Source organism: Gastrolobium bilobum, unplaced genomic scaffold (assembly GCF_033153095.1).
Source record: "Gastrolobium bilobum isolate Gb01-03AN ecotype WA unplaced genomic scaffold, APGP_CSIRO_Gbil_v1 utg1929, whole genome shotgun sequence".
NCBI lineage: Eukaryota > Viridiplantae > Streptophyta > Magnoliopsida > Fabales > Fabaceae > Gastrolobium > Gastrolobium bilobum.
Window position 1 is genome coordinate 181,658 of NW_026898961.1, and position 72,089 is coordinate 253,746.

Below are 72,089 nucleotides of genomic sequence, written 5' to 3' on the forward strand. Positions count from 1 at the left end.
ATTAAAATCAAGGGTCAACTGAAGTAAATCCAATCAAATTCACTTGGCCAAACAAAAACCTGAAAATGAATAAGAGAAAATAACTGAGAACATAGTAGAGATAGGGATTTGGTAATTTAAGGTTATTGTTAATAAATTTTGAAACAAGACAAGATTTTGATATGGGACACAAGAAAATATACCAAGTTCTTCACTTTGTATCTTTTAATATAAAAAAAAGTGTGAAGAAAGAAAGACAACCCTTTGAATGAGAGAATAAGAATGAAACCGGCACCTGCTTGGAGAAATTGGCTTAGCTGTTTCTTAGATATAATCGGGTATGTTTGATGGTTAGGATTATATAGAAAAATAAATTTTGTTTATGATGATATATTGAATATTGCAATAATTGTTCATGTTAATGTTAACATTTAATACCAAATCCAAATAAATTTAAAATCAAATAAACGAAAAAGAAATAATCAATTAGAAAAAATTTAGATATATACAAAGAAAATAAATAAATAAAATTAAAAAAACTGAGTAACAAATTATTTTTTTAAATTCTTATTCAAATACAAAACCTCTTATTCTATAAAACAAAACCCCCTGTGATAATGGAATAATATTTTATTCAAAAAATGAAACCTCCTCGTCACAAAAAACGAAACCCCCGCAGTCACTTTGTTAAAACTAGAAGTGAAATCCCCCCCCCCCCCAACAAACTTGTGTCTACACTTGCAGACAGTTGTACAAACGTGGGTTCGCCAATGATGCTAACAATAGTAAATGTTAGCCTTGGTGCACCATAACTTATTTATGGGCAGGGAGCTTATTATTAATTTAATGCAAGTGTGGTATTGTTGTGATTATATTTTCAGGCGGGGAGTCTAGTGGGGAGCCTGATCGAGAGGGTGGCCCAAAATTGATATTTTGCAATTATATCTGAGTATATTATATGAGTTTCTAGATTTTAAGAATTGATAATTTATTTTTCAACCTTGTTGTTAGATTTCATTAGTATATTATTTTGGTACAATATTAATTTATGCTACACATAATTTGATTTAGGATTTACGGATTACTTATATTTATTATTTAGAACTAAAATATTAATTTTATATGTTGCCAAGTCATGCTTGTTATAGATACTATAGTTTACTCATTGAGTTACATTGCAACTCACCCTAATCTTATTTATATTTTTAGCAGGTAAAGGTACAAAGTTTGCTTCCGATTTCACTTATCTGGTTTGATCGCGAGAGTTTATTTGATTTTTGGTGGTGAGCCCGACATATCATTATGTGTGGACAAGGTTTACACTTTCTAGAAGACTTGTTGATGGGCCTCAAAAATTGAGGTCCATTGATAGGTTAATTACTCTTCAAATCCAAATTTTCATTGTAAAATAGCTGCTCTAACTCAGTTTTTACTCCTAAATACAAATTATTGATAAACAAGGCTAGAGCAATTCGTAATTCTAGAAAACAAGTAGCATCTGAGTGTGAAATGGTTTATTTTTATTATTTTTGGGCTTAAGAAATTATTTCTCATTTTTAGGAGGCCCAATAACCATTTAAAATAGGCCTAATTTAGAAAGGAAGCAAACTTGGAGAGAAAAAAAGGAGAAAAAGACAAAGGGAGACAAAAAAGGACACAAATCAGAAGGAGCAAAAAAAGCACTGTACAACGTCCTTTTTTGCAGAAAAAGCAACCAATTGGATGCGGACACATCAGTAGAGTATAGATGAGGGAACAACATAACCAATGATGAAAAAACCGGACCGAACCGGCCGGGTCGACCCGAAACCCGGTAAACCGATCACCTGACCGGTCCGATTAGCTCTTTGGATCGGGAATGTAACAGACCCAGAGTAAACCGGTACGACTAGGCCGGGTTTTGAGAGAACCGGTGACCCGACCGGTTTTTAGTTGAACCGGCTGGGTCATGTATATTTTTTTAAAAAAAACAAAAACGACGTCGTTGGGTCAAATGAGAAGTGACTCAGAACTGGTGTTGTCCATCACAAACCACAAAGGCACAAACAAAGCACCCAGGCCAAAAAAAAAAACAGAGAACGACTGAGACTGTGAGAGAGTGGAAGCAAATCTACTCCACCCGAAGAAGAAAAAGAGAACCATAAACAGATCTGATTATTCCATAGTTGCGAAGATGATACCTTGAGAATCGATTGAAGGAATGTTTAAGTTGAAGCTTGAAGCCAAGCTTAAGGGAGGGATTTTTTGTTATTTTTGAAGCGTGAAGCCAAGCGTGAACAGGTAACCTTCAAGAATCAAGACTCAAGTTGTTGATTATTGTTAATTTTTTATTAATTATTATTTACATTGTTTATTTTTTGTTTGTTAGATTATTTTCCATCCAAAGAAAGTGGATGTACCGAATAAAGAATATTGTTCTTTACTTCTTTTTGTTTTTTACTGCCATCCAAGATGTATCTATGTACAAAAAGCAATAATTACTTTCTATTGAATTGCATTCCAACAATGATAGATTACACCATATGTACATACTGCATGTGAGTGAAATAAGGAAACTAAATCAATTCTAATTAAGAGGAAAAAGAAACTATCCTAATCAATTCTAAGAAATATGACACTTTTTTTGTTAAATTACTGCCTTTAGAAACCTTGGACCTTTCTAACATAGGTTTATTAGTTATATTAGTTCTTGAAATATTTGGTTGTGTGCTGTTACATGGGCAGAGAATGTTAAACTTGATATTTATGCTACTGCCTTTTAGTTTTTTTGGTGGTTAAGAGACCAACTTTATTTTGCACGAGCAATGAGCAATGGCAAATTCTCTCCCTCTATCTCCCAATGAATGGGTAGTGGTGCAGTTCTATTACAATATTCAACATCAGGACTACTTTATTTATAACTTACAATAATGTTGTCTGATATTTATATGGATTTTTTTTTTGCTTCACTTGAGATTGAATTGAATGGTTGGCCTTTGAAAAGTAGGCCTATGCTTTATTTTACTAAACTTACTAGGTCAAGCTAGGCCGTAGGCATTTGGTAGTCCACTTGGTATATTTACATCCCTACCTTTTCCATTGGAGACAAAATCATCTGCCATCTATGTCTCCTGGAGGGAAAGTTACCCTATTACCTTCCCCATCATGTAAAGTTCTGATTCTGAATGGGTTTTGGAATATCTTTTTCCACAAAAAGAATACAAATTTTATTAGGGAGTAGTAGAGGAGTACAGAAGGGGACGAGAAGACTTAATTTTTTTTTAAAGGAAGGTAAATAAGTAAGACAATGGAAAACCTAACTAGAATATTTATATTACATATTGCTCCTCACATCCTCTGGGTATCTTTTAGGAGGATTACCAATGTATCCTAAAAGTCTATGTGGAAATTTACTAATTACATCCCTGAATTCACTTAAACTTGTGAGAAACTATGCATTTACCTAACCCAAAGCTGGGGTTCATATCTGTTTCATAAGCCTGGTCCCCAACTTTTGAAATAAATGCAAGAATTCAATTCATTAAATGGTATAGCCATAACATCATTACTGGATGTTAGTTATAACAGACTTGACTTCTCATTGTAAATGGTATTATTTTATTAAATTCAATTCAATTCATACATGCATTTTTCTCTAATCAGCATATTTGAATTTACCAATATCAAATAACTTGTAATTATTGCAGGAATTTTTTATTTTATTAAAGCTAGAGATGTCTTCTACTCAAATTGAAGCACCAATCTCACAAGAAATTTCATCTCAACATTCATCTCAAAGAAATCAACACAGGGAAAAACTGGTCCAAGTTGGGCACACTGTAAACAACTTGTTGAAGAGAATGGAAAAGTTGTTCTAGTGTGTCTTTATTGTGATAAGATAATTAGGGGAGGTGGCATCAATTGGCTTAAAACCCACTTGGCCGGAGAAAAAGGGCAAGTTGAACAATGCAAGAAGGTTTCGGTAGATATTCGTTTTCAAATGAAGCAAAATATTGATGAATGCAGGAACAAAAAAAGAAAAGTTCAAGAGGAATATCAAGACAGTAATCCATCTGATGAACATCAAGTGCTAACAGTTGATGAAGTACTAGAAAATCCATCAAGAAAAGCTCCTTCTACATCTCAAAAGGGGAAGAATATTAATCCTCTAGAACAACTCCTGGAGCTTAACCTGGCATTAAAAGTGTGTTGCAGAGTAAAGAAGTAATGGAGAAGTGTGACATCGCAATTCCAAATGGATGATTGATGCTGGTGTGCCATTTAATGCTGTTAATTCATCATATTACCAGCCAATGATTGATGTTATTTGTAGCATGGGTCCAAGGTATAAAGGTCCAAACTTTTACAGAGTTCGTGGTCATTTGTTGAATAAGTGGGTTGGCGAAGTCAAGAAACTTGTTAAGAGTTATCGCACTGTTTGGAAGCAAACAGGATGTACTATTATGGCAGATGGGTGGACTGATCGTTGTAGGAGAACTCTTATCCATTTTCTAGTTTATTGCCCAAAAGGAACTATTTTTCTGAAGTCGGTTGATGCTTCTAATGCTTCAAAAATTGCAGATTTATTGTATAAGCTTTTTAGAGATGTGGTGTTAGATGTTGGCCCTGAAAATGTTGTTCAGATTGTGACTGATAATGCTGCAAATTATGTTGCTACTGGGAGGTTATTGGAGGCTGAGTTTCCTACTATATTTTGGTCTCCTTGTGCTGCTCATTGTATAAATTTGATGTTACATGACTTTGGAAAGTTAGAGGAAGTAAGTGTTGTTGTGTCTCATGCTGCCAAAATTACCAAATACATCTATAATCATTGTCATCCATTGCATTTGATGAGAAAATATACAGGTGGAAGGGAAATACTTCGTCCAGCTCCGACTCGCTTTGCCACTAATTTTATTGCCTTACATAGCATATTGGCTCAAAAGGATGCATTAAGGGCTACGGTAACTTCTAGAGATTGGACAAGCTCAGCTTATTCTAAACAGGCCAAGGCAAAAAAATTTGTGGAACAAGTTTTAGATTCTAATTTTTGGAAACAATGTGCTGATATTGTGAAGCTGATATTGTGAAGCTTACTGTGCCACTTATTCGTGTGTTGCGTATTGTTGATAGTGAAGACAAACCCGCCATGGGTTTTCTTTATCAAGCTATATTTAAAGCTAAAGAGGCGATGATTAGGAGATTTCAAAGAAATAAGAAGAAGGTGGAGCCTTGCTTGACCAACTTAGATAGTCGTTGGAATTCACAGCTTCGCAAAAATCTTCATGCCGCTGGTTATTGGTTGAATCCAGGTTGTCGTTTCAATAATGAAGAATTTGAAAAACATAAATTCACAACATCAGGCCTTTTGGATGTCATTGAGAGATATGCTTATGGGAATCCTGATTTAAATTCTAAGTTGACAAGTGAGATGAGAATATTCAAAAATGTTGAGTTAGATTTTGGAAGGCCATCTGCTAAACGTGAACGGAATATCGTGATGCCAGGTAAAATTTATGGTTTATATCTTTATTTATTGATGAGCATTAATTGTTATTATTGTTGAATAATATTAATACTAATTTATCACATGCAATATTCTAGATCAATGGTGGGAATCTTATGGATGTGGTGCACCAAATTTGCAAAAATTGGCTATTCGTGTTTTAAGTCAAACTTGTAGTGCTTCGGGTTGTGAACGCAATTGGAGCACATTTGAACACATTCATTCGAATAAGAGAAATAGATTAGAGCATCAAAAGCTTAATGATCTTGTCTATGTTCGTTATAACTTGAGGCTAGCACAAAGGTATTATTGAGTATTTTTTTATATAATTATTTCTCCAAGTATTTTCTAATTTTGAAAATTGGGAAATTTAATAAACGTAGGAGTCGATTGAAGCATCAAAATTATGATCCAATAAATTTTGAAACATTTGAGGACCACTCTAATTGGGTACTGGAGGAATCACCACTATACTTAACAGTTGAAGAAATGGAAGCTTTACGGACGGAGCTTGCACATATGTCCATTCAACCAACTCTAGATGACACAGGTGTGTTTATTTATTGTTTTATGATTATTTGATTGTTTGACTACTTCATGTTAATAACTAACATACATGAAAAATTGGCATTTGTTTTAGATCAACTAAATTTGGATGATGATGATGAAGATAAGGCACAAGACAACACCATGGAAAATGCAAATCAAACTGAAGGCAATGAAGAAGGAGAGCATGAATTAATTGACACAACTTTGCCTCCTTGGGAATGATTATATGTTCTTGTGCTAGCAATTTGATCTGTTTGTTTTCTCTTGATAGTGAAAAAACTATTGTTGTAGACTTGTGATGGATATTAAATGTTTAAGGACAGGACAAATATTATATGTTTGTTTGATCTTTTGTTGAAAAATGTTGTGTGATTTATTGCTTTTCAAATTATAATATTTGGAATTGATATCATTTTTTACAGGTATTTGAGTGTGTTAATAGTTTTTTTTTAATAAAAATTACAAATTTATTTACAAAAAAAAAAATTACAAATTTGTATATACTTACCGAGTCATGCGGTTGAACCAGTGACTCGGTACCTCGACCGGGTCGATGACCGGGTCGAGTTTAATAACATTAGGCATAACAGCTTGCAACATCACATCACCAAATTTCAGAATAAGAAGAAGGTTTTAGGGCTGATCTGTCAGGAGTGACGTCACTAATTGTTGGGAGCACTGATGAAATATGCAGCATTGATTAAATTAATGACCAAGACAACACCTTTAAGGAACCTTTCACGTATAAATACTGAAGAATTCACAACTTTCGGAAGCTTTTGGCACTCTTGGAGAGGACTCAACGTCCTCCTTAGGAAATTCTTCTCTTCTTCCTCTTTTTATTTATTTTCTTTTTGTATTTAAGATTTCATTATGTTCCTTAGTATGAGTCAGTTATTTTTAGTAGGCAAGGGTGAAGTAGAAGTACCCCTCTTTGTCTTAGGCTGAACTTGAAATGAAAATCTGTTTTCTTTAATGAAATATGTATTGTTTCTTGGTTTAATGTTCTAATATTGTGATGCCCCTTGGTTTGCCATGTCATCCTGGGACCACTCGGTCGATGAGACCCTCACAAGGTAGTGTGGAGCAAGATTAGAAATCTTAAGATATTTTGCTCTGAATCAAGGGAATATCCAGAAGAAGGAGCACTCTTGTGTGTACATCACTTTTGTTAGTTATCCCTTCAGCTATGCTCTTCTGAGAAGGCAAACATGATCTCCCTTGAGTTTTAACTAATAGGACTCTTAAAGTAGTTTGGTGTAAAAGGCCTTTGCTCCAAACTACTTGGGTGTTAAAACTTGGTGACAGAGCAATCTGTCTCTGAAACCTTAAAGGTTGATAGGAGCATATTTTGTTTCTGAAAACTTATGACATTGTAGGAACGACCAAGAGGGCAAAAATACAAACCTAAGCCAACGATTTTTTTGAATCTTGATTCTATATTATTTTATTTATCTTTTGTTACTTATTTAAAATCCCAAAAGAATTAATGTTTTGCTCTCTGTTTCTGTCACTGTCGCTCCTAATCTCTTTATTTTCTGTTCATTGCTCTTAATTCCCACGTTTTCCAATTTCCTTTAAGGCAAAGTTCAATAAAACTTAAGGGGAAAACCCAGCTCTTAGTCACTCAAATTATTTGATTCTGTTCAACCAGCTAGTGACAAGTGCTTGTTGGCTAACCTTGGTTTGGGAACAAATCTGCTCCTTGAAGTGAATTGCTCCTTACCTATTGTTTGCTCTCAATTTTTTATTTCTTATTTACACTTCTTTTAAATGTCACTTTTACAATTGTTCCTTAAAGACGATAATCTGGGGTTCACATTAAACCCTATATTGGTTGACGCGTGCGCTTGTGCATCTTGGGTAGAGTTGCTCCTCATTTGATTGATTACTCCTCGTAGTAATTTTTTTCCCTACACGTTTTTGCTCTTATATTATCTCAGAGCATCTCTCGGCCCAACAAATACTTATATGTTTATATTCTAAAGTTGCTCCATTATTTTTATAAATAGGTATTTTCGCTAAAATTAGGCTTGTTTAAGACTAATCAATAGTGAGATTAAATGGCCTGTGCACCGGTTTTGGACTCTGAATTAAGTTGTGATATCTTCCTTCGTCAACCACACAGTGATTATATAAAAGGGAAAACATTTTCTCATTTGTATGAGAATTCAATTCTCATGTTGCATGAGAATTCAATTCTCATGTTGTGACCCTTCGATTTGCGTGCAAAACTTTTCTTTTTTTAATAAATGTGAGGCCCACCAATAGTTGAGTCATAACATGAGAATTGAATTCTCATGCAATATGAGAAAATCAAATCCCTATATAAAATCGAGTAAATACACAATAATCACTCTCTCTTTTCTTTTCCATTTTTTCTATCTTTTTTATTTTTGAATTTATTTTTTACAATTCGTACAAATGCTCTTCTATTGTCTCGAGACATTTGACATTAGTCTCCTAGCAAGAAGTTTTGATCCACGCTTAAGAATAAAGGTTAATAACCCTTTAGGCGGGTGTTTGATAAGAGGTAAAAAAAATTTTCTAAAAAAATTGGATAGGGAAAATTATTTACCTATGTTTAGTAGGAGGTGAAATAAAAGTATGGCTGAAATTTTTTTTTCCCATCATTTGCTTTTTCATATAAAATGGTTATGGAAGATTACTATTAATGTGATGAAATTGTTTTTCCTCATGTGATGGAAAAATCAACACACAACATTCATAAAATTAATCCAATATTTTCGAAAAAAATTTGACCTACCAAATACCTTTTAGTAACTTAACATAGAAAAAAAAAATTCATTATATTTTCAAAAATTAATTTTTCTCGGTAAAAAAAAAAATTCTCTTCAAAAAAAAATTTCCCCTAACTAACATGTGGCTAATAAAATATCAAAAGCAGCATCTATTCCACGATAGATTATACCTTTAGCATCCCAACCTTATTGCTTAAACGACTGGAATTCGATTATTTATTAAACCTGACATAATTCTTTTGTCGAGTTAGCTTCTTTATGTAAGCTTTTCGTTCTTACCATTTTAGTAGAAACATATATATTTTTTACTATAGTCAATCTGTAATTTTGGTTCTCTTAATAATTTTTTTACAGTAATCAAATTTTCAATTTTCTTATTAAAAAAGTTAGATCCCTTTATCGATTTGTTGTTTAGTTACTATCACTATCAGCACTCAGAAGTCAATGATGTGATTACCATATGTGATATAATTAACACTTTATGAGTTGGTATCTCAATTGATCCAAAAGTATTTTTAAATTATTTAAATATTTTAGTATAAATAAACTAATCATAAAATGATGTATTTAAACAAAATAAAAAATTACCAGATGACTAAAATTATATAATGACCATAATTTAGTACTAAAAGTACAATTAAGTCAAATTAAAATATATTGTGAGAAAAAATAAATAATTTCAATTTTTATCATAATATCATTTTCCCTTATTTTAATATTCCGGCTTCAAGTGTCATTTTGTTTTTATCTATATTTATATTATGAGTTTTATTAATCTCATGTTAAAGGAGATAAGTTATCTCATATCATAGAGATAAACTTGTGGCTCCACCATCTGAAAAAAAAAAAAAAAAGATGGCACAGTTATCGAAGGGTGTGTAGGAGAGAAATTTATCACATGTAACGTAAGAGTAATTTTTCTCTTATATTATACCAAAGAGAATTTCAAACTATGGTATATAATTTTTATTCTTATAATATTTTCTTTATTAATAACTCATTCGATAATTTTGAAAAATATATAAAAAGTTCAAATGATCATTGAATTTTATTAATTATTTACATATTTAAAATAAAAACAAAAAATATTAAATTTTAAAATAAAATATTTTCTCGATTATAATTGTATTTAAATAATTTCAACCTAATTATAATTTCCTTTAAACACTATCTTTTTTTGACAAAAAAAATAAATACTATGAGTTGACAACCTCTATTATTAGGAATTTTCTACTTGAGTATTTAATTTTTACTTTCTTAAAAAATTATTATTAATAATTATTCATTTAATAATGTAAAGAATAATATAAAAATTAAGAGAAAGGACTAAAATTAGAACCTTAAAATGATCATTTATTAAGATGGCCTCTTAATAAATAGGGACAGTCCCAAACTGGCACGCGGCATAATTCGCTACACAGTGTAGCGAATTATGCATGCAAGTAATTCGCTACACAGTGTAGCGAAATATGCCACGTCAGAACCAAAAAGTGCCATGTGTCAAAATTGTTGAAATTCGCTACATACATGGCACTTTTTGGTTCTGACGTGACATATTTCGTTACACTGTGTAGCGAATTACTTGCATGCATAATTCAACTACACTATGTAGCGAATTATGCCGCGTGACAATTTGACAAAATTTACTGTTGGCGTGGCAGTCTGGTAATTTTTTTATCCAAACATGACAAAATGGTCACTGTTCCTAATAAATAGCCCACAGGCCACATCGACCTTATTGTTAAATTAATTGTTGTTAAAATCTCGATTTATTACTACGATTTTACGTTTTTACAATTTTTTTCATGAAAACGATTTTACTAATATTTCAAACGCTTTTACGTTTTTATGATTTTTTTACATTACGATTTTACGTTTTACGATTTTTTAATCTCTTTTTAATTTTAGTTAAGATCTCGATTCTAACAACATTGGTTAAATTAGTCTCATATTCACAAGCATGAACATAGTCTTATTTTCAACCACATACATTTTGAAGCCAAAGCATGTGCCCAAAGGTTGGAGAACTTTACTTCTGCGTTTATTGTGCTTTTATGCATTCTGCCCTCGATACCTATTAATAAATGAGAAAATTGTTTGTCATTTTAAATGACATAAAGTTATATCATTTTAAAAGAGAGATAAACACAAAATAAATTTTTTATTTAAATTTTAAATTAAAAAACACTCACTTTCTCTCTTCCATGATTTTCATTTTCTGTGTCTACCTCTCTCCTAAAATGACATAACTTATGTCATTTAAAATGATAAACACCAAACCCTTAATAAGAAGGGGGAATATTTTTGCAGTAATTATGACAGAAATCATTTCCTCTGTCACTGATAAAAAAACAAAAGAGAAAAGAGAAAATAAGAGAAAGAGAAAAATGAGAAAGAGAAAAGAAATGATGAATGAGTCAGTGGCAATCTGGCATAAAGAATTTTTACTTTTGAAGGAGAAATGATTTTCCCTAATAAAAAATAAAAAAAGTGTAAAGATACATAAATCTTTTTATAAATACTCCTTATTAATTATTTAAAAATTTAAAGATAAATAAAAAATTAAATACTCTTCACTATTATTTATTTTTTATCTTAAAATATACAAATTAACAGCTACTTTAATGCCGTTCAATACAATGTTCTCACCTTAAAAAATCAGTGTGCTACAAAATCAGTGTATTAATATATGTTAGGGAGGATTTATTGACTTCGATCTAAACCATCCATTTTCGTCCATTTAATAATTGTAACTTATTAAATTATATCTATTAATTAATTATTGTAATTAATGTTTATTTAAAAAAAAAAGGGAGCACCTATTCAGAAATCCTCCCACTGCTATTGTAGTGGCTTAACCTTAGAGCCTGTTTGGATCTTTTATTTTTAAGTTAAAAGCTACTTATAAGTTAAAACTAAAAAAAAGAGCTGAAAAAAATAAGCTAAAAATTGTTTGGAAATTACATAAAAATTTTAGCTTAAAAATTACTTAAAAACACATATTTCAAGAAAATTATCTCTCTACCTTTATCACTCTTCATTTAAAAAAAAAGCACACAATTCAAGAAAAACATATAAGAGCTTAAAAAAAAGCTCCTCCTAGAGCTTTTAGTTTTCAACTTTTTTTTTCATTATAAAAAAAAAAACTTTTTCATTATAAGAGCTTTTTTCAAAACCTAACTTATGCTTATAAGTAGCTTCTAGCTTAAAAAAAAAGGATCCAAACAAGCACTTATTCAATGACAGAAGCGTTTAGGCTTGGAGGCCCTCGCCCCCTTTAGTCGGTCTCGTACCCAAGTTTACATTATTTGCGTAACACTGAACTTCTGTTGCACGAGAGTGGTGCCTCTATACGGCAACATACCAAAATGGACTCTGGTTCTGAATTAATGGTAGTTAACATTTTGATTTATCATTATGATTTTATATTTTTATGATTTTTTTCATCAAAATAATTTTATTAATATTTCAAATACTTTTATGTTTTTATATTTTTTTACGTTATGATTTTACGTTTTACGATTTTTTATTTTTCCTCTGATTTTATGTAAGATCTCGATTTCAACTACTTTGCTTTGAACTATCACTTATTGCTTGTTCAGTTCCTAAATTAAGTTTCCCATTTGATTCTTCTACACACACATATAGGGGTGTTTGGTAGTTGAATTCTTTAGGGGGCATTTGGTTAAGGAGAAATTTTATGAATAATAGAAAAATGTCATGCATAGGCAAATGGTTGGAGGATTATGTTTGGTAAGAAAATGTAAAAAAAGTTGTTTGGTTGGAAAAAAATTTAGATGGAAAAATTAGGTAACTTTCATAAAGTCTATGTTTGGGAGTAGATAAAATATAGATGGGAAAAAAAGTAACAATTACGAAAATAACCCTATTTCGTACAATTCTTCCTGCGACAGATACATGATCATTCTCACTACTTCTTTCCTCGCCATTTCCTAAATTTCTATATATATCTTGCAGCTGATTAGCACTGTGAGTTTTGTCCCAACCATAAGCATATGGATCTAGCCCCTTGCTTCTCAACTCTTCAACCTGCAAAACAACCACTAAAAATGGTAGTAAAAAAAATTGAGTTTTTCTTCAAATGAGAAGACAATCTCAAACTAAAGTCCATTAGTTTATTAACCCTCTGACGAGTTGCGACTGGTTGATGCGGCGGAGGTGGTGGTTGAAGAAGAGCAGGAACGGAGAACAAGCCTTCTAGATGTTTGACGAAATGCGTCAGAGGAGTGAAACAAGTGCTTGAACTAAAGTCCATTCTCTCTCTCTTGCTTCCACACCAACTCTGCAAACAGCGTAAGGTACGACATTCAGGGGTATGCTCGTCATATGGTGATTACAAGTGAATCCCATTTAGATATAGACAATACCATGTGTGAAGTGAGAACAAGATTGCCGGCTATTTCCTCCCAATAGACATGAAAACACAAATTGCTGGCAATCAGCTTTGTGTAGGCAAATTGAGAAACCTCCTAAACGAAACATGATGATTTTAGAAACTCACTTTTCATTTGTCTATCAAATTCATCAAAATCTCTAAACCAAACACCCCTTTAGGATTGTTGGGTAAGTGAGGATGGGTATTGAATTATACCATATTTGGTATAAATTTTAAATAAATAATATCAATCAAATGATTTCCCCATGAATTGTGAAATGTATGTAAATTGAGTTAAAAATTACTGTTTGGAAATACCACCTCCGAGGTGATATTTTTAGATGACCAGCAAAGTGAAATATTTGGCGCGATTAGTGAGACGAAAATGCCCCTCATATTGGTGTAATCTAAGACGAAAACCCAATAATAATTCTTTCTCCAACAGTTTCAAATCCACCTGTTTGAAACCAAGCTCCCTGTGGCAGACCCAAAAATTGTGGAGTATGGATGGTTGCAGTTCTTACAGAAAAATCCAAAATAACATTGGACACTTCACTTCTCCTTGATAGAAATTAGAATCTCTGCCTTCAAGATTAATTGATTTCAAAAATCAAGAATATGTTACCCACTCTGTAATAATACACATTCTATAAAATGCAGCCAAAAAACCTTCAAAACAAAGATAATGAAAAAAAGAAAGAAGAAGGACGAGGTACCTTTGTTTGTGAAGTGTAGTTCTTCACGAAGAATCATGTCTGAAGTTATTACCCACTCTCTTCAACTAATCATGATAGTGAGAAAAAGAAAAGGAAGAACCATGTATGAAGTTATTACCCATGTATGTAGTTGCCAACTTTCCATCAATTTACATGCAAGAAAAAGAAACCCATGAAAAATTAAATCAACATGAAGGGATTATTTATGCAATTAGATTAGGCATCAAATTGAAAGAAAACCCATAATTGAATTTCAAAGAAAAATAAAAATCGATCTTTGAAATGGCTAGGAAAAGCTAATTTGCAGATTTGGGCGTGAATTGGGAAACTAAGGTACATATAGGGTTATTTTCGTATATTCAATCTATTTTTTCGTCAATATTTTACTTCCAATCAAATATAGACTCAGGAAATTTAACTTAATTATTTTGGTAATATTTTGACTTACTAAATAACTTTTTTTTAACTTTATTATCAAATTCATTTTCTCATCATATTCCTCGTAATTATTCTTTTTAGTAAAAAAAATTTTCTACTCTACCAAACTCCACCTAAAAGTATGTAAAGTCTATGGGAAGTCATATAAAGAAAAGAAAAAGTAAAAAAAATATTAATCTAAGAGATAAAATTATCTTCAATAATTTAAAAAACGTTAATATTTAATTATTAATTTTAAATAAATTATAATTATCAAATGAACTAAAATCAATAATAGATATAAAAAATTAAAACTACATATATTATATTTACGTGTACACAATTTCTCCTTTTGCGGGAGATGATTTTTTTGATGCTGCAGTCACATTTCACAAGCATCGAAATGTGTAATTTACTTGTTGTTTTGTGTTTTTTTTAACAACTAATGGATCTTATCGAAAACTCCATCTGCCGAAGAAAAAAACTTGTTTATCTTATATTTATGAAGAGAGTGTGTATCATTTCAAAGGATATAATAATATTATATTATTTTAAGTAAGAAAAAAAAAATCATGAAAAAAAGAGTCAGAAAAAAAAAGTTTTAAAGATGCGAATCTCACATCTTTATGGAAACAAAAAAATATAAAGTGTGTGATATATCATTTAAAATAGCACATTTTTTTTCTATATTTATATTAAAAAATATAACTGTTATGTCTGCTGTTGATCCATTGAAATTCGTGCACTTTTTTTTTATAATAAAATAGTTGATTGTGCGATTACAAAAAAAAAAAAAAATAGTTGATTGTGCCATTTATCTTAAAAAAAAAAACAGTTGGGTACAATAATAAAATCAAATGTGTATATCGTGCCGTAAGCGCCTTCTCCGAACAAGTTGCGTCGTGTCTTGCTGTCACTTTCCCATTAAACAAAAACAAAGACACATACATTTGCAATTTTTTTAAGGCCATAATCACAAACCAACCCTTCAACGCTTCTATTTAACTTTCTACATCAGAGATTCAAAATCAATGCTTGTGTTGTGACCATTATTATCCCAGATCTTATTCCATTCACATAACATCTCGCATATGACACAAATCCATAACCTGTTGTTGTTATTCTGATTCACCCCACAAACAGAAAAAAGCAAAAACAGAATAAAAATCAAATCTTTCTTTCATTTTATCCTCTCTTTTTTTGCATCATGGGTACTGAGACCTCATCCGTGGATATTTCAGAACCTTTGCTTGTGGAGGATCCTCACAACAACAAGAGGGAATATTTGAGTGAGGAGGTTCCTGAATGGAAGGATCAAATCACAATCAGAGGGTTGGTGGTGAGTGCTGTGTTGGGGTGCTTATTCTGCATCATCACACACAAGCTCAACCTCACTGTTGGGATCATCCCTTCCCTCAACGTTGCTGCTGGTTTGCTTGGATTCTTCTTTGTTAAGACTTGGACTGGTTTCTTGTCCAAGATGGGACTTTTCACAAAGCCCTTCACAAGGCAAGAGAACACTGTTATTCAGACTTGTGTTGTTGCTTGCTATGGCCTTGCCTTTAGTGGTAACGCTCTTATCTCTCTTACCCCCATTTCCTTGTCATTTTTGTTTTAGAGGGTTAGCTTAGCTTGGTTTGAATTTTCTTTTATTCTTGTGGATGTGACTGTTATTGTTGAATTGACTTTAGATCTTCTCATACACTATTGCCTCTCTCACCGGTCAATGTACCTTTATACTCCACAAATCATATAAAAAGTTAGTTTTTTTTTTTTTTCCATTTCAGGATAAGCTTCTGTTTTCTTCACTTTTGTGTTTTAAATTCAACCATGAATTATGAGTAATTGAGTACCATGTAAGTAAAAGGATTCATAAACTCAATGCCTTCCCTGTTTGGGCTCTCCCTTATGATATAAAACTTTGTTACATGCTGCATGAGATAGGTGTTTTCTTGAAAGTGATGTCTCAGCTTGCACTTAGTTTTGTGAAGGTGTGATGTGAAATAGCTAAGGTAAATTGACAATGGAGCAGAAAATGAACATAACATCCTTCTATTCTCCCTCTTCTCCACTCCTTAACTTTATCACTCTTGATCTTTAATCTTTTGTTACCTTTACAGCTTCACTGTTTTCTTCGTAATTCCAGCTCCAACTGATGTGCTTGGATTCCTATAAATGAATCAAATCAATTGAGAGAGCTAGAAGGGTGCAAGTAAAACAAAAATCCTTTAGAAGCTTGAAAATGAATAAGTAGGTTCAATGAGAAGATCAATTTTCTGGTTAGACGTGTTTTTAGGTTCTTGCTCATTCTCATTACTTCTGGTTGTCCTCCATCAGAACCTTTTCAATGTAGGACTTGGGTGTCTTGTCTTTACCAAAAAAAAAGGACTAAAAGCTGCACTCTACACTGTTGGAGACAAGTCCTTGGGGGAAGGGTTTTTTGTTTTAAAGTTCTGTTTTGCAACCTATCTACAAACTAGTACACCTAATGGCTCAATTTATTTCACACAAAAATCAATTCAGGTGGAGATGCTAATAATGAAGGCAGAGTCCCTCAAAATAAACATTGAAAAGCCATCTATTTGTCACCTAGCAATGAATGCAAGTCATCTCACATTCTTTATATTATAATCTTAACTATGTTTGATGATAGAGAAGTTTAAGTATTGTTTTCCTTGTATTTTACTTGAAATTTATCTAGAATCACAAATTTTCCTTGAACTTGTTTCTCACTCATAAAAATAAACAAACAAAGCTGACACCGCTGCACTTGAAAATTAGTAAATAAAGTGAAAAGTTAAAAGAGGAAAAAGATATTATGATCATAAGAAGAATAATATCATTCCTACCAGAAATACAAATTTCCTGAGGGGTTGTAGGCAGTTAGCTGATGTGGTAATTTTTTCTTTGTCGACATCCTCTAATGGGACTTTATACAGCCAATCTCAGGAAGAACATCAGAGGATCTTTGATCTAGCATGGTCTAGGATTTTCAGTTTCCTGTGGCTCTTCATTCCTTTGTTACTGCTGGTTTATTAAACCATATCTTTTGCCCAAACAAAGACAGTGTATTTCTTGGAAGAGAAGAGATCACCACTTCCGATTCTTAAGAACAGTAGATATTATTTTGAAACTTGAAATTTTAATACTTTTGTTTTTAATTTTTCATTTTTTTCATGGAATAATAATTTATTAGAAAGATTCCATTTTTTTTTATTGCCTTAGGAAAACATCTGTTGAAAAGCTTTAAACCACTGATGAAGTCTTTCTCTGTAAAAGTGAAAATAAAATAGTGGATGTTAAAATGCGGTTATTTACTTGATTTTTTCCTTTTTTTTTTGTAGATGGTTATTTACTTAATTGTACAAGGTAAAAATGTTGTGTTACGAATGATGTTCTATTCTATTTCTGTTCCAACTCTAGTCAAACAATCTTTCAAACCTCTTTGTCATAAGAGTTGCCTCTGATAGTGGTGAAATTTTTTTATTTTATTTTTACATAAATTTCTCTGCTAAATGTGACATTGTTGACAGGGGGATTCGGTTCATCCTTAATTGCAATGGATGAGAGAACGTATGAACTCATCGGCCCTGATTACCCTGGTAATAGAGCTGAAGATGTTAAAAACCCAGGCTTGGGTTGGATGATAGGTTTCATGTTTGTTGTCGGTTTCCTTGGACTTTTTAGTCTTGTGCCACTTCGGAAGGTGATCTATGTGGTTCATTGTTATTAAGTTGGATTTGTTAGAATTCTGTTTATTTCTTTGCTCTTTTTCTTTTTTATCAAAAGGTAATTATATTTAAAGAGGAGAGAACAGATAACATAAGCAGGACAATTAAGATACCCCACCTTGGCTAGTCGGGGTTTAGCGGGGAGTGTTTTTTTATTCAAGAATTTTCCCCCTTTTGATCTGGAAGATGGATTGATACATGGTCAAACTTAGAGCTTTTAATCATTATAACTATTGTTCTTTAGGATTTTGGAGTATTTTTTGAACTATTAGTATGATGACTGTACTTTTCTTCATTAACTTTCATGTTTGTGGTTATATTGCTGAATATTTGACATTCTATGGGAAATCTTTTTATTCATTTATTTTGTGAAAACTATACAAAAGGTTCTTAGAGGATGTTTGATTGTCTTGTGCCATAAATAATGCTCCCTTCATCCTGTTCATTTTGTTGCTTTGGCTGAAAACACAAACTTTAAGGAGTTGTCTATGCGGTCCAGGTGATATGAATTTCTTTTTTTGGGTACCGATATGAATATCTAATCTGTTGAGAGGGATAAGTGTTTGTTTAACTGTCGATGTTAAAAGCTAAATGGAAAAGTTCATTTAGAAGGAATTGTGTAATTAAATGCTTTTAACTTTTCAAATTTTTTGGATTCACCATTTCTCCATCAACTCCAAAACTACATCGTTTTGGTGATCGGAGGAATTAATAAATGGTGTTTTGGTAAAATTAATATAACAAGAAACAGATTTTCCCCCCTAAAATACCCTTTATTAATTCCCCCAATTACCAAAATGATGTAGTTTTGAGGTTGATGGAGATAACTTTATCTCAAGTTAGTGGAGAAACGATAAACCCATGTATTTTACCCAACAAAAATCAAATGGTCTATAATGAGAAAAATGAATAATAGAGTGGAACTGGAGGGAGTGCAAATTCTGGTTATGGCTGTTTTCTCTATATATAAATGTAACTTCTGTTTGCTTCAATCTATTGCAAATATGATATATCATTTCCTTTGCCAATGTATCTTGATTTCAGGTAATGGTCTTGGATTATAAGCTTACATATCCCAGTGGGACAGCCACAGCAATGTTAATTAACAGCTTCCACACTAAGACTGGAGCAGAACTTGCAGGGTATACATTACAGATTGTGTTAATTTGACTACTCAGAAGCTTTTTATATCTTAACACACTGTCATAGGTCACGCTCTTTATCGCTGAACCTTTCTGTTTATTAATGAGAGCATCGTGAAAACACCTTAAAATTTTTTGACCCCTCTTAGTGAGTATGCAAAGATTTTATTTTTGTTACTATTTTCTTTCCTTTTTATATTTATTAATTATTTTCTTTGAGAATCTTACAGGAACCAAGTTTCGCAGCTGGGAAAGTATCTAAGCATAAGTTTCTTGTGGAGCTGCTTTAAGTGGTTCTTCAGTGGTATTGGGGATTCATGTGGATTTGACAACTTTCCTAGCTTTGGTTTGACACTATTTAAGAACACGTAAGTCACTTGTAATTTTGGCTTTCTTTTCACTTTATTTTCCCACTCACATTAAATTATGCTGTGGCTGTTCTTGGGTATCACATATGATATAAATGTTCAATGAGATCTAATGACTGTCGTAGTAGTCTGAGAGTTTCTTTGTGTTAGAATAGTATGTTAAAGTAGTAATGGCTGTTCTTGGGTATCACATATGATATACATGTTCAATGAGATCTAATGACTGTCGTAGTAGTCTGAGAGTTTCTTTGTGTTAGAATAGTATGTTAAAGTAGTACAATGTATATAATAGAATAGTCCCACATCTTGTATATGATAGATTAGTTTCTGTACTTGTTAATATAAATATATTACCTAAGTGCTCATATTAGACACACAATTGTCTAATCTCGAGTATCTCAAGTTGGTACCAGAGCTCTTTATTCTGGGAACTTTTGCTTCCGCTAAAACCCTAAGCCCACTACTTAGGTGTGACAAAACTCTAAGCCCATTGCTTAGGTGTTCTCTCCTTCCTTGCCGTGCATCCTTCCGGCAAACCCTCATCTGTCATGTGTCCCTTTGGCAGGTCTTCTACGTCGTGTGTTCCTTTGGCTTGTTTCTGCAACTGTCAAAACCTCCGCCTGCCGCCAGAACCACCGCCGCAATCACTGTTCATCACCGGAAACACTGTTTCGGCGTCCTTTTTGGGTCGTTCCAGGACAGAACTGCTCGATTTTGTCCCTGCTTTCTAGATCTGCTCTTGGTTCTTCGTAGGTCTCTTGTTTGGCGCGTGTTTCTTCTTGTTTGGCTATTGGTTTGCTTCTATTTACTTGGTTTTGCAAGTTATTTTTACATTCATAATTTAATTTAATGGCAGCATCATCTCCTGTTCACTCGAAGATTACTTCTTCTCCTCCTCCTGCCAAAAATTTCTCGGGTATCATCTCCATTAATGTTGGGTCCATTACCTCCTCCAGACTGAAGGGTTTTGTTAACTATAAGAATTGGGCCACCTCTATTCGTGTCTGGTTCTTTGGACAGGGGCATGGGCGACATCTCTCTGTTCAACTCATTGTTGTTCGTCACTGGCTACTCCTTCAACTGGACATTCAAAATGTTTTTCTTCATGGTGATTTACAAGAGGTTTACATGGAGCAACGACTTGGGTTTGTTGCTCATGGGGAGTCTGAGATGGTGTGTAGACATCGTAAGTCCTTATATGGCCTCAAGCAATCTCCTTGGGCATGGTTCAGTCATTTCAGTTTTGCCGTTCAGGCTTTTGGCTTAATCCATAGTGAGGTTGATCATTATGTGGTTTATAGGTGCACATCTCCTGATAAGTGCATCTATACGTTAGTCTATGTCGATGACATCATTCTCACTTTTCAAGCTGGGATTGACCAATTAAAACAATATTTGTTCAGTCAATTTCAGACAAAGGATCTGGTGAGCTTCGTTACTTCTTAAGGATTGAAGTGGCACAGTCTAGACAGGGCATTTCCATCAGTCAAAGGAAATATGCCTTCGATATCTTAGAGGAGACTGGTATGTTGGGGTGTAAACCAGTTGATACACCCCTGGATCCTAATATCAAATTATTGTCCGGACAAGGGGAGCCATTATCTGATCCTGGACGTTATCGGAGGTTGATTGGGAAGCTCAGTTATCTCACTGTGATTAGGCCGGACATCTCTTTTGTTGTTAGTGTGGCTAGTCAGTTCCTTGACTCCCCTTGTGATTCTCATTGGGATGCTGCTATAAGGATCATTCGGTACATCAAAAGAGCACCAGGGAATGACTTATTATATTCAGATCAGGGACATACATAAATTTGTGGTTATTTAAATGCCGATTGGGCAGGATCATCCTTGGATAGACGCTTTACTTCAGGTTATTGTATTGTCTTTGGAGGAAACCTAATTTCTTGGAATAGTAAGAAACAAATTGTTGTTGCCCGATCCAGTGCAGATGCCGAGTATCATGCAATGGGAGTTGCCACCTACGAACTAATCTGGTTAAAGCAGTTTATTTGAGAGCTCCATCTTTGTGAAACAGAAGCAGCCCATGACACTCATTTGTGACAATCAAGTTGCGCTACTTATATCATCTAATCCTGTATTCCATGAGAGAACCAAGCACATAGAGATTGATTGTCACTTCATTCTAGAAAAGATTCAGTCAGGAGAAATCAAAACGACATTTGTCAACTCCAAGGATCAACTTGCAGGTGTCTTCACTAAAGCTCTTAGAGGTCCTCGGGTTGGATACATTTGTAACAAGTTGGGTGTTCGCAATATATAAGCACCAGCTTGAGGGAGAGTGTTAGAATAGTATGTTAAAGTAGTACAGTGTGTATAATAGAATAGTCCCGCATCTTGTATATGATAGTTAGTTTTTGTACTTGTTAATATAAATATATTCCCTATGTGCTCATATTAGACACACAATTGTCCAATCTCAAGTATCTCAAGTCTTTGTATGTGGGCTTAAGGCAGTATGTTGCTGTTAAGAAAAGAGAGTGAATGGCCAGTGATAAATATTGACTGAAAGGCTTATATAAATCTACATTTGTATTTATATTCATATTGTGTTGATATCAATATGAATATATTTCACTTGTATGCTTTTACTTAAGGTGCACTGCAAGCAACTACTTTTTGAATTCCATAACAACCCATGAGCTAGTGCTAGGCTTTCATCTAGTTATAAATTGACAGAACCTAGCGAACTGGCAAACTGTAACTTGTAACTCAATGAACTCAATAAATAAATTTACAAATATTACTTTTCCTCTTGGTGAATATCTCCCTCTTCCTGTACTTGGAATATACTGAAACAACCCAATTATGATCATGAATACCTATACCTCGTTAAGAAATTAATGGGCAGAGTCACAAACTTGTTATTTCTGATAGAACTCAACCCTTCACCACCACACTACAAGCACAGGGGTTGAATGTCTGGAATCACATGAATGCCTGAGAATAATTGCAAGTTCTAGTGACAGACTAAGTCCGAGTGGCAGACCCATATTTGACATCATATCTTGAGGAATAATATATATATATATATATATATATATATATATATATATATATATATGGGTTTATCTTTTCTCAAGTCACTTGAGATAACCTTATCTACGACCACCCCAAAACTATGTCGTTTTGGGTGTTAGGAGAATTAATGAGGGGTGTTTTGGTAAAATTCATATAATAAATAAACAAACAAAAATACCAAAACACTCTTCATTAGTTCTCCTAACACCCGAAAACACCCTTCATTAATTCTTCTAACACCCAGTGGCCGGAAATAAGGTTATCTCAAGTGACTTGAGAAATATTTCTCTCTCCCTCTCTCTCTCTCTCTCTCTCTCTCTCTATATATATATATATATATATATATATATATATATATAAGGTTTCGGCTTGTCTCAAACTGGTTAGTTCCCCTGGTTTGTACATGAACCCATTAGGTAGATAGGATTTGGAGAAAAGAGCAGAAAGTGGCCACAAGTTATATGAAATTGCAATCTAGGGTTGCAGTTTTTCCTTTAGGACAATTCAAACACCTTTGTAGAGTTCTAAGGTTATGGTCTTGCTGCTATTGGTTGGCTGTGGCCTGCCTGATCAGTTGTAGAATTTGTTTCTTTTTTGAAACTGGTAGAGGTTTATTAATCGGCCTCTGATACAATCATAGAAGGTAACAGAGAACTCAAATATTGAATGATTTAATGCTTGCACATCTATTGTCTATTTACAATGATACTACAATTATATGGTGACACTTGCACCTTTACCGATGGTGTAGTACAAGAGGCTACAACTTCTCCTAACAAACTAGTTGTTTTTCTTAATTCTGCAACAGTTTCTTTAGGTTTTACTTTGTGGTCGTTTGTATTTAACTGCCCTTCCTGATGATGCTTAAAATGAATATTTCTTCATTAATATCATGTCAAAATTTTGTGGTAGTGTATTCAATTTGTGATCAAATATTTATTTTTTAAATAGTAAGTGTTGTGTCTTCTGTGGAATGAATATGGAGGGTTCCGAGGATACAAGTAATTTTCCAGATACTAACATGGCATCCTTTTCGTGCAGATTCTACTTTGACTTCAGTCCAACCTATGTTGGATGTGGTCTTATCTGCCCTCACATAGTCAATTGTTCAGTTTTTCTTGGAGCTATTATATCATGGGGTTTTCTGTGGCCTTTCGTCTCCAAGCATGCTGGGGACTGGTATCCAGCTAACCTTGGTAGCAGTGATTTTAAAGGTCTTTATGGATACAAGGTATGGCAAAGCAAATATACTTGCAGGACATCACTTACGTATCTTTATGCAAGCAGTACTTGTAATCTATACCTTGAGGTTTTGTCTGAAGTCCCAGTGTAAATTTGGAACTGACATTGGAAAGTCTTGATTACTTGTAACTAGAGAACCAAGCTTGAGCAACCTACTATTTGTTAGTTTGAATTATCAAATTTAATACATGATATTTATCTTCTTCTATGTGTCTTAAACTTTCTAGTCCAAATGAAAATAGTGAATAACATATAATAAGGAATATTAGATTTAGATCATTATCAACATTGAAAATTTAAAATTTTACTTGCTATAGCCGAGCACAGAAGAGTATATGTTTTTTGTTTTCTACGTAGAGGTCATTGTTTTGAGTTAATACTGAAATAATTTTGCCTTATTTGCTCTTAAACAAGCTGAGCCAGTGTCTTAAAAAGGTTTGCTTGTCTGTATCAGCTCGGCTTCTTTACATCGTTATCCATAGGCATTTTTCTTGTGAATTACTTTTTAGTCTCACCAATAATTTCACGACTTGCTCCATTGGTTAGTTACTATATTCTGATATGATTCTGTAGTAAAGCTGTTTTCTTCCTTGTCATGTTTTGTGCAGGTGTTCATATCTATTGCCATTATTTTAGGGGATGGTATTTACAATCTGATAAAGATTATACTGATAACTGCTAGGGAGATGTGGAGGACAAGCTTCAAACAGAACAGCCTTCCTGTTGTGACAGAGGTTCATGGTGAGTACAATAAAATACTTTCTAAATATTTCTTTCAGCAAGTGTGGTCTCGTTTTCTTTTTTATTGTAATCAAATTATGTTCAGTACCTGCCTTGTCATTTCCCATGCTGGACATATATGAATGTTGTCAACTTGTCATACATGCATATTGTTTATTTTCAATAAAATACTCTATCCTAGTGACCTTGAGTCTTGATCTGCATAGCAGCTTGGCTCTCCATAAGAAAAAAATTGGGCTGCATTGTGGAAAATAACAACTGAATGGAATTAATTAACTTCAACCGAAAAGTATGTCTGATTATCTACTCCAAAGTTGTCATTTTAAACTAGTGGTATCAGGGGGTGTATATTGTTGTTAGCGTATAGTACTATTAATTTCTTTGACTTCATAGATGAAGAATTAGCCATCAAATGATCTGTGTTATTATTTGAAAACGAAGCCATGTCATATAGATTGATCGGTCTCTGATTACTAGTATAGAACCATTGATGAACATGACTTCGGATCATCATGTCTTGCTTGACATGGTAATGGTCAAGATTTGAGTGCAAGTGTATAATCTTCAAAAGTTAATGTTCATATGCATGTTCTCAGATGGGGAGAGTTCTGAACTGCAATTAGAACAAAAGCGGAGAGATGAAATATTTTTGAAGGACAGAATACCCACATGGTTTGCAGTCTCTGGATATGTGGGTTTGGCTGCGATATCCATAGCAACAATACCAACTATCTTCCCTCCTCTCAAATGGTACTTGGTTCTGTGCACTTATATCCTTGCTCCTGCCCTTGCCTTTTGCAACTCTTACGGCTGCGGGCTCACGGACTGGAGTTTGGCATCCACTTATGGGAAGATTGGTCTTTTCATCATTGCGGCCGCAGTTGGCCAAAACGGTGGAGTAATAGCAGGAGTAGCATCTTCTGCTGTGATGATGTCCATTGTTGCAACTGCTGCTGATCTCATGCAAGATTTCAAGACAGGTTACCTCACCTTCTCATCAGCGAAGTCTATGTTTGTGAGCCAATTGATAGGAACTGCCATGGGTTGTATAATTGCTCCCCTCACATTTTGGATGTTCTGGACTGCCTTTGATATAGGGTCCCCTGATGGCCCTTACAAAGCACCATATGCTGTTATATTCAGGGAAATGGCCATACTTGGTGTTGAAGGATTCTCAGAGCTTCCAAAGCATTGCTTGGCTATGTGTGCTGGTTTCTTTGTGGCAGCCCTTGTCATCAATCTTCTAAGGGATGTGATTCCCAAGAAGTTCTCACAGTATATACCTATTCCAATGGCAATGGCAGTTCCTTTTTACATTGGTGCTTATTTTGCAGTTGATATGTTTATTGGAACTGTGATATTATTTGTATGGGAAAGGTTGAATAGAAAGGATGCTGAGGATTATTCTGGAGCAGTTGCTTCTGGTTTGATATGTGGTGATGGGATATGGACAATTCCTTCTGCAGTGCTCTCTATTTTGAGGATCAATCCTCCTATCTGCATGTACTTTGGGCCTTCTGTAAGCAGCTGAATTAAGCAACTTTAGGCTCTATTTGAAACTCTAATGTTTATTGGCCTTGTGTCTGTAAATATCTGGATGTAACATCACAGGGAATATCTATATTTCGCTTCCTTTATTTATCTAGGTAAATATTTAGGGAAGTTATTCTGTCCCTTAACTGTCTTGGGTTAAAAAGGCACAAAGAGGTGAGGGGTGCCTTGACCCTAATTTCCTTTTTGTGCATTCATGTATTGCACATTCTTTTCCTTCCAAGTTACCTCAGTTCAGAGCTGTGGTACTTTGGATAGTCTTATATTACATTCAGATATGTTAAAACATAAAACCACTTTGATTATTGAAATGATGGCCCATATATATATATATATAGATATAGATGTGTGTGTTATAAAATGGAATTAATCTGTACAAGCTGCTTATGCTTCCTTCTATAATTTCGTGGCATGTTGATTAATTAATGATATTTATAGATACTTATAAACGTTTCACATTGTATTTTATGGGCCATTAAATAATGAGTTTAATTTTAATCCATTTTGTCGTTTGTAAAAGAATTTTTGGGTAATGCTATGGAAGCTTGGACAGCCCTCTTGTGGGTCAATCATAAGCTCCTCTCTTTATTTTGAGGATCAATTTTGGGCCTTCAACAAGTAACTGAAATCTCTAACGTAACATTGTTTTTGATCATTGTCTAATTCATAGGCACTGTGTAAACATCTCTATCAATGGAGAATACCTATATCCATTTTTTGCATATGTTTTGACTGAGCTGAACTCTCTTTTCATAGAGAAATTGTTTTAATTCTAGTTTTATGACAATAAAATATGTTAAACACTGATTAATATGTAAAAATGACAAAGACATGAATGTGACTCATTCCATTCAAGATGAAACATGCTAGCCTTCGTTAAAGCAACAGAAACACTATATTAAGAGGGGCATGAACTAGCGTGTGTAATTTAGTTGGCAACATAGGTTGATTAGTTGTGGAGAAAATATGGGTTCGATTTTCATTAAATATATATTTGAGAAAGGGTGAATAGGTTAAAAGTCGGCTCAAAGAGTTGAAGTTTATGAGGATACCCGAAAGTCGACTCACCTTAGAAAAGTAGTTAGGGTTGATATAACAAAGGAAAAAAAAAAAGGCTAAGCATGTGATGATTTTATTGTGTATTGGTATGAGTAGAAGGGATTCTTTAAGCAATTGATTTTGAGTTCAATCATGAACTTTATGTGTATTCTATAAAAATTAGTCCCTTACATATTGGGTAAAAATATTTTGAAAAATATAAATAAAAAAGAAAAAAAGCAAAAGAAAAAACAAAAATAGTTGCTTCAAAGAGCTCTTGTCACTATCACCATAACAAAATAAGGTTATGTAGAAAATGACCAAACTACCATTTTACTTCTTTAAATATTTGTGTCGATAAATTAATTTTTTAAATATTTAAATGACATTAAAATAATTTAAATTAAGGTCACATAAAATTTGAAAAAAAAAAATATGGGGCATGATATACTTATCACCAAAAAAATGTACAACCTTTACAACTAACCTGATCACCATTGATTTCCGTCAACCTAATGATTATAACTTATTGGAAATTTATAATTAATTAATAAATGTGACCCAATAATTTTCAATAAATTATAACCGTTATATTGACGAAAATCAATGGTGATTAGGTTAGTTATAAAGGTTGTAAACTTTTTTTGGTGGTAAGTATATCCTTCCCAAAAACTATTTACTATTACTTTAAATCTTTAGAATTCTAATTTGATCTCATAAATCTTTAAATAACAAAAATATTAGTTTAGTCTATGAGTTATCTACCCAAATGCTCGTCATTCAACATCATAAAGGGCAAATTGTGCGTCGTAACAAGTAACTACTATCCGTTATCCATTAATAACATTAATTAATGAATTATTTATTATGTTGTTCCTCAACTGAATTTGATAGAAGCTTTGAAACTTCCCTTTGTTTTTTAGATTTGTCCTATATAATATGGAAGGTCGAATGTTTTGTGCTCTGTTATTTTTTTTTATTTTTTTTTGGGTAATCTCTTTGTGCTCTGTTATTAATCATTAACTAAGTTAAAAGAATAAAATCAAATTTGAAGATAAAATAAGAGAGTTGAAATTTGATGTACAACCGGTGAAACAAAAAGTATTGATAATCTTTTCGGTATATGATGTATCATTCAAATTTACATACTTTTCGAATCTTATAATCAAATATTGGATAGGATATTAAACTTCATAAATTGAAGGTTCCATATTGATTATAATTTTAATCTGTGAAAAAAAATTGATTAAATAAAATTGTGAAACTAAAAGCACGAATGCATCTATCGTATTCACATTACGTTTTACAAGTCATTTTCAAATCAGTTTTGAAATATCAAGGTAAACAGACAAAGGTGTGTGAATCTATAATTTTGAAATGACCTTTGAACTTGTACCAAAAACAAATATATTTCTCCCATGCTAAAAATATTGTAACAATATTGCATATTTTTTTTAGATTTCTCGGTGGACTTAATCCTATTCAAATCGGGAACATTCACATCATGATGTGACTAATTCTCTTAAAGAAATTTTTTTTACATTCACAAGAACTTGAGTTTAAGTTTTGACTACCCATTTGTGTTCAAATAATCAATAAGTTACAGATTTATTAATTATTTAAACACAACTGGATAATTAAGACTCAAACTCAAAATCAATAATTTTTTATTTTTTTTTGGTATAATCTGAAGATATTCTTGTTCAACCTCTCCTGCTTGAGGCAGGTTTCAACCCCTGACCTAAGCAAATCATTGGGAGTTCAATTGACAACTGAACTTCTCTCGGGGGTTCAAAATCACTAATTAAACTAAAACAATCATGTACAAATTAAATTTGAACAAATATAATGCAGTTTTTATTTGCTAATTTTTTGCTGTGAGCAGTACTGCTGCTTGTTTCTAGAATCACCTTGAATAAGACCCTCATTATGAATTTATGATGGTCTTTCTTATCCTCCGAGACTCCAATGTCATTTCCTATATAGTTTGTTGGAATTTTCCTTCCAAAAGAAAATTTGCAAGTTTTTTTATGGGATTTAAAGTTTGTTATATTATAGGATATAAAATTATCTTTTATATATATATATATATATATATATATAAATATAAGTGTATAGAGCCTAATTTTTTTTTTCTCTTCTTACATGATCTAATACATTTTTATGTGTATTAGGCAGATAATTTTAAATATTTTGATGTGAGTTGTGAAAGTGGCTTGCAGTTTCTCAAAGGAATGAATAGGAAAAATAAAAATAGAAAGTGGTTAGAGAACTAGCTGGCCATGGCTACCTGTCATTCAACAAAACAATGACATTTTTGTTTTTTAATTTAATTTGAGAATCTAGTTCTTGAGTATTTTCATTGCCATTATAATGTTGGATTCTCTTTGTGAATGGAAAATCCAATACCATCAAGCCAACCAACCCCAATGTCATAATTCACAAAATTTGCCAATCAGTCACGTGGCACAGATTGTGACATCTTCGATAGTAAACCCACTAACCTGCTTAAGAATCTTTTTCAAAACATTTGTGACAGATCGATGAACATACACCATCCATTTTAGTGGTTTATCTCTAACTATGGCCATAAATTTGCTACATGACAGGATGTGTACCTGCTTTTTTATTTTGTAGTTGTTTAGTGTTATTGAATCATTTATACTACGAGTAACCAAAAAAATAATAAAAAAGTATACTATATTATAATTTGTTAGAGAGATATAATGTAAAATAATTAAAGGTCCATTACTTAATAGATTGAATTTTTAGGTAAGATAATTACTTATTATGATATTAAAACCAAAATAACCATCAAGTCACGAGTTCAAGATATGAAAAAATAATAATAAAGTTATACAATATTCATATTTCAAATCAAAAAAATTCTTACATAATATGATATATTAGAAATATATAATATAAAATGAATAAATAGTGATCAGTTATCCCTAAATATGCAACAAAGTTATTTGACAGTCGAAAAATATATAATGGTCCATTTCTCTCTCCTCTGTCTTCCTTTCTCTTTCCTCTCTCCTTTCTTCTCTCTTCTTCCTTCCCTCTCTAACCTGCACATGTGATCCGGATCACAAAAGAAACGCTCCTGACTGTCACGTACAAAGAAAGTGTATGCGCGATAGAGAGAAAATCGCTTGATTGCTAAAATCTATTGAAAACCTTTGTATCCACTACATATAGTATGAAGAAAAAGAATCTCAAAATATGGTGACAAGTGATAATGTTTGGTCCTAGAGAACCATATTGCTATACCGTACGGTATGCGCTCAGAGATACCCTAGAGATAGGTATCCAGATTGGCTTATAACCAATACTCCAATCACAGCGCACAAGCAATAGACTTATAGCCAAGACGTGAGTGTGTGTACAGTGTTGGAACAATAGTAAATAGGTTGAAAAGTGTGTACTTGAGGTCTTTAACCTCTTATTAATAAGGGTTACCTCTTGGGCTTGTGTAAATCTCTCAATTATAGTAGAATTCAACTTCCTTTCTGTTAGGATAGGGACTCTATCCTTAGCAGCCTTACTGTTTTATATTATTAGGATAATTGGGTAATTATACTTTAAGGGATCTTTAGGTTGGTGGTTAGGATATGGAAATATTCCATAACAGTTGCCCCCCAGCCCGACAGTTCGGAAGCTCGGACTGCTGGGATGCCTAAGTCTGATTGATAGGTCGACCCTACCGAGGTGCTATGATCCTGCCTTGGGTCTGGTGCGACTACCTCTTCTTGGTTTAGCTTTTTATATTGGCTTCTTTTCTCTTGAAGTCTCTGAGTGGTGAGACGGTGTTTGCTTTTCTTTTTTTTTACTTTGAGCTCGGCTTCTCTTGCCGAGGCTCTTTAGTTTTGAATAGGCTTATTGTCAATCTTTTATATAGGCATTCAGCTAAGTTTTAGGATGGAATTTCGTACCTCCTTAATAATTAACCTGACTTTGCACTTCCTGGCTTTAAGTGTCCTGGTTTCAGATTTGGCTCGGTTTCGCATACGGAGATCTCTATTAGCATGGATTTGACCTTTTGCAAATGTGTATTGTACTTTAGGGAGCACGGATTTTCATGTTACGACCTCCCCCTTTTGGATTTGACTTGTTGCCTATATCTTAATTTTGGGAAGGTCTTTCGCGCCTTCTTGAACGATTAGTCCGGCTTCGAATACCGTGGCTTTCTACTTTGAACAACACTTCATTAGCGATGGATTTTTAATTTGAGGCTGGCCTGTTGGGCCGCAAATTTTTTCATTTGGCTTTGTTGCTAAAATCTTGAATAGGAGCCCGACATCATATGCCGCCTCGAATTTTCTTTTATCTCAAATTGGGGTGTGATCATTTTCTAGGATCACGATCTCTCCAAATTTGTCTTCTCGGATTGGGGTGTGATCCTTTTTTGCTAGAATCACATCTCTCCAATTTCATCTTCTTCGTTTTTTTTTGGATCAGGGTGTGATCCTTTTACTCGGATCACATCTTTCCAATCCCGTCTTCATTTTTATCGCGTATTGGGGTGTGATCCTTTCGCTATGATCACATCTCTCTAATTTCGTCTTCATTTTTATCTCAGATGAGGGTGTGATACTTTTGTTAGGATGACATCTCTCCTTTTGTCTTCATTTTGATCTTGGAGACTGAAGCTATGGCTAAGGCTGAGTTGAAGCTCAAAGCCGAGGTCAAGCTTTAATCTTGAAGCCTTTGGTTAGGCTGAGTTGGAGCTCAAGGCCGAACCTGAGCTTTAATCTTGAATCCTTTCGTTGGGATGAGCTCAAGGCTGAGGCCGAACTATTAAACTTAAAGCCCTTAGTTGGGCTGAGTTGAAGCTCAAGGCTGATGCCGAGCTTTTAAACGTGAAGCCTTTCGTTGGGCTGAGCTCGGGGCCAAGGCCAAGCTAATAAATTTGAAGCCCTTAACTAGGCTGAGTTGAAGCTCAAGGCTGAGGCCAAGCTTTTAAATTTGAAGCCCTTCGTTGGGCTGAGCTCAAGGTCGAGGCTGAATTAAATAAATTTGAAGCCCTTAACTGGGCTGAGTTGGAGCTCAAGGCCGAGGCCGAGCTTCTAAATTTTAAGCCCTCTTTTGGATTGAAGCTTTTTCCTTATGATTTAATGACCTCCGGGTCTTTACTTTCTCTATCAAGAATTGCGACGACGAGAATCTTCGTCAAATCCTCATCTGCTTGGATCTAGAGCTCCATTTTAGAGTCTCTCGGAGGATCAAAAGCCTTTTTTGCGGTAAGGTTTGTCTCCTCATATATATATATATATGTGTGTGTGTGTGTGTGTGGTTTTAGCAATTTCAGGACCCGCGAGGTAGCTTGCAATCTGTGGCTCCGTGCTATGTCGCGCGTGTTCACCATGGATGGGATTCGAAATTTGCCAATTCCCACAGACGGCGCCAATGTTCGGTCCTAGAGAACCATATTGCTATACCGGATGGTATGCGCTCAGAGCCAATACTCCAATCACTACACACAAGCAATAGGCTTATAGCCAAGACGTGAGTGTGTGCACAGTGTTGGAGCAATAGTAAATAGGTTGAAAAGTGTGTACCTGAGGTCTTTAACCTCTTATTAATAAGGGTTACCTCTTGGGCTTGTGTAAATCTCTCAATTATAGTAGGATTCAACTTCCTTTCTGTTAGGATAGTCAAAGGGTGGGAGTGTCCAAGGCCTTATAAACCCCACATTAGTTATCCATACAACCAATGTGGGACTCCAAATCCCATACTTTGCAAATAGAACTCCAACATTGGGACTCTATCCTTTAAGGGATCTTTGGATAAGTGATTAGGATATGGAAATATTCCATAATATATAACCCTCTTAAGAGAAACTGAATTAAAGATTCTGACTATATTGGAGCTCAGATATAATTTAACAGTATTTAATTTTCAATCCAACAGCATGTATAGCAATGCTTACCACTTCAGTTCTTCTGTTATTTTTTTTGTTGAATGGTGTAGTATTTATATTTTATTTCTCAATCGATCCATCGGTGTGATATTTTATAGAGCACAAAACAATTTCTCTAGCAATTAGCAACTACTTTTCTCCCTTTCTCTATTTTCTTCCTATAATAACAGTAGAGTCCATTATTCAAAATTCAGAACATACCGCAACAAAAACCAATAAATAGAGAAAAGACCATTCACTTGGCACGATTCAAGTAATTAAAACTTAGGTGTGATGTTGAATCATCCCTCAAGTCATATTTCTCCCTTCTCCGATGTAGATGCTGCCACCTCATGTAGCCCAAAGGATCTTAAATATTACATGTATAAATAGAAGTTGATGTTAATTAACTGCTACCTCTACTCGTAAAAAAATAAGATAAATTTTTTTTTTTGCTACTTCCACCCATAAGCCTCCAACCCTCCCCCTACTTAAAAAGAGAGAGAGAAACGCGCATTACATATGAAAACAAAAGCATGTGATCTATATTTTAATGAAAAAAAAAAAAAATCTTCGTAACAAAATATGTGGTAATGGAAAATTTCTTTAGTGCTAAATTTCTTTAGTGTTACAAATTTCTTTGGTGCTATGAATTTTTGATATATCTTTTGCTCATAATATGACGTGTCGTATTTTTTATCAAATTATTCTCTCACAATTTTAAAATAAATTATTTATTAATGATTTGATAAAAGTAAGACACATGTCAGACATTGTGAATGAAAGATGTACTAAAATAGCACTAAAGATATTCTCGTGATATGGTTGCTATATACGAACTCTTTGTGGTTATTTATAGGTAGGCATTGTCCCAGTCCATTCGTTTCTTGAAAATTATGGGATTAATTTTATCATGGCGTCGCAGCTGGGTAGACCTCATTTCTAAAGAGGAAACTTTAATTATATTTTAGTGGAATTTATTGATAGAGAGATTTATAAATAAATATTCCTACCTTTTATAAATGTAGGGCTGGCACTAACAAATACGTGGATGAATTGGTACGAGTTATTCAAACTTAACCAATAATTTCGTTTTCGAAACTGGGTACGGAGGTAACCCTTTCCCCCGTTTTGTTGAAACTTGAAAGATATGTTCCTGAAATTAGATTTTGCTTAAGTTGCTTCTTAGAGTGTGATTTGTGAAGAAGACAAAAGAAAGACTATTTTCCGTTTTGATAAATGTGAAATTATCATTACCACCCTGATAATTATCAAAACCAAACCATTTATATCAGTAGGTTAGGACTAAGAAATTCTTCATCCTCCTTCCTTTTTTGAATAATCCATAGACATTCTCTTTCACGGAAGGACGAGTCTAAAATTAAAATTTTAAACTCTTTCCAAAAATGATACTGTGAAGGATTAAACACATGTTCTAATTCATTCTTCCTTTTTTGGTCCCTTTTTGAAAATTTTCAATTTCATTCAGTAAAGAATGGCAAAGCATTTTCAATGTCTTCACACGTCAATGCTTCTTTTTCCAATTTTGGTAACTGATTATACTCAAGTGTATTAATACAATTTCAATTTTTGGTAGAGAATCTTGGAAATTAAATATAAAAAAAAGTTCTTAAGTGACTCATAAAGACTTTATCAACATCCACCAACACATGGTCATGGATGTAACAAATATTTTACCATCCAATGCTTCATGTCTTGAAACACTTGAACAGAATCACAACTACTAATCCAAGCTTTCATGAATTAGTTATGCCATTTCATACCAAAACAGGATGGTAAGCATGAGTCATGACTAAAGTGATAAAGACAGAATTAGATTTCAAGCTTATCCCATATGGAATTGAGTCTTTAAAAAAAAAAGAAAAAAAAAGGGAAGAGATCAAAGCAAAAGAAAGAAAACCCAATGGAAAAAAGAAGATCTTTTCCCATTCAAGTTTTGAACTCTTGTGATATTGGGTATAAAATTTCAACAGCTAGCTTTCAAGGAGGGGCCTCCCTTGTCTGCATGGTGGGAAGCACATGTGACTCGCAATGCAATCACCAACACACATATAGCCACACCTACCATTATTATCATCACATAAACAGAGGAATTGGTCTTCTCTACATCAAAGCACACAGAGATAAAATTTAAGATAAAGATAATGAGTGTTTTTTATTCTGGCTTTTGAAACACGCTCAAAAAACATAAAAACTTCTTCATTTTTGTATCCATGATTTGTGAAAGTAACACAAAGCTGCTTAGTAATCAAGTTCATAGAATAATAACAATAAAAGAGGTGTAAAAGGAAAGAAAATTTAAATGTATAGGGAACGTTAGCCCCCCACTATGATAAAGCATATAACTAACTGTGTTGGATTTTTCCATCACATTCATTGGCCATTTGAAGAAGGTGAGCCTTAGAATAAGGCTAAGATTATTCCTTGTGATCCAAAGGTCAAGGTTTGAATTTAGTGTTTTTTTGCAAAAATATAAGAGTAATTAATATTATATATAATTAATCTTCATCCCTATCCTTGGAAGTTGTCAGGGAGCTTTATACATCAGGTTTTGCATTAAGGAGGTATTTGGTTGAAGAATAATTTTTTAGTATTTGGATATCACGATTACTGGGAATATAGTTGAAAAAAAAAGGTGACCGAGAATAATACGAAAAAAGTGTTTGGTAGGCCAAAATATTATCAGAAATATTTATTAATTTTACTGCACGGGTGTTTGGTTGATGTTAAAATATTACTGAAAAAATATGTAACTTTTACGAAACTACCCTCCCTGGTAATAGATCTTGTGAAACAAAACAAAACAGAGGCAACAAGGGTATATTTGTCTGCAAAAAAAGTAAATGGATACCCAGTAGTCAGGTATAAAAAATTACCATGTTGAATTAGGTATTTTTTTTGGCCAGTTGGCAATGTTAAATGGATACCTGGTCACAAAATATTCCAAGGCATAATTTATGTTTTCTTTGTACCAAATATAGGTATAAATAATTTTCACTATCAAATTCCTGGATATCCCTTTTATTACCATGTACCAAATAGCCCCTAAATTGATTATTTTCTTCCTTGGGAATCCCATCATTTTGAGAGCTTGGAAATTATTGTTTTCAGTCATGAGGAGTCTTTTTCTTTTATGCAAGAAGTTGCTTAGTTCATTTTCTCCTCCTTTATTAATAGTGAAAAGGGGAAAACAATCATATCAGCGTGTTTTAGCTTTTAAAATTTGGTGATTAAAGCAACTAAGGAACAATTATTGGACTAACCAATTCTTCTGAATAATTTTTTGTATATAAATAAGAAGGGTTTTATAAGAGTTATGTTGTAGGAAAAGTGATTGTGTTATGTTATAGAGATTCGTTTTGCGTGCCGAAGTTTTTTTTTTTTTGCTGCGGGCCCCACAAAATGTTGTGTGTGTAGGAAACTTTTTGTGGTCATGTTAAATAATAGATGATAAACCCAAATAAGAATTATATTGATAGGTCACAAAAACTTGTACGTTAAGATTAGACAAACGTAGTTGTTCACACAAAAAAGGTATATAACAAGTGCAACTATAATTTGTAACGATCATGTTCTATTTTCTCATGTTATTCGAGATAATTACTTCCTACTATAGACACATGATGTGTGATGTGGCCTATCACCCATTAAAAAAAAAGTGGTGGCGCAATTTTTGATGTGAGAAATGCATAAGTAGTTATTTTATGTAAAATGAGAAAATGATTTTCCAAAATATATATATACAAACTGGTTTTACAAGAAAGGAGGAATTGATTACTGCCATGATCACAGTTTGATATGTTAATATGTAATTTCTTCATAAATTCTTATGAACAGTATTATCATTTGAAAAGGAAATAAAATATACCAGATTAAGTGAACATTGTGCTACAACTATACATAGCGAATTTTGTTAAAGTGAAATTGATTAGGTTATTGTCTAGTGAATGATATGATAAGGATGACTAGTTAAAGTTAAGTGCACAACATATTGGATTCAGAGTAAAAGAGGAGAGGAGCATACTCTACTTCGGATGCACTAGTCATCTCTAACTCCTGAAATTTTATACTTTGCAACAACATCATGAATTCTTAACGATTCCATGCATGCATGATTTTTAGCTACTAGAATTTATTTAGTTAGTATCTATATTATGAATTAATACTTATAATACAAATTTATCAAACTGTATAAGTGTGAACCCTAATTTGTCGGGATCACTCAAAAATAATAAATAAATAAAAATTATTTATTTTTAGGTTATTTTACTTGCTATAAAATGAGTTGTCTTCAATTGTTGTCTGAAGGTCACCCCAATCATTGCACCAAATAGGGCAGACTTTAAGACAAGCGGTTCTTAAGAAGTATAGAAGAAGATAGGTTCCCTTACTTTTTCCCAAGATGTATTACGAAAATTTATAAATGGAGATTTGAAAGAAAATATATATTAACATGTTTGGGTCTTCTTCAGGATGTGCATTGGATCATTGAAGCCAAGGCATGTTTAGCATGTGAGTTTTATGATTGATTTGTTAAATACATACTGACATAGGACACAGGATACGACACGATACTCTGATACGTTAATTGTAAAAAATGTTAGATTTTGATACGTTAGGACAAATTTTGATATTAAATCATATTTTTAATTTATGTATTGTATATTATATTTAATATTCAATAATTTAACAAAAAAATGAAACTAAACTTATAATATCCATCAATTTTGCAAAGAAAAATAAGATGTAAATATTTGCTATTATATTTTCAAATTGAAAATCTCTTATATGTTCCAGTGAGATTTATTTGATATCTATTTTAAATTTTTATATATCAGTTTGGTAAAACATCGATCAATTTTTTCATGATATGTAATGAAATTTAAAATATTATAGATGTCAGAGTATCAGGGTGTTGGGGAGTGTCGGACATGACACTTTAGATTCACGAGTTATCTCTACAACAAAGTCTGCAAGTGTATACGATTCAATGTCTTACTAGAGTTCGTATTAGACTCCACACATGGAAAACTAAATTGACTATGTGATCATGTACCCAGCAAGATCTGGTCTGTATAGAACTTGGTGAATGGACTACTCGATCCATACAATAATAGGGAGGAACCAAAAGCATTAATAGAGCCTCTGAGATGAGATAAGATTTAGGAAAACCTTTTTTTATCATCTAGTACTAGAATTTGGGCCCTAGACGACCATGCTAACAAAGTGCATCTCCATTTGTCCATTGGTCTTTTTGAAAAAGGACAAAATTGATGGCTTCATCCCCTACTGGCCAATAGAGGTGTAAGGTCTCTTCGCGGTTCCACTCAACTCAAGATAGGTGGAGAGGTTAGGCAGTCTTTCAGCTCATGGAAGGAAACTTCATATTTAGGTGTTCACTCAAAATTTTTCTCTTCTTGATGAGCTTGTAGAAAGGAAAGGATTTGGGAGTAATTTTGGCCATGTGATGGAGGCTACACGCCCAATCAACTGTTAGACCTCCTAATAATCCTAGGATTTCTCATGTTGAATACCACTCAACACTTGTTTGGGTTGGTTTTGATGTTGTAATGAGTTAGCATGAGCTAAAGAACTTACTGGCCTAGACTCTAAAGGCTAAAAGGGGTTGAGCCTCATTTTATACCTTTGGAGTTGAATAAATACTTCCTTGGGGTCCCATATGTAATCTTTATCCTTAGGGGTCTTGACAATGTAGACCTTTAGTATAATCTGTTAGTAGGTTGCTCTCTAGTAAATCAGTCTATTTTTCAAAATATCGAGATGCAAATCAACATTCATAACTTTGAAGTCTATTATCATAATCCAATTTATGATAATTATCTGATTTATGATTATAATCTAATTTATGACGATTATCCAACGTACGATGACAATTTAGTTTATGATGATTGTCTAATATATGATGATCATTTAGTTTAAGATAAATTTGATGGAGAATCAGGTGATGAAAATCTAATAGAGGAAGAGTTATCATTTCATTTTCTACATAAAGAGATTGATATCAATGAAGATGAAGCAGATTCAGGGCGAATATTTTCCTAGCAAGGGATAATGACACACTTATAATATTCCATTGCACATGACCCAACTATTGAATCAAGAAGTTTGGAGTCAATGAAAATTATGCCCCATTATGTAAGACTCACATGTTCAAAGAAGCAACAATTTGAAATCTAACAGATTACAATCAAATCTAAGTCCTAATGAAGCAACTAATATGATCATGATTTATTTGGCAAAAAAATAAAAGCCACAAATTTGGCATTATTTGAAATTTAAGATTTAAGACTTACTTTGAATAATTTAATCGTAATTATCTATATATTTATTTTTAGAAGATAATTATCATTATATTTATTTTTAGAATTTTGAATTTTGAATTGATTTGTAATTAGTCTATGAAGGATACTTAAGACACTTATTGTTACAGTTGAATATTTTGTTATTTTGATAATAGAATTACAAACTAGAGGGTTTCTCTTTTATCAATCATAAATTTTTGTTTAGCCACTTTTCTATGAGCTTTTGGTGTAACACCATGTTTGCAACCGGTTTGTTATTATTACATATGGCATTAAGCGCAGTTACAATCCCAATAGTTGAATTAAATTATTGATGAATTTTTCTTTTTTGTTTACATTTACTTTTATGTTGAGTATCACTTTCCGTATTCTATTAATTCAAAATGTTAATTGCAACCCATACATAATACGAAAATATCTTACATTGCTTACTAATTAATACCATAAGGTCCCCATAAACCAACATGGCCTAAAAATGATTTTTTTAAAAACCCTAAGACACAACTTTTCCTTTGAATTGCACATTTCAGCGCGCGAACACAGAGCCAAATGGCATATCTAGGCCACTTACGTGCTTTAGTGCGTTCCAGCGCACGTTAGCGCCCACATTAGGTATTTTCTTATTTTAGTGCGCGTTAGCGCTCTGGATGCGTGAACTACATCCTCAATATTTAGTGCGCTTTAGCGCTCTACCTCGCGCTTTAGTACATTCTTAAACCCATTTCCTAGAGCGCGCTCCCTAATACCTAATATAGTTCATTTCGTGTCACAAGCTTTCTGAGGGTAACTTACCCCGCTTTTTGGTACCTAATTGACTAGATTGGCAACCATATGCCCAATAAACATAGGTGCACTTACATCTTCTTGCATTTTTCTTATCTTACATATAACATAAGCTCCAAGCTGTCTAATAATCCATTACTTAAATTGTAAGCTAACTTACTAATATACATCTTCATACTCATGTTAACTAACACATTCTCATTTAATCGTTTAGCAATACAGATGCCTAGGATCTCATTACATTCTTATATCTTATGAGAACATATCAACATACATCCATGTATCTTGTATGTGTTAAACTTGTACAACACTTCAAGTTATAATAGTCTCATCGAAAACATAATTACATCATGGAAGTTTCAAAATACATCAACCATATACATCATTCTACATCAAATGAATGTCAAGGTCTATACAAAATATGTATGAACATTATACAAACTCTTCAAAATACATCTCATCATAAATTATTTGATCACATCTGATTACATATGCATTGCAAAATAGTAATTATAACTAATATGCTATATCGGGCTTCTTACCACATAATGCTCCAACACCATCATTGTTGGTACCTGAAATGATATCACCAACATGATGTGAGATAAAAATCTCAGTAAACTAAGGTCCTTGAAGGATCACTCCACCCTATAGTTCACTTCTTGTGCATCGATAGTAAAACAACATAGCATATAATACATATTCTGTCATATCTATTCTGTTCTGTCAAAACTATTTTATCTATTCTGTTCTAATAATATGGAACTTCCAATAGATTCCATAAGTGTTGTATCTCTTTGATATTTCCTTACAGAGTTTCACTTAAAGTTGTACTCCTAGAAAATACTCCACAAGGAGTCCCTCAAGGGGTCGTGCTACAAGGAAAGTCCTTACATACTATCTATTTCCAAGAGATATTCCTGTTATACCTCTTTGATATCTACCATATAGAGTTTCACTTAAGGTTGTACTCCTAAGTAAATACTCCGCAAGGAGTCCCTCAAGGATTGTGCTCCAAGGGAAATAGATATCTGATACATACATACATTTCTACTAGTTAGAGAATTCTCATAACATACGTTCATATCTGTTATCTGATAATGCATTATACCATGTCTAATTCAATAATGAAAACCATATCATTGAAACCATTACTCCAATGGAGCATAGTGAAACACACAAGGGGATTAACCCCAAGATCAAGAAGTTTAACTGTTGTAGACTTCCGTCAATTGCTCTTTATGTTGTCAGAGTCCAATATCAATCAATTCCACACAAGACAACCTAGTCTAATTATGGAAAACATGACTAATACTAATTCTATCACAAGAACATCAAGTTAAATGGCTAGAAACTTGTCATAACACTAGCTCATGAACTTACCCTCTTTAGCAAATTTCAAGAAACCATGTCTTGATCAATTGTTGGTTCCAACGGTTTTTCTTCAACCAATATATCAATTGGCTCAACACTACACAAGCAATAATAAGACAAGAATCAATTCTACAACACATAACCCATCATCCAAAAGCCATCCAACAACATGATTTTCGAAATACACATGTCTCTGAAATTCAGATTTTCCATATTGAGTTAAACAGTGGTTTCATTGATTTTCCTTCATCAAGAACCACTTTTAAGCACATTTAACAAAGGAAACCATGTCTAAAGCAACCTCTAACCAGCCATACTATAATTTTCGAAATTTACACATGCCAAAACTTAGATTTGTCAAAAATTCATGGAAAAGTAAAAGCAGTAGTGTTTTCTTAGCATAAATCACCTTATAACACTAGGAAAAGCAAACCACAAGCTCCAATGCACTCAAATCCTCTCAAACACCAAGAGATCTGAAAATCACTATAAAACTTTGAGGAGGAGGATTTCTCTATATAGCTTCTCAAGTGAACATGAAGGATAGGTTTTGTTCCTCACAATTCTAAACAACTTTGATGTTTGAACCTGAGTATTTCATTCACAAAATCTCCATCTAGGTTTTGGCAGATTTCTTCAATAGAGGCTCTTGATCATGGTTGTCAAACTCGCACTTAAACTCGTACGAGTTTACGCTTTTGATTCCCCTCAACGTTCCCAATTCACTGTGAACTCATTTTTGGCACTAACACGGTAGAAATGTCGTGTTTTTCGGTAAACTCATAAGCTCGTATGAGTTCAGCGATTCCACCAAAAATAGAGTGACCCGTGCACCCAAAATCCATCATATAAATGGGTTTTTAATACAAAAAACCCTAAATACCTGGTTTCAGCCTCCACCGTTCCTGCTCAGTAAGAGACGATGACTCCTGCTCACCATTGGCGTCTTGGCTGCGCTCCACCATCTTCTCCGACTCCAGTCGTCCCTCCCTGTGTGCGTTGCATGCTTTCTCTATGTGCTCAGTCCACAGCTTCGTCGTCGTGCCTTCGCCATCGACGGTTGGTGTTCTGTCTCAATCTCTTTTACGCTGCATCTGTTTTGTTTCGTTTCTGCCTCTGTTTACCTTTGTTTTACATTTAGTTTTTTCTCATTTTATTTGTTTCATTTTTGCCTCTATTATGTTTTATTTCATAAACCAAATTAGTTTTTTTTCTCGTTTTATTTATTTTTGCCTTTGTTTTATTTACCTTCTCTGTTATGTCTCAAATTAGTTTTATTTGATAAACCAAATTAGTTTTTTTTCTCCCTTTTGCATCTGTTATGTTTCATTTTACATTTACTTGAAAAATCAAATTACTCCAGATTGAAAAATCAAATTAGTCCAAATTAGTTTTACTTGATAAAATCAAATTTTTTCTCGTTTTTGCCTCTATTTCGTTTTACTTGAATATTGGTAAGTTTTTTTTCTCAATATTGCTTGCTGCTTGTTGGTTAATATTTTTTTTTTTTGAATTTGAGTGTTGTATTTTTTTAGAAAATGACTTCAAGTGGTATAATAGTACTACTGCATTGGAAGTGGAGGAGCAACAACAACTTCTAAAAAATTTTATAAGAATTATCTTGGAAGTAAGAATGATGTTGCATGGAGTTATGGATTTGTAGTATATGGAAATGCAAAAAAAAAAAAATTAAATGCAAGTTTTGTAAAAAGGTACTAACTAGAGGAGTTTATAGATTGAAACATCATTTGGCTGGAACTCAAAAAGATGTGATAGCTTTCCCATTTGTTCCTGATGATGTGAAGAAACAAATGTGCGATATTGTATTGTTGTTGCAAAATAAAATATCAAGGAGTCGGACTCAAAATGAACTTGAAATACTTGGAGAAAAAAGAAAAAGGGAAGAAGTTGAAAGCTCTCAATCTCAATCTCAAGTTCCAAATATTTTCAAGAGAAAATGAGTGAGCACTCAAGCCACTATCAATAGTATATTTAAGAAGGATTTGAGAGAGTCAACATGTTTAAAAATCGCTAGATTTTTTTATGCCAATGTTATACCATTCAATATTGTGAAGAGTGATGAATTTCAAGAGATATTTGATGGTTATACGATATGGTCATGGATTAAAACCTCCATCCTACCATGAAATCGAAGAAAAATATTTGAAGTAACATGTGCAGTTGACAATGACTGATATTGAGAAACATAAAGATTTTTGGAAGAAAATAGGTTGCACAATAATGACTGATGGTTGGACTGGTAAAATGAGGAGGACATTAATAAACTGCTTCGTAAACAACCCAAAAAGAATAGTTTTTTTGAAGTCTATTGATGCCTCTCATATATCAAAAACCATTGAAGCTATTGTTACTATGCTTGAAGGCATTATTGATGAGGTAAGAGAAGAAAATGTTGTTCAAATTGTGTATAACAATACTGCCAATTACAGAACTGTTGGAAGGTTGTTGATGGAAAAAAGAAGACATTTGTATTGGACATAGGGGTGTAAATGGGCTAGGCCGGCCTACGGCCTAGCCTATATTAGGTCAGGCTTAGCCTATTATAAATAGTAAAATAGAACAGGCCTAGGCATTTAAGAAAACCTATTTCGAAAACAGGATATAGGCTTTTTTGTACATGTCGGGCCTATAAGCCTACAGGCCGGCCTATATTATATTATTTATTTTGAATAAAATAATTTTGAATAATAAAGTAATATTATTTTAATTGTTGAATGTTTAATAGGCTTAAGCAGGCTAATAGGTCTAGGCCAAGGCTTTTATTTTTTAAGTATAGGTCAGACCAGACTTGTATTTCAGGGCCTAAACAGTCTAACAGGTCAGGTCAGACCCAACGTTTTTTTACACAGGCTTAGCCTATTTAAGCCAAAGCCTAGCCTATTTACACCCCTAATTGGATACCTTGTGTCACTCACTATATTGATTTGATGTTGGAAGATTTTGAGGACATACCAATACATTAAGATACCATTGCAAAGGGGAGAAAAATGACTATTTATATATATTTAAGGACTTCTTTAATTTGTATATTACAATATTTTACAAAAGGAAAGGATTTGGTGAGGCCAAGCATGACTCGCTTTCCCACATCATATCTGATATCGGGTTGCCTAGGTGAAAACGGGGGACCATTGCAAAGAATGTTCACTTCAAAGAAATGGCAGTCTTGCCAGTGTGCAAAATCAAAGGATGGGAAATATATTGAGGATGTGGTTGGGGACAAGAAGTTTTGGAAGAACCTTGTCATTTGCTTGAGCGTGCTTTTCCGTTAATCAAAGTGCTTCGTATGGTTGATTCTGATGATAAACCAGCCATGGGTTACATTTATGATGCAATGGATAAAGCAAAAGAAACTATTCGAAGCGATCTCAAAGGCGTCGAAAGCAGGTAATTATGAATTTAAATTTAACTTTTGTACTTTGTAGCCTTTGTTTTAAAACTCACTCAATTTGTTCACACCTTAGATATATGCCTCTATGGACAATCATTGATAATATATGGGATCGACAACTCGATATACATTTGCATGTTGCAAGCTATTACCTTAATCGTCAACTTCATTATAGTCCTAATTTTAAAGCTGATTTTGAAGTTATGCATGGACGATATGAGTGTTTGGATAGGATGACAACAACTATTGAAGAAAGAAGTATGATTGATGAGCAAATTGAAAATTTCAAGATTCAAGAAATTTTTTTTGGCATTTCAATAGCTTAAGTAGGCATAAATATAAAGACTCAAGCACAATGGTGGGAATCTTATGGATATCAGCATCCAAAGTTGCAAAGATTTGCCATTCGTATATTAAGATTGACATGCAATTCATCTTGGTGTGAGCGTAATTGGAGTGCTTTTGAGATGGTAAATGATTTGTATTTCATAGTTAAAATTTAAAATCACTACCTATTACTTGCTAATTGCTATATAGTCATTGGGTTTGCATTTGTTTAGGTCCACACAAAGAAAAGAAATCACTTGAAACAGAAGAAAATGAATGATCTTGTGTTTGTGATGGCCAATTTAAAATTGGACAAGAAGAAGCAACACAAAAAAAGTGTTGGGCGAGAGCATGAGTCTTCTAGCATAGATGATCTTTCATCTAATGATGAACGAATAATGGAAAATGAGGAAAGTTCATCCAACATTGAAGGTTTAGATGATTTGGATGATATACCTGAATTTAACTTAGATGCAAGAGATGAAGATGCTTTAATGATGATACCTAAAGATGATGGTGGTTCTGAGCTTAGTGAGGAAGATGGAGAAGACATCATGCAAGATGATGGAGATGATGATGAAGATGGTTATGAAGAAGATGATTATGACATTCCATCTCACTCCCTTGAGATTTGATTGTTTTTGTTTAGAATTTTGATCTTTTGTGCTATGACTTTATGTGTTTGAGACATTATGTGATTATGACTATTGTATGACATTATTTTGCTGGTTGGTTGAATTTAACTTGCTTATTATATTACTTTATATGCATATATATATATATATATATATATATATATATATATATATATATATATATATATAATTTGTATCCCGTGTTACAATTCTATGATCCGTGTTACGATTATGCGATTTACGATTTTGGTTCACCCTTCCGAGTTTGCGTAGAATCTCGAGTTTGACAACCTTGCTCTTGGTCCTTTGGGAGAGATAAGGTCAATGGTCTTGTTGATAAGTGAGGGGAAATGAAATGTTTCAAGTGTTTTAATCACTTAAGTCACTAATTGACTAAGGTCCACTAAAGACATGTAGGTATTTACTCATTTAACTTCACATTCTTACTTTATTTATATCTATGTAGCCATTAACTTGACAATTTAGTAACATGCTATTTAATCTCATAAACATCATAAAATTATCTTTTCTATACATTATTTATCAGTTTCAGGTAACTTTTTCTTGTTTACATTTCCCCCAAAAACTTTCTGTATCTGCACTTTTATATGAAAAGTGACTTAATTATGATAATTAGATTTCTGATCTAATTATTATTTGATAAATCATGAAAAATTCCAAATTGCTCATTATATAAGTTTGGGTTATTATATTTGACATCAAAATTAAGGGGTTCATTATTTTCCTTAGGAAACAAAAATATAGATTTGATAATTTATAAAGTACCAATGGCATATTACGAAGAAAGGAAGACAACACCTAATATAGTTAGATGTATTAAAAAAGGAGATAATGGGGGTTTTCTTTGACCCGCATTTTTCCTTGGCTATCGATCGTCACACATCACCTAATTAGATGTTTCTATTTGGAAGACTTATGAGTCTATGCCCAAGGGTGGACCTAGGAGGCTAGGGTTGGGCCCCGCCCCTCCCTAAAATTTGAAAAAAAAGTTATATAAACAAGGGTTCGCTTTTTCTGCAGTTACTGCTTATAAGTTATCTGCAATAAGTCTAATTCGACGTCGTTTTGAGATAGAAATCCTAGTGTTTTTGTAATTTTAATTTATTTCAGGGTTATTATAGTCTTTATAATTATAATTTTTTAATTTTTTAATCCCAAAACGAAGTTGTTTTCGGAGTAAATACAGATAACTTATTTGCATTAACTGCAGAAATATTATTCTGATAAACAAAATATCATTTTTGTAATATTAGTGGATTGTTTGCCTTAAAATTTGATCCCTTCAAATTAAAAAAATAAAAATCCTAAAAGAAAACCATATTCCCTTACTTACGTGTAGGGAAGTAAATGGTCACAAGTCTATCTTAGCAAGTATGACCTCTAAACCTCCAAGCCCAGTTCGTATTTTTTAATAAATAATATTTTATTTTGTTATTGATTAATAAAATAATATCTTATATTTTTTTAATTTTTTTAATCTTCCCTCTTCTCACTTACCAAACATATTTTTTCTTAACCCTAATTCTTTCGCTGCCACTACTCTTCTCTCCGCCAAATTTTGCTACTCTTATCCCCTTCTCAACTTCTCATATATTCCAAATCATTAATCGCTCACCATCGATTCTCAAGGTTTTCGTAGTAGTTGAGAGTAGGGGTGAAACTGGGCCAGGCCGGCCTACAGGGGCCTACGGCTCGGGTTACGTCAGGCCAGATCTGACCTAGTATATTTCGTAAAATAGGTTAGAATTGGCCCTTGAAAAAGCTTGTTTAATAAAAAGGTCGTAGGCTCACTTTCACAAAGTCTGGCCTATAACCCTACAGGCCAGCCTATATTGTACTATTTATTTAAAATTAAATAAAATATAATAAGTATGCCTTGAAGAAAAAACAAAAGATATAAATTTAATCAATTGCAATTATTTATAACTTAATTATATTTGATTATATTTTAATAGAAATCTGACTTTATTTCTTATGTAGGAGGAACTAACATCTCGGAATGTTAGATTGTATATATGAATATATTAAAAGATTTTTGGGAGAGATTATACTTACTACAAGCATCATGATGTGATTGGTGGATTCATGTAGTTATTTTAATTTACATACTCAAAAATACGTAGTTTGAGTATTTTGCTTTTGAAAGTGACTTAAATACAGACTGTATGAGTTTTTTTGTGATTCATGATTCTGTTTGGACGTTCAAATTATGATTTTTGGTTTAGCAATAGAATTTGAGTGTTTTGTAAAGTTGCTTCATGATTCTGCTTGAAATTTAAAAATTAACAGACTAATGGGCTAGGCTAGGCTATTTGTTTTTTTATAAACGGGCCAAACCAGGCTAACAGTTAGACTCGTACTAGGCTTGGGCCAGGCCAAATTGAAGTTTTTTGGCATAGGCTTGGACTTTTAGGGACAAAGTTTGGCCCAACTCAGCCCACTTTCACCCCTAGCTGAGAGTAAGTCTTTATTCTTTTTATTTTTTGCTCTTTTTTTGTCTCATTGACAAAATTGTCTATTTCCAAAATTTTCATTAAAAAAATAATTATTTGACTTACGCGTGTTATATGCATCTACATATCTTGTTTTTGATTGTTGGACATGTGTTTACGTGTGTGACTAATTTTTTTATTTGTTTCTCTTTATTTATTTAATTATTTTTTGCTCGGAAGGAAAGGCCACGTTGTTGCTGGATTGATAACAATAAATAAAAATAACATTAATATTTTATTATTGCAGATGCACCTTCATTCTTAATGTTTTTTGTTCTTTTTCCTTTTTTTTAATTTCTATTTTTTTTAACTTGACTTTCCTAAACATCCGGATTTGATTAATTTATGAACTACATCTGAATTATGTCTATGACTAGCAAGAACTAGAAAGTCCATCATTTACCCTCTCATTGATATAGTGATTAGACTTGTATTCATTTTTTTCAGTTTCTATAGCAATTATTGAAAGAGCTCTCTCAGCTATGAAGATAATTAAGAATAAGCTTCAAAATAGAATAGAAGACTAATTTCTTAATGACTCTTTGATTATATGTATTGAAAAAGAAATTGTTTTGAATTTTAGAGCATGGATTCAATTATAATTTTTTATTTTCACTCTTTGTCATAAAAATTTCTGGATCACTGCCAAAGCCACTCGGTCGTCCTGGTTTCACTCGTTCTTCGAAGTGATATCAACCGTGTCCGATTCATCTGTCTTGGCTCGAGAAGGGTGGATCTCCATCTCCTATAATTCTGATATTCATATTAGGTTCCTCATTGAAAAGCTAGGAGGTCGTTTGTGTATTCCAAAGTGGTTGATTAGGTATTTGGAAATAAAATTACACACTAGGAAAAATCATGACACCGTTAAACTATGAATAAATCATATGGATAATCCATAATGGTCGACTGGGTAGTCTGTCCAACTCGTCAAACTTTTAATTATAGGCATTTTTTTTTCTTCTAATGCTTAAAAAGAATAAAAATACCAATTCCTTCCTTATTGAACATGCAACAAAAGATGTTTTGCCCAATCAACAATCACTTTTTTAACGAAAATCGTCTATGATTATCATATGTTGACATAAAATTAACACCATGATAAAATGCCTCATTTTCATCATCAATCTAGGAAAATTTGTCAAAAGGAAAAATTCTATCAATTTTTTTATAGTTAGCACTTACCAAAAAAACATCTTGTCTCTAAAATCAATTTTCGGTTTTTTTTTTATTCGTAAACTTTTTTTGGCCAAAATCAAACTAATCTATTAGAAATCTATTCATTATTCACCATGTTATACTCACTTTACCATTTTCGTTAGTTTTATTTTTTTATATTATTTATCAATTATTCGATTAATCCAATTAGATGAATAATAATTTTTAAAAGTTTTAATGAGATAAATCATAAATGACACCAAAAATTTTGAAGTCATGTTATCTTTAAGTGATCATGTGGATATTTGTAATTTATAAAAAAAAAATTACTGAGTTTTCTTTCCCTTTTTAGTATTCATGAAGTAAACTGCATGAGATGAGCTACCCTTTTGCAAATAAAATAAATAATCATAAAAAAATATAAAAATATTATCTTATTAGAAGATTTTAGATTGTCCTCGTTGCTTGAACCTTGGAATTAGAGGGAATATACTTTTTTTTCCTAGAGAATATAATATAATTATATTTTTGCTTGCAATGATGGTTTGAACTTTGAACCTCCAATTTTATAACTGGTTAAGCTATGATGTAGTTTTGGGATTTTATTTGTTAAAAAGACTTATATGACAAATATAAATATTAGACCATTAACTCGTTAGCGTTTTGCCCGTTACGACAAATATATATAAATGAATCAATTATTACAAAATATCTTACAAATCATGCACCTGCACGAACCTTCCACTGTGGCCTTGTTAGGTTTCTTACGATTCATCTACCATCTTTAATCAATTATATCACTTTACAAGACTTTTATATTGTAGGAATAAAGACCTGGAATATCGCTTTCGAGGCTCAATTAAAAATAGTGCAACTTTTTTCATGGGAGAAATTTGAGGCATTTCCAGTCAGTATTTCAAGCTGTTTTTTGCATGCCTTCCACTCAAACTTGTAATTTCCTATGACATTTGACAAATGTGCACCCTTCGTAGCTTCCTTGCATGACCTTCTCTCTTTCTTTATCCATCATCTCACTAATATTTTATATCATATTTTCCTCTTATGTCCTCTTTATTTTCATAATTAAAGAACTTTATATAAGAATTTTTTTCTACAAAATAAAATAAAATAAGTATTGTACTGTGTGTATATGTTAATGAACTAAAGTTTAAGTAGAGGTTAATTTGATATTTCAAAATTAATTTCAAATTTAAGCTTTTTATAAAGTAGTTCGCAACAAAACAAATATAACTGGCTTCCTTGGTAGTCAAGATACTTGTACAATGCGAGGGGGTGTTTGTTTCAAGTTTTTGAGGAGGATTACCGGTAATTCTTCTTTGGTAAATGTAATTACCACATTTGGTAGAAGAAATAAATTACGATTTTCGGATATCCAAGGATTACCGGTAATTTGATTTATAAAGAAAAGTCACTATTCAGATTACCAAAAATAATATGGTAATTCGGAATACTAATCAGAATACCAAGTAAAGGAAAAACACAACAATAAATTTTGAAACAAAAATACCTCAATACACATAAAAATCTAGACCCAATCTATCAATTACAAAAGTAAAAATAGTTTGGGGTTATTTTTGTAAAATAACCTCATATTCCAAGTCATATTTCGTTCTAAACCAAATATGGAATCAGTAATTTTTACCCAATATTTCCGGTAATATTTTGGCGAACCAAACACTTCTTTCGTAAGATTCCAAGTAAACTCAATTTCTACTGTATTTTCATTAATCATGATTCTCGGTCACCAAAAAATTTCTCTTGTAGCAAACATGTTCCGATTGAATCTAAAAGTTTGTTGTCGTTACTTTCCAAAAGGAAATTCAGTATAAATGACATTTTGGTAAGTAATGAATATATTAATAATCTTATATTAATATTTTTGTCACGTTACCTCGCATAAAAATTTATTGAACTTTACAGATGAAAAATATATACATCTACCTAAATATGTTAAAAAAAGTCAATAATATTTAATATTTATTAATTAGTCAAAAAGATTTTAATACCATAAGATTCATTTCGGCCAAAAATATTTAAGCTGGTAAAGAATGATCACAATAATATTTTTGGGATTTATTTATCTCATATTACACAAGATAATTATCTCATGGAATAGAGACAAAATAATGGAGTCCACCATTTTTAAAAAAAGAGAAAAAAATAATGGACTCCACTACTTTGTCTCTATTACATAACATGATATAATTATTTTTTAATATTTTTATGGAAAAAAATATTTCTCCTGCAACAACAGAATAGCAACTCGAAAACAACATTGTTTTAGGGTTTAGGAAAAAAAATAAATGATATTTTAAAAATTTTACTTTATTCTTATATCATGAATTTTATATCCTGTTAATCGCTAATTTTATATTAACATAACATTCATACCACTGTTTTATTTCCATGTTGTGTTGGTGTGAAACTGAGCTCACCAAAACACAAATCTAACTGTTAAGTCCAACACAAAATACACATAACATACCGAAAGTGTAGGGGAAGTGATATCTTGTACATGGAAGCAGAACTGCCAGCAACTATAGTATTTAAAGAAGCAAGGACCCACCATTGGATATTTTGTCACAGAACAGAAAAATTGTGCCTAAACTGCAGCATACATACCTCTCTTTAATGTGTAACATTACTTATGGTTGCTGATCCCATTATTAAATTTTGTTCTTTGATTCTGTTTATAACACATCTTTGAAGAAGTGGGGCCTAGAGAACTACAGTGGCTGACACGTGGCAAATTGAAAATTGTAACTTTTTTTTTTTTAATTTTGAAGAGCTATATTACAATGTTGCAATTATGGGATGCAAGAGAGAAGAGAGAAGAGAAAATAAAAAAAAAAAAAAAAAAAAGGGAGATAATGAAGCAGATGCATGGAATGTAGAATGGATATTTGTTTCATGTCTGTATAAAGACACAGGGTTATAGTCCACAAGAGGGTGAAACTGGCAGTTAAAGTTGCTTTCAAAACTCATATCTGGCTGGTCAAAACCCACTACCCTGAGAAAGAGGTAAGAAAGGACAAGAGAGAGAGAGAGAGAAACCATGAAGTGAAAATTTGGACATGGGCACATTGGGATTTTAATATTTAATGTTTTGTCCCTCAATCCTTGCCAGAAACAGTGAAAACTCATGAAAGTTTAGGACTTTTCAGGCCACCTTCTTCAATCAAAGAGGACCCATCATTTCTTTTCTTTTTTCTTTTTCTTTTTAATTATTATTTTTTTCTTTTAATCTTTTGTGACCTGTTCATGGATCCCAAGGGCTCAAAGCAGCCACAAGCACAGGCACAGGAGTTACCCAACAATTTCCTGAGCCTCCCACAGCCACACCAACAACAACAAGGGAACATGGGAGAGAACAAGCCATCAGAGGTGAAGGATTTGCAGATTGTGATTGCTGAGAAAGAAGAGAACAAGAAGCTGCAGTTAGCACCAAAGAGGAGTTCCAACAAGGATAGACACACCAAGGTTGAAGGGAGAGGAAGGAGGATAAGGATGCCTGCTCTTTGTGCAGCTAGAATCTTTCAGTTGACCAGAGAATTGGGTCACAAATCCGATGGAGAAACAATCCAGTGGCTTCTGCAGCAAGCTGAACCATCTATTATAGCAGCCACAGGAACTGGGACAATACCAGCATCTGCTTTGGCTGCTGCTGGTAACTCTGTTTCACAACAAGGGACCTCTTTATCTGCTGGGTTACACCAAAAGATTGATGAATTGGGAGGGTCCAATATTGGGTCAGGAAGTAGGACCAGCTGGACTATGGTTGGAGGAAATTTGGGGAGACCCCATGTGGCCACCACAGGTCTATGGCCCCCTATCAGTGGATTTGGATTTCAGTCATCATCTGGTCCATCTACACCAACTTTAGGCACTGAGAGTTCAAATTATCTGCAAAAGGTTGCATTTCCAGGGTTTGACTTGCCTGCTACCAACATGGGGCATATGAGTTTTACCTCAATTTTGGGTGGAGGTAACCAGCAGATGCCTGGTTTGGAGCTTGGTTTGTCTCAAGATGGCCATATTGGGGTTTTGAATCCACAAGCTTTGAGCCAGATTTATCAGCAGATGGGTCAAGCTAGAGTACACCAACAACAACAGCAACAGCAGCACCACCACCACCACCAGCATCAGCATCAGCAGCAGCCTCCTACTAAGGATGATTCCCAAGGTTCAGGACAGTAAGGTTTTTATGGATTTGGATGAAAGATGTAGCATTGTCCAGAGGCTGAGGTTTTCTACAGTGGCTTTTGTATTGTATAGTTGGGGAGACTGTGAGGAAATAGATGTCTCAAGAGAATTCAATAGAAACTGGATTTGGTTTACCTTTCCCCCTCTTATTGTTCCTTCTCCACAGTACTTAAGTCTCCAGATACAGGTGCTTCAACAAGTTTTGTATTGTTTTTTGTTTCTTTTGATCTATTTTACAATCTTTCATGGGTTGTAATTATTATGTTGTTTATGATGTTAGCTTGCAGGTGGAATTGGATGGCCAGATAGCTTGGCTGATTGGGTCTGGCCTTAAACTATTGTTTAATTCAGAGGTGTGTTGATTATTTTGTTCTTCTCTAGGTCAGGATGGAGTGCTGATCAGTTTGTTTGTGAAATTGATGATATAGTTTCAACTTTCATAATCATATTTGTCAAATTTCTTATTGGATTTGGTAGTAGTACTTTTATCATCTGAGAGATTTTAATCTGTGTGGAATTGCTCTTGCAAATTACATGTGTGAACTGTGGCTATCTTCCACACCCTTTCTGCACTTAAGCTGCTTTCTTGTTATCATTGGGGTGATTTACCATCCCTTAACATACAACTTGACAGCTTTCCTTCAAAATTCATCACTTGGGAGGATCTTTCCTTTTTCTTTTTTTTTTTGAAATAAATTGTTTTCCACCAATGGAACATACTTCTAAAGAAACTAAAGTAGTTCACTATCAGTATCAGTATCTACGACTCTGCTTCATTATAAAGGGCGCTGAACTTTCCTTTATTTAGCCGTATTTACAAACTAAAAGTTTTGCATCTGAACTTTGCTTGAGATAACTTAGCTGGAGAGGTCACATGAATTGTTTTCAGTATAACCAAATACTGTAACTTTTAAGCCCACCTTTCACCATCATTTGATTCCTTATGTCAGTGTCTTTGAGTAGAGATTAAGAGTGAGCCTAGAGCAGTGGTAAAGCTTCTCTTTTGTGAAAGATCACGGGTTCAAATATGGGAAACAGTCTCTTTACGAATATGTAAAGTAAGGTTGCGTACAAGAATTGCCCTCATCCCTACCGTCGCTAGTTGGAGTTTAATGTTGAGTTTTTTTTTTTTTTTTAATAGGAGGTGCAAGCAAATTGGGTAAAAGTGACTTAGTAGGGGATAGAATATGTAACAACAACATCAATTATGCTATACGCTAGTTTACGGCTAAGGGTAAGAAACATGATGATATAATACCGTCTTTTGTTCTTTCTTGTTCTAAAGCATGGAGAAAGACCCTATGTAAGGCAAACTGGTTGTGATTTTCTTCTTCTGCACTTTTGACTTCCATGAGCTTTTGACCATCAGTGTATTTTTTTAACTTAACCACTCTACTAACTGATTGAAACCCAAAAATACTGATGTTTCTGAAGCTAAAATTATAACAAGAAGTTAGATTGATCTGTCTTGTGTTCAGCCTGTTGAAGTTGAAACCATGGCTACCTTAATATATTATATATAATATGATGTTGTTGTTGATCTGATTGGATATATAATGGATTATCTTGGGGAAGGTGAAATTTTGAAAGCTGAGGAGTTTGTTTAAGAATATTGTGGCTCCAGAAACTACTGGCAATCTGCCAAAATATATATATATAGCTTTTATGACCACAGCATGGTAGTTCCTGTGAGCTCATCTTTTTGGCTTTGCATGCAAGTGGATATTAGCTCCCAATATTCAAACCAGTAAATGACACCAGATGGTGCTCTAGTTCTAAACACTAGTGCTTCTATGACCTCACCATATATATAAGCTTCTGTGAGCTCATCTTGCTGAATGCAAGTGGATTTTTGTGTTTTAAATTTTCAAGCGGTGTTGCTTGTAAATGACACCAGTTTTCGCCTGGTGCAAATAGATCTTCATTTAGTTGAATAAACAATTCAGTTTGGACAGATGCACATCTCATACAAGATAGAAATGGAGAATTTGTACTTAAAGGGTGTGTTTGGTACAAGAGAAATTTTTTGGTGACCGGGAATCATGATTAATGGGAATTCAGTAGAAATTGAGTTTACTTGGAATCTTACGAAAGATGTGTTTGGTTCGCCAAAATATTACCGGGAATATTGGGTAAAAATTATTGATTCCATATTTGGTTTAGAACGAAATATGACTTGGAATATGAGGTTATTTTACAAAAATAACCCCAAACTATTTTTACTTTTGTAATTGATAGATTGGGTCTAGATTTTTATGTGTATTGGGGTATTTTTGTCTCAAAATTTATTGTTGTGTTTTCCCTTTACTTGGTATTCTGATTGGTATTCCGAATTACCATATTATTTTTGGTAATCTGAATAGTGACTTTTCTTTATAAATCAAATTACCGGTAATCCTTGGATATCCGGGAATCGTAATTTATTCCTTCTACCAAACGTGGTAATTACATTTACCAAAGAAGGATTACCGGTAATCCTCTCCAAAAACTTGAACCAAACACCCCAAAAGGGTCTTCTTTATCTCTTTTTCTGCATGCTGTGATGATTAGGCCCATCTTTAGCAATATATAAATTGGTGACAGAACCTGAAAATGTAAAAGAGAGGCGATAATATTTGTATTTTGGATAACACCTAAGCTTCTTTGTCAATATAAATTATATGGTATTAAAGAATCTATATCTTAGCTTCTTTGTCAATTTTCATAAAGGATCCAATTTTTGCAGTCTCATAAACCTGGCAGGGATGCAATGTTTATCTTCCTTCTAATTCATGATTATTCCTAGTAATATGTAATTTGGCGTCTCTTTGTTACAATTCATATCATGAACTCTTGTAGAACAGTTAGTGAGGTATCCAATTATGACTTATCACTTCTAGTTTTTGAGTGGTAAACAGTGGACACTTCTTGGGTGCAATCTATAAATTTCCAAGTTATTCTCCAAGTGTGGGGTAATAAGATATTATTTATTCAACAAACACCATCATTTGTTTGTTGAGATTTAAAAGTGGCATGAAGGGCATGGCGTTTTGGTCGTTGATTTTGTCAACATGAACATGGCCATGAGTCGCTGCCATGACTTTGCCTTCTTTTTCCAATCTCTTTGTGCTTCTATTTTACATTTCAATTATGCATCCACCTACTCTTATCATTATTTATCTATCGACAGCCTCTTTTTGTTGAATAATGGCATATCATGCACATGTTCTTTTTGAAAACAAGAAGAAGAAAAAAAAGTATGAATGCCAATCAATCAATCAATTCAATTTTAGCCTCCCAAGATTTCTCACTACAGTGCCTTAATGCTGGATTGACCCAATTCAAGAGTAGCTAATTGACAAAAAAAATACAAATGGTATTCCAGAGCCAGCTAGAAGCCACTGACTTTTGTACTGGAATTTCACTTACAAGCTCAAATTTGAGTCCTTCTAAACTACTACTACAACTAAAATGGTGCTACCAACTTTACACTCAATGACCGCTAAGGCTACTTGGCTTTTATCCTACAATGGGATAAAGGGGTGTCAAAATGGGTCAGTCCGCCGCGACCCGACGTCAACTCGTCAAAAGTGGATTGGTCTGTCCTGTCCCGCCTTTTGAATTTGAGTTGAAAATCTCAACCTGCCCCATTTTATAGCGAGTTGGCGGGTCAACCCGTTTAAAAAATAAAAAATAATTAAAAATAAAAAATAAATTATATTTTATTAATATTATAATATTACTTATTTTCATATCATATTCTCCTTAGTTTTTTTTCAATCTTAAGTTTAAATGTTGGCTAATATTTAGTCAAATATTATTTACAAACTTGTTTTTATCTCCATACATCAATTACCTTTGTCATAAATAAAGTTTTTCTTCTATATTTTTTTTTAGAGAGTACTAAGATAACAAAAAATTGGATATCACAAAAACTTAAAAACAAATAAAACACTACCTAATAGTAAAAAAAATAAAAAATTGACCCGACAGGCCAACCCATCCTGATCCGCCGCCAACCCGTTTTGACCCACAACCCAACGGGGCGGGTTAAGTCGGGTTGGTGGGTTAAAATATGTAACTCAACCTGTCCTGTTTTGACGGGTTGGCGAGTTAACCCGTCGGGTTCAACCCATATTGTCACCCCTAGGAATAATGCTCTTTGAGTTACATTTTCAAAATGGTATGTGATATCTTAAATCAGTTAGGTATCACATAACATTGGGAAAGAAAAAAATTAAAATGAGATTTTCATATAAAATTTACCCACAAATTATTTTACCTTCATTTTTAAGGATGCACAAGCTCAACCTTAATGAAGAAGATTCACTATAGGAAAAGGTGGGGTGGAAAAAAAAAATCAGACAAGATCATTGCATGCCAGCGTAGAAAGTGTATACTGAACTTGATGTTTAAGCTTTGATAGTGTTTCTTTATTTGAGCGTGCCATCGTTTTAAATTGATTTGTCTAGCAATCAAATGTGCCGCCCTAGTAATGATTTTATACCCGCAATGACCAGAATTAACTATAGCTTTCTAAGCAGTTACCAAAAAAAAAAAAAAAAAAAAAACTAAAGCTTTCTAATTTCCTCTTTGCTTTGTATATGCTTCATCTTTAAAGATGATAATTTACATTAAGCACATCTTTTTGCCAATTCGTTTTTATACTGAAAATCTCCATATTGGAATAAAGCGCTCTGTGAGTTGATACATCATGTATATGTCTGACAGTGACCCGGAATCTTAGAAGATATTCAAAATGGGATTTGATTTCATTTTTCTGGTTCACAATGCTGTTCATATTTCAAGTGAAACAAACTATTCCCTTGTAGAAAAAACCTTGCAAGATTCTCTTATCCCATTAGTTTCATTGGGGTATCCAATGCACATGACTTTTTAACTCTTAACATTGAGGCACTTCCTTGCAAGTGGGTTGAATTGTATCCGGCTATAGCTGCCTAATACATGGATATATAATCCTCCTTGTCCTGCAACTCTTTCATATGTTTGGATTTAAAAGCATGGGACTGAGAGCTCTAAGGATAAGGGGGGGAAAAAGCAGTTTATTGGGTACCAACCATTTTTTTTTTTATTCTTTTCTTTCATGGTATATAATTCAGTATAATTGAAGGCGAGCCTTCGAGTAGTGATAAGGGTATTTTTTGTTATTGGAAGGTTGCAGATTCCATTTTAAAAAATAACCTCTTTGCAAAAATACAAAAAAAAAGCTACCTACAATCGACCATTACCCTTATCTTTGCAAGTTAAGGACTCTTATGCACCAAGTTTGGCCTTTTATATAATTAAACATAATTGAACATACCCAATTTGTCCTAAAAGTGGTAGGTGTGTTAAAAAAATTCCAAGATTACATTCCTGCATTTATTCTGTAATGATCACAACCCTTTGTTCTCCAAAAGTTCAAGTAATTTGTCAATGCTAAAAATCTATTGGTTTACCAAATAACTTATGGGGGGAAAGAAATTTAACTGAGAAAGGTCATAGTGAATCAGATCTAGATCCTCTTATGTGAAAATTCACATAATTATGTTATGTGGGGAATTATAACTATACAAAGGTGGATCAATGATAATAAAAGAGGTGAGAGAAAAAATGTTAAAATAGATAGTTACGAAATCATAACCGTTGATTTACCTTTGTATGGTTGTGATCTTCTCACATGACATGATTATGTTTTTTTCACATGAGATGATCCATTTCCTAGTGAATCATTAAGTTTGAAAATGTAGTTTGGACAAATCAAAAGCGAATGTAACAAGATAACTTCTATCGATCTCTGGTCATAATAATGCGACACATCCTTAAATTCATTAGAGCACATAGCGTCAAGGATTTAATGAAAGCTAACGATGGCAGAGAGCATGTATGGAGTTAGATACCGGGAGCATGTGAAAAACATTCTGATGAGCATTTGAAAAAGGAAATGCTATTATAATATTATCATGAAATTGAAGATGTTGCTTCAACACATAAAGATAAATCCACGCGCTCAAAAAGCGAACAAGAATTAACAACATGAAGTAAAAAGGTTGTAATGCTACTGTAGTTTGCTGCTCATCACTTGAAACCGAAGCATTGTTACAAGATATTAGAAAAGGGAATGATTCATCTTATTATTCCTCCAATACATCATGCCTTTATAAGCAATACAAAGAAAACTGAAATATAGTGATGAAAAGGTTTATTACACTTCTAATAAAGAGCCTCATTATACCACTAATAATAGCCACGTTAAGTCACCAATAAAAACGCATAAATATCCATAAACTTTCATTAATTACTCATAACACCACACTATTATATTCCTATTCCTAATAAACATCACAATTGTTTATACCAACACAAAAAAATTAAGATACAACTAACTTTTCAACATTCTAACCGACATAAGAAAAAAAAAGAGACATTTTAACATTCTTACCCTTAAACGGATGTTTGCTAACATTCAGTTTAAAGCGTGCAAACACCTAATAATCTTCTCATCTTCGTGAACGACTCCATCTTGAGAGCTTTAGTGAATATATTAGCTATTTGATCTTCACTTCTGCAATAGATAAGATCAATTGCTTCATCATTACAAAAAACTCTTAAAAAATAAAACTTCACATCAATATGCTTGATTCTTTCATGTATCACATAATTTTTGGATAGTCTAATTGTTGTATTATTGTAGCACATAATTTTAGTACCTCCTAATTGCTTGAATTGAAGATCCTCAATAATTCTCCTTAGCCAAATAGCTTGACACACACAAGTTATAGCATCAACAAATTCAACTTATGAGCTTGACAAAGTGACCGTTGAATGCTTCTTTGACGCCCATGAAACATCATCAGTACCCAACATAAAATTATAACCTGAAGTATTTTTCCTGTCATCTTGATCTCCTACAGAACCACTGTTAGTAAATCCAATAAATTAGATTTTACACCCTTCTTGTAAAATATTCTGAAGTCTCTTGTTCCTTGCAAGTAGTAAATGATTCTCTTAGCAACTAACAAATGCAATTCTATAGGATTTTCCATATGCCTGCTAATTAAACTCACAGAATATATTATATCTAGCCTTGTTGCATTGAGATACATCAAACTTCCCACAATTTGTTTGTAGAGGGTGTTATCAACCTTCTTTCCTACATGATCTTTGTGTAGCTTCAAGCCACATTCAACTGGAGTGTTCACAGGATTACAACCCTTCAGCTGAAACCAATCGAGAATATCTTCCACATATTTCTTTTGAGAAATAAAAATTCCATCACTTGATTGTACTACTCTTATGTCAAAAAAGTAGTGCATCATACCAAGATCAAACATTTCAAACAAGTGTGGTGGCTCAGTTGGTAGCATGGGGACTGAGTGTTGGGAGAGGACCTCGGTTCGAATCCCACCAACACCATCTGGGGAGGGGCATAAGTACTGGAACTCACACCCGAACTCTGAATTAGTCCCATAGGCGGCTCAAAGAGTCGAACCCGTGGAAATACCGGGAGGTTCTGATTCGTCTCAAAGAGGTAATTAGGATCAGTTTCCAAAAAAAAAAAACATTTCAAACTCAGTCATCATAGACTTTATAAGTTCTTCAAATATAACATCACAATTTCTAGTGAATATGAGATCATCTACATTTAAGCAAATAATGAGCATTTTTCCTTTATCTCCAATCTTAACAAAAAGTGTATGCTCATAGGGACACTTTGTAAAACCAACTTTAAGAAAATAAGACTCAATGCAATACGACTATACCAAACTCGGGGACTTGTTTCAGTCCATAAAGATACTTTCACAATCTGTGAATTTTATGCTCATTTCCAACCTTCACAGCACCAATGGGGTTCTCGATAAATACTTGTTCCTACGTGTGGTATGCAAGAATGCCAATTTGACATCTAACTGGTAAATAGGCCAAGAATTTTGTGCTGTCAATGCAACCACCAACCTAATTGTGTCATGTCTCGCAACAAGAGAAAAAGCTCTTGTGTAATCAATCTCATATTGTTGTTTGTACCCTTTGACAACGAAGTGTGCTGTGTGCTTGTAAATTTCACCATTTTATTTCAAATTTGTTTTGAACACCCACTTCATGTTGGAATTAATGAATTAATTAATGTACAATGATCCATTAGTTATGAATAAGAAGTAGGTTAATAAAGAAAAGAGAAAAAAGGGAAGATGAAGAGGTGTGTGGGTTTTCAACAAGTCCCACATTGGACAATTAGTAGGAAATAGGAGAGTATATAAGCTCCCACTTCCCTCTCTTAGATTGACCCTTGGGTCACTACATGTTTTATGTAGGGGGAAGAGCTAGGTGAGCATTGGTTCACCACACACACGCGCGCGCCGCCGCCGTCCGTCCGGCCGGCTCGGCTCGGCTCGGCTCGGTTCGATTCGGTTCATAGTGTGTAATAAAAAATAATTTTTTATTAAATAATTTTTTAATATTTTGTCCGAAAATTTACCGTTGCTTCCCTCCAACCAAAACGTTTCTACCCGCCGGATTTTTGAGCAGTATTGAACCGAACCGGTTCTTTCCCTTCGTGAACCAGTCACCGGTTGTGTCTGCTCGCTGAACCGGTCACCGGTCGTATCTGTTCGTCGGAACAGTCACCGGTCGCACCCGTTCGCCGCCATCAGACACGGCGGTTCGCCGCCGGCGACTGTTCATCGTGATCGGTCAGTGTCTATAAATAGACACTGACACCTTCAGAAATCTATCCAGTTTTTTCTGCACTTAAACTCTGCCGGAATTTTTTCTTCTTCCGGTTTTGCATACTGTTGTTCATCCTCTGGTGTGACTTCCTCTGGCATATTGTTGTGTTCGTTTGGGCTGTTGATTGGTAGTGCCACCATTCTTCAGACGAAATTCGTTCTATCCTGGGAGACAAGTGTCCATCAACCTTAGGCATCAGTGAGGGGGCAAATTGTCTTAAGGAGACACGTTCTGTGGACTCGGATTTAATTCCTCTGATACTGCATATATTCATCCTTTCATTCTGTCTGTTTCATCACTCTGCCACTGACAAGTAAGTCTGTTTTTAATATTCTTAATTACACAGTGATAATTCTGATCATCTACCTCCTCTGCTTTATACATGGGTTCAAATCTATTAGTGATATAATATCACCCACTGTCTTTCAATAACAATCTTAAGACAATTTTGGTGTTTTTGAACCTGTGATCAGTATTTATTTTTTCGTTATATATAATGTTTCTGTTTTATTTACTGTTTGATTAATCAGGGTTATTAATCTGTGTGATAAATTAATCTGTGTGATTAATTTCGGATTCTGTTTGTGTAACAGAAATGGCTAATGTAAGTACAAGCAATGCCAATGTTACTGCCTTTGTTCCAATGCATGCTGACAAGCCTGAAAAACTGAATGGAACAAATTTCAAACGCTGGCAACAGAAGATGTTGTTCTATTTGACAACTCTGAGTCTGGACCGTTTCCTCAAGGAAGATTCTCCTAAATTGAATGAGGGAGAAGAGTCTGACAAGGAAAAGGTTGCTGCCATTGATGCTTTTAAGCATTCTGACTTCCTTTGCAGGAACTATATTCTCAATGCTCTAGACAACTCACTGTATAATGTGTACTGTACCCTGAAGACTAGTAAGGAACTTTGGGAAAGTCTGGACAAGAAGTATAAAACTGAGGATGCTGCCTTGAAAAAATTCATAGTTGGCAGATTTTTGGACTTCAAGATGGTAGACTCCAAATCTGTTGTGAGTCAAGTTGAGGAACTTCAAGTGATTGTGCATGAAACTCATGCAGAAGGAATGTCTCTTAGTGAGTCTTTTCAAGTTGCTGCTTTCATAGAGAAATTACCAAACTCTTGGAGAGACTTCAAGAATTATCTGAAGCATAAGCGCAAGGAATTGACACTTGAAGATCTGGTTACCAGATTGAGAATAGAAGAAGACAATAAGATGTCTGACAAGAGGAATGGCAACAATCCTATGATCTCCAAAGCTAATGTAGTTGAAGAGGGATCAAAGTCAAAGAAGAGGAAATATTCTGAAGATGGAAATGCTAAGCAAGGAAAGGGCAAAAAGTTCAATGGCAACTGTTTCAATTGTGGGAATTCTGGCCACCGTGCAAAGGATTGTAAGAAGGAATAAAGGAAAGATCAGAGGAAGCCACAAAAGTTCAATAAGAAGAAGAAGAGCACTCAAGCCAATATGGTTGATATTGCTGATCAGGTTGAAGAACTGAATCTGGCAGCAGTGGTGATGGAGTGCAATCTGATGGGAGACTCCAACGAGTGGTGGGTGGACACTGGTGCCACCAGACATGTCTGTTCAAACAAGGGGATGTTCTCCTCCTATACTCCTACTGATAATGATGAGAAACTTTATATGGGTAATTCATCTACTTCAAAAGTTGAAGGAGCAGGCAAAGTGGCTTTGAAAATGACATCTGGCAAGATAGTGACACTGAATGATGTGCTCCATGTGCCTGATATTCGCAAGAACTTAGTCTCTGGATCTCTGTTAAGCAAGAATGGCTTTAAACTTGTATTTGTTTCTGATAAGTTTGTACTTACTAAGAATGATGTGTATGTAGGAAAGGGCTACCTTAGTGGGGGCCTTTTCAAACTGAATGTGATGACTGTAAACAACTCCAATATTATTAATAATACTACTACTTCTGTCTACTTGCTTGAGTCTTCTAATTTATGGCATAGTAGATTAGGACATGTTAATCTAAAGTCCATTAAGAGTTTAATACATTTAGATTTATTACCTAAATTTGAATGTTTAAATAATAAGTGTCAAGTATGTGTTGAATCAAAATTTTCGAAATTACCTTTTAAATCAGTTGAAAGATCAACCGAGTTGTTAGATTCAATACATACTGATATATGTGACATGAAATCTACATCATCTAGGGGTAATAAGAAATATTTTATTACATTTATTGATGACTGCAGTAGATATTGTTATGTGTACTTACTCAATAGTAAAGATGAAGCTATTGTTGCTTTTAAGCAATATAAAAGTGAAGTTGAGAATCAACTCAACAAGAAAATTAAAATGGTAAGGAGCGATCGTGGGGGAGAATATGATGGCCCCTTCGAGGAATTCTGTATAGAGTCTGGTATTATACACCAGACAACAGCTCCTTATTCACCGCAATCAAATGGGATTGCAGAAAGGAAAAATCGGACACTGAAAGAGATGATGAATGCTATGTTAATTACGTCCGGTTCACCACAGAATTTGTGGGGGGAAGCCATGTTGACGGCTAATTATATTACTAATAGAATGCCCCACAAAAAGATAAAAAGCATACCATATGATATATGGAAAGTAAGTCTGTTTTTAATATTCTTAATTACACAGTGATAATTCTGATCATCTACCTCCTCTGCTTTATACATGGGTTCAAATCTATTAGTGATATAATATCACCCACTGTCTTTCAATAACACTTCACACCAATGGTAAAGACTTAGGTTCCTTAAACAATTATGAGGTCTAGAAAAAAACAAGATGAGACATTGGGATAGCCTTGCAAAATACAGAGATTAGATGCTAAGAAAAATTCATGTTTGTGAAAATGTCTTAGTAGAAAAGGTTATATATTTATGATGCTAGACTATTTTATAGTATTATGATTTTAGCATTATTCAATTAAAATTATAGAGAATTTTTTCATACTAAGTTATGGCTGGAAATATTACACTTTTGCGAAAACTCTTTTTAATTTTTATCTTCACTTGAACAAATATCTCATTAAGTATGTAATTTTAGATATGGAATATAAAGTCTAAAGTATATGTTGTATGTGTTCAACAAGTAGAAGTATGATCCAATAAAGACTATGTATTCAATTATGAAGTTATGTACAAAAATATAATTATATCTTAGTTATTGTGGTAGTTATATTTCGTAAGGTTGACTTAATATCCTGATTCCTATGTTTGAACTTTTACATTCTAGAATAAGGGAAAAGATCCATTTTTACAAAAAAAAAATTACAAATTACACTATTTTCTCCCGGGAGAATATAGTGTCACTAGAATAATGTCATTTTCTTTAAGACTAACATTTCAAGTTTTTTTATAATATACTTGTTAGAATTAAAATTCAGTGTCTGAAAATAAAATTCCTCAGTTAATAATTAATGGATGTTACAGTCCCTTTCTCCCTGGTTATGAGCTTCTTGTGAACTTTTCCAAGATGCACCTTTGTGGTAAGTCCTCACCTGAACCAAAATGACAATATTTTAATTTTTATGTAATCTATATATATATTTCATTAATGATATATTTATATTTATTTATATTGATAACATTAACATAAATGAGTCAATATTTTTATAAATATGAGATAACATAGCAAATAGAGATTTTGGTTAGTATATAATATCTCTAAAGAAAAATTAAATTATCAAAATACGATTAAGATGGAGTTAGAAAATTATTTATAAAATAAAAAAGATAAAGAAGTTATAAATATTTTTTTATGTATTAAAATAATTTTATTAACATGTCAAAATAAATATAATTAAACTCTTTCATATCTTTTATTTGGGTTCATCTACACCAAACCCCATTAATTTGAGATAAAGGTGTTGTTGATGTTGATGTTATCAAAATAAATAAAATAATGTTTTATTTAAATTATATATATAAATTTAAATATAATATTTAAATATTATTATTAATAATATAATAAAATTATATAGTTATAAAATTTTAAATATTCTATTATAGTTTGTAAAATATATATTTAACAATTTCAAACAATTATTATTTTTAAAATATTTGGATTATTACAGTAAAATAAATTAATTCAAATATACACTAAATATTTATCCCTTAAATAAAAAATTCATCATCACATATATTCTATTTAAACAACACGTACACTGCACAGGTAATATAATTATTTAAGGCAAGCCACATCCACTAAAAAAAAAACCATTTCCTCATAAATCAAATTTGAGTAGAGGGACGAGTATGTTTGCAACATATTGGGCTTAAGCCCATCCGGCCTCATGGCTGGACTCATAGGGCCTAGGAAATTGAACCTTGAATATTTAATGCATTTTAGTTTTTTTATCTCGGTGATCTAGCCCAATCAGCATTAAGAAAAACAAAAACAGTAAAACCGGAGATCCAAGACCCCAAGATAGAGAGCAGACACTTCCACATTAAACTGGATGATAGCAAGGCAAAAAGATGATTTAGTTTAAGGGATTAATGTTTGGGGGAAAATATTTGTCATGTTATATGAGATAATTTTATCTCCAATACACATAAAAGAATATAAGGCCTATATTTTTTTTTTTCTCTCTTTTTTACATGACCTCACATGGGGTATACATTCTTTTATGTGTATGTAAGAGATAAATTTATATCCAATAACATGAGAAACATTAATCTCTTACTTTAAATATGTAAATGATGACATTTATTGACCCAAAAAAAAAACAAGAGGAAGAAGAAGTAAATGATGACATCCTACTATAATACCCAATACATATTTTTTAAATATACAAAACCTAACAAATCTCTTAAAAATAAACCTAAATATTAATGTACTAATATTCTAAAATCCATAAACCATGAGTATTATTAGGTACTCATGTTTAGGTCAAGTACATAGCAATCAAGCTCATTTCAGATTGTATAAGACTATAAACAATATATATTTAAGAATGACTGAGAGATTACATGAACCGTTAAATGCAAGTAAAATTAATAGTTAATAATGAGTATAAATTTTTTTATTTTGACAGTGATGTAAGTTGATTGCTATAAATATAAATACTCTTTTTTTCTTTAAAAGAAAATTTTATTTTATTTTCAATTAATTTGTACAATATATTAATTTGACGTCTGCACAATTTTTTTTTCTTTTTTGATAGCTCGCTCTGCACAATTAAATACTCATTTCCTCACCAAAAAAAAAATACTCATTTACATAGATAAAATGGGGTGCAATTGTGGAATCAACATTTTTCCCCTTAAAGGGAAAAAAATAAAAAAAAGGCAGAGCACAGGTGACAATATGCTATATGAGTAAAGATGCAAACAAATTGTGATCACATTATTCAATATTCATGATCTAGGCATAGGCAGGCAAAGTTGGATTGTGGGTATGCAGAAATTTAATTGAGATGTACATGATACGCAACTATCTATCATTATAATATAACATATTGAGTAGGTTGCAAATATTCTAAATAATTGAAGTACAACTAATAATATTGAGGTAGTTGAGCATGATAAAGTGTAGATTCTGTCGGGTCTCAACATTTCATTATAAAATATAATAAGAAACTAGTGGACAAGGCAAGTAGGTAGATATAATTAGATATACATATTCTTTGCCCTAATCTCTACATGATAATTACTATTCACAAACTTCGTATCCCAAAGATTGCGGTGGCAACTAAGTTAGTGGCAGTCTAATATTCTACTTTATTATTTGGCCAGTTTTAAGTCATAGACTCAAGCTTTTTATTTTATTTTTTCCTTTCATCAGAATAAAATATCAGTAAGGACTAGAATAGTGAATTTTATACTTCGCACAAGAGTAGAGAATCAAACATGGGTTATAGTTTTAATAGTTTAATAATTTAGTGTCACATGTCTAAAATATGAAGTTACGAAAGTATACAACGAGCCAGTTTTAATATCTAATAATTAAATTTGTAGGTGAATTTTGTCGGATTTACATTTTTTTGCCAAAAGTTCAATTGGGCTTAATGCATGTGAAGAAGCCAAGAACCATAGAGCTCAAGAAGTCTAGAGGTAGAATTTCTTGGTACCCATATTAATAATTTTTAGTGTTGTTGTTGTGATATCTAAGATCTAAAATCCTAGAGTGTCCTCACACATCTCCCTCTCCTTCTTGAGAATAACATGTAAGATTTGTTTGTAGCTATCTTCAACAAGGATATTTGTTTGTGCTGTGATACGGAAGAAGTTCGTTCGTAAAGGAAGAGAATTAGTGGCAATAAAGATGAGAAGAGTTATCATACCAACTCAAAAAAAAATATTTGCGGATATGCACAACAAGAAATATATTTCTATAAAACCAAGAACCACAATAATCAATTGCATTTCAAATCACTCTTTAGGCTTTCCATGAATCCAATTCTGCCAACAAACTTATTTTATCTCATGTTACAATTTTTTTGTGAAGGGTGAACTTTTTTATATAATATGATAATTATTTTAGAAAAATTAAATACTAGGAGGAAAAATTGAACATGGGGTTATAGGTACGGATGGCAAAGCGGGCTGCCCGCCCCGCCCCGCCATAAGCCCGCCAAAAAGCAGGCTGGCCCGCCCCGCCCCGCCTGTGAAAGTGGGCAAGAAAACTCAGCTCGTCCCGCTCCGTTTGGGCGGGCGGGGTGAGCTGCTTGCCAAGCCCGTCAGATTTTACACTAAAAAAAGTAAAAGAAAATTAAAAAAATCCAGCCCGGGCTGGCTGACGGGGCGGGCTTGCCGGGCGGCAGGCTTGAAAAACTCAGCTCGTCTCGTCTCGTCCCGTTTGGCGGGCGGGGTGGGGCGGCCCAACGGGCGGAGCCCGTTTTGCCATCCCTAGTTATAGGCTTTGGACATTGACCTTTAAATTTGATTTTGTAAACTCATTATGAGTTATGCTCATTAAATCAAAATAATGCTTCAAGCAAAGCATCATTTTCAAATACTGTTCAAGGATTGGAAATTTACTATGTACATGAAATATTAGAAGACTAATTCACCATCAAGCCCAATTGCGAGCAACAAAGGCTCAACATTTTCATGCTCTAGTAGTAGAAGCCTGCGTTAGGTACAACAAATGCTCCAAATTTTTGTACATATAGATACCTTTTTTTTTTCCCCTTATGAGTTTGATAGAATAAAGGAATTTAGGAGATAACAGAGGTGTGAAGGGAATCTCTAGTTGCATATTGTATCTTATACAGCTAAGCCTAGTAGCAAGCATGCTTGCGTGAATGCTTCTTTAGATCAGATTAGTTCTGACTTTGGCAAATTGGCACTTTGCTTTGGAATATAAAACCCAGATTCAGTTTTATTTATGGTACTGAAGGATAGGAGAATGAAATTCTAAATTCTAAAATTCTAATTCTATTCTAACAACCACTTTACAGCTCAAACTTGGCATGCATGCTTGATGCTTTTTTCTCAACACTTTCTAATGGCAAATTGCCAATAAAAAAGCCACGTGTACGATTTCAAGAAGATATGAAGTTAATAGATTTGAGAGTGACACATACGCCTAAAAAAATATCTAACTCAAAAGAGGAAACGTGCATCATTATCATTTCCTCAAATCCTATCCTCATCCGCATTACTATATAAAAAAAATCACATTAATATTATTAATCATGTGGGGATGCGAATTGTGTTTCTATGTATCTTATTAATTTTTTTAGTTGTATAAATTATGGAAAAAAAAGTTTCCGATGTTACTTTAGATAACTTTATTTAATATTTATCAAAATGACGTCGTTTTGAGGTTGAAAAATTAAAAAATTAGAGTGATAAAGACTATTATAACTTGAAATAAATTAAAATTAAAAAAATATCATGATTTTCATCTCAAAACGACGTCATTTTAATGAACATTAGATAAAGTTATCTAAAATACCATCAGAAAAAACAAACCCGTAAATTATTTGGTCAACATTTAAATTTTGCTTTGCCACAAAGGTTGGGGGTGGCGTGATTGCACTAAGATTCCTGTGATAAGAGGGAACAATCTTTTATTAGTTGGGGGAATAGGGCCCACAGCACCGCCCAGCGAATCCTGGTAGATGGGCCATGGGTCATTCTCTTAAGTCATAGTCATTCTCTCCCTTTAACCCTTTTTTTTTTTTTTTTTTTTATTCTCATCCACCCCCAAAGCCACACCTAGCCCACTTACACTCCCCTTTAGCCCTCTCGTTTTAGTTTAATTCGACAAGAACTTAAACCTTTTTTTCCATTAGATATTTAGTTCTTGTGATTCCACCTAGGAAATATCACGTGAGATGGCATCCTTCGTGGCAAAAGATTGAGCGGTATACGTAGATATTTTGTCACACTAATGTGACAATGACATTATCATTAGGTATACGTCTAAGTTGTATATAATCTGATTTTTTAATTTTCTCTTACCAAATTCAATATTGCACCTTATGTACGGTTAATAACTTGGTGAGGAAGGTAAACGAAGCAGAATTCATACAAATAAGTACGATTACTACAATAATGGATTAATATGTAATTAGACTTGGAACAATTCTCATAATTTTTTTTATGTGAGGAATAATAAGGATGAATGTTTGAGGAACGAACTTAAAGAAATTAGGGGTGTGCATGGGTCGAATTGTACTGAATTTTTTGAAAAACTGAATTGAATTGATTTAAACGGTTCGGTTCAGATTAAAAACAGTTCGGTTCAGTTGACAATCGGTTCGATTCGGTTGAAAAACGGTTCTGTTTATTTCGGTTCGAAATCAGTTCAGGTTGAACCGGTTCTGAAAAGAAAAGAAAAGAAAAATTAAAGAAATAAAGAGATAAAATGGTTCAGTTCGGTTATTGAACTAATTTTTAAAATTCAAAATCTGTTTGGTTCATGAACTGGTTTTCGAAAATCGATTATTTTAGTAGTAGTTCTATTCAATTCACAGTTCAGTTCAGTTTTTTTGGTTCTTTTACACATTCCTAAAAGAGATAAACTTATTTTATAATACATTTCTTTTAGGGATTGATGTTTGTCATTTTAAGAGAGAGATAGACACAAAGAATGAAAATTATGAGAGGGAAAGTGAGTAGTTTTTTTAATTTAAATTTTAAATAAGAAAATATATTTTTGTGTCTATCTCTCTCTTAAAATGATATAACTTTATGTCATTTAAAATGACAAATACTTTTTCCTTTCTTTTAAGTTTGAATGGACTTTAGACAAAAATTTAAAAGAGCTTGAAGGAAACAATCATCTACCCTTATTCCTCCATAACTACACTATTGTGTATGTTATCATATACTTACAAGGTATTCATATCAGAAATATAAAGTTTTGGTATTTGGACTCTTCTACTAAGATGAAATTTTTTCAAAGTTTATATCAGAGTTTCTACTATGTCTTTAAATTATAATTGACTGGTACGATGCTGGCATTGTAGTGTTCACTCACGACTAGTACTTGAAGTCCTATATCAGCATAGGACTTTTAGGGGTGAGATTTTGTTCAACAAAAGTTTAAATTCAAGGTAAATCATCAATCTTTGTAAATATTATAAATCAGTAACAACTA

The 72,089-nt window shown here is 33.2% G+C and overlaps 4 protein-coding genes across 10 annotated transcripts; 3 read left to right on the plus strand and 1 right to left on the minus strand.

The window, feature by feature from the left end:
* Nucleotides 1-4,217: 4,217 nt before the first annotated feature.
* LOC133285803 (uncharacterized) lies at nucleotides 4,218-5,048 on the plus strand. Its single transcript, XM_061483085.1, has one exon. It carries the CDS (start codon nucleotides 4,218-4,220, stop codon nucleotides 5,046-5,048), a length of 831 nt encoding a protein of 276 aa, XP_061339069.1.
* Nucleotides 5,049-15,366: 10,318 nt separating this feature from the next.
* On the plus strand, nucleotides 15,367-26,430 carry LOC133285813 (probable metal-nicotianamine transporter YSL6). Of its 6 annotated transcripts, XM_061483098.1 has the most exons (8): nucleotides 15,367-15,872; nucleotides 17,838-18,010; nucleotides 19,080-19,177; nucleotides 19,408-19,545; nucleotides 23,625-23,814; nucleotides 24,434-24,566; nucleotides 24,605-24,617; nucleotides 25,173-26,430. In XM_061483098.1, exons 1-8 carry the CDS (start codon nucleotides 15,512-15,514, stop codon nucleotides 26,095-26,097), a joined length of 2,031 nt encoding a protein of 676 aa, XP_061339082.1. In that variant the 5' UTR covers nucleotides 15,367-15,511; the 3' UTR covers nucleotides 26,098-26,430. The 6 variants fall into 6 exon arrangements, with proteins under 6 accessions (XP_061339082.1, XP_061339084.1, XP_061339080.1 ...); XM_061483100.1 differs by lacking the exon at nucleotides 24,605-24,617 and having other exon boundaries at nucleotides 23,625-23,828; nucleotides 24,523-24,566; nucleotides 25,163-26,430; XM_061483096.1 differs by lacking the exon at nucleotides 24,605-24,617 and having other exon boundaries at nucleotides 24,434-24,570.
* Nucleotides 26,431-52,607: 26,177 nt separating this feature from the next.
* LOC133285819 (transcription factor TCP20) lies at nucleotides 52,608-54,525 on the plus strand. Of its 2 annotated transcripts, none has more exons than XM_061483105.1 (2): nucleotides 52,608-54,014; nucleotides 54,115-54,525. In XM_061483105.1, the coding sequence occupies exon 1, from the start codon at nucleotides 52,886-52,888 to the stop codon at nucleotides 53,819-53,821; it is 936 nt and encodes a 311-aa protein (XP_061339089.1). In that variant the 5' UTR covers nucleotides 52,608-52,885; the 3' UTR covers nucleotides 53,822-54,014; nucleotides 54,115-54,525. The 2 variants fall into 2 exon arrangements, with proteins under 2 accessions (XP_061339089.1, XP_061339088.1); XM_061483104.1 differs by having other exon boundaries at nucleotides 54,108-54,519.
* Nucleotides 54,526-60,714: 6,189 nt separating this feature from the next.
* On the minus strand, nucleotides 60,715-61,173 carry LOC133285804 (uncharacterized mitochondrial protein AtMg00810-like). The gene has a single exon (XM_061483086.1). It carries the CDS (start codon nucleotides 61,171-61,173, stop codon nucleotides 60,715-60,717), a length of 459 nt encoding a protein of 152 aa, XP_061339070.1.
* Between the last annotated feature and the right edge of the window lie 10,916 nt (nucleotides 61,174-72,089).

Excerpts from the sequence above, each read along its gene's own strand:
- LOC133285803 (XM_061483085.1), top strand. The coding sequence starts at position 4,218 with ATGATTGATGCTGGTGTGCCATTTAATGCTGTTAATTCATCATATTAC.
- LOC133285813 (XM_061483098.1), top strand. The coding sequence starts at position 15,512 with ATGGGTACTGAGACCTCATCCGTGGATATTTCAGAACCTTTGCTTGTG. Across the intron at positions 15,873-17,837 it reads CTATGGCCTTGCCTTTAGTG|GGGGATTCGGTTCATCCTTA; the intron begins GTAACGCTCTTA and ends CATTGTTGACAG. Across the intron at positions 19,546-23,624 it reads TTGACACTATTTAAGAACAC|ATTCTACTTTGACTTCAGTC; the intron begins GTAAGTCACTTG and ends CTTTTCGTGCAG.
- LOC133285819 (XM_061483105.1), top strand. The coding sequence starts at position 52,886 with ATGGATCCCAAGGGCTCAAAGCAGCCACAAGCACAGGCACAGGAGTTA.
- LOC133285804 (XM_061483086.1), bottom strand. The coding sequence starts at position 61,173 with ATGCTACCAACTGAGCCACCACACTTGTTTGAAATGTTTGATCTTGGT.